Raw genomic sequence first — 71,467 nt, forward strand, 5'->3', positions numbered from 1 at the left:
TCTGGCAGGTAAATATTTCATCCTACAAAGTCTACATCAAACGGTTGTACGTCATAGAGGTATCCCCTCGTAGTGCAAGGACATATGAAGGCTACCATGTGCCAATCACAATGACATCAATGGAGGCGATCAGAGAAGATGCCTATCAGAAGCCGCTGGGGGGGGGTGCCAGACGAGCATCAAGATGCTACTACTCTATATGGGGTGCATGCAGAGGAGCTACAAAATGAAACAGAGGAGAATGTGTTTAAACGGAGAGCTCTATATAGATATGGGAAGTTATGCTGAGTTATGCGAGGATGAGAGAGAGATCTCTTAAAGCCACAAATATTGTATTTGAACAATTTTGCTCCGTGTTGTAAAAGCTCTGGCTCTCTAAGTACCTTCCATGTGTATAAAACGCTCTTCTACTCGCGCTCACATCTTTTGATTGAAAATTTTGAGTTTTCCGACTTGCCTCTTCTATCACTCAATTCATTGCGTCATTGTATTTATATGCGTCATTACGTCATTGTATATAATGGTCTTTGCATCATTGTCTACTCTATTCATTCAATATTAAGTTTAAATATTCGTGTGTTTAATGCAGGTATGGATGATGAGGAGTTTCTCTTCTTTCTTTGTCACCGCAGCAGAGACAGTGGTACGTGGAGCGCCATCGCTCTGGCGCATCACGCCGATCCTCTACATCCGCATCTCCCTCTCTTTCGGAGCATTCGCGCGCTTCCGAACTTCGGCGAGATGAGACGAGCTTCACACTCTCTAACACCAGGAGTTTCTTTCTTCTTTGTCACCGCAGCAGAGACAGTGGTACGTGGAGCGCCATCGCTCTGGCGCATCATCGCGCGTTCCTACTCCATCCGCATCTCCCTCTCTTTCGGAGCATTCGGCGCGCTCCGAAGCTTCGGCGTCGATGAGACGAGCTTCACACTCGTCTAGACACCGGCGCTCTAGTGGTGGCGGCGGCGGTTGTTGTGGGGATTCCGCCACCGATGCCTCCACACCGCCTCGTGTTCAACGAGGCTCCTTACCCTCCCCTTCTTTGCCCGCCCCCACACCAGCCACAGCATCGCCATCTACGCCAGGTTTTGCACGGCTGACTGTTCCTAGAAGCTACACACCTCTACCTACTCCGCCAGGAGCCACCCCACTCGACACTCCTCGCTTCGGGGCCCAGACGCCGGTGGAGACACCTGACGTCCGTACCCCCATCGACACGCCGCTAGAGACCCCTGCCGGGACACCCAGGTTCACGCGTCACGGCCAGAGGGCTTGTCTTACTCCATCGACTTCAGCGGCGGCATCATCATGGATGATGACGGCAAGAAGGTGATCTCGCGCATGCGTGGTCTTTGCTCTCAGCTGTTTAGACACTACATACTAAACAAATGGAGTGAAGTACCAAGTGATTTAAAAAACAGAGTCATCAACATACTTCATGATGAGTTTCCCGTTCCAACACGGGATCAACGCTTCAATGAAGACCTGATGAAGATTCGAATGCGCGAAAATTCTGCAAACACAAGCGTTCCGAAGTGCAAAAAGCAATCAAGAATGGGTGGAACAGGCCAGATTGGCTGGCCAAAGAAGAATGGAAGAATGCGAAGAAAGCAGCGCGCGAGAATCCCGACAAGTGGAAGCAACAAAAGGATGCAGCCAGAGCGCGAGTAGAGGCAGGGAGCTCGCACCACTTGGGGAGCGGTGGATGGGCATCATTTGAGGCCGATTTTGTAAGTGTTTTCACATTGCTCTTTATGTTCGATAGTTTAGTGTTTATGAGTTTTTTAATTCTAACATAATGAAATCTTTGTATGTTTTGATAGTGGTCGATGATAGGACGTGATCCCACACCGTACGAGCGCGAGTACGAGGCAGGAAGGGCTTAACGCCTGATGGACATTCTCAGTTCTCGCGGCGGCATGGTTAGTATTAGGGTTTACTCTTTTTTATTTTTTGTATTGTTTTATAAATGTCGTTATATGTTTATACTTACTGAAAGCTGTCTTATTGTCTTTTTTTGCAGAATCCGACAGATACGCCGCTTGGACGCGATGAGACGTCTGACTAGACAACGTCAGTTTAACCGTAGCTAGATAGCATTTGTTTAGGGGTTCTCATAGCTTATGTATCATGAGACGGATTTTATACGTCTTTTTGAACCATGTATATTATTATATTTGTCACCGCAGTTCCTTTTGCCAATCAATTCATTTTGCCTATGATGTGTACAATTGTCAATTTTGCAAACAATGCGTCTTGTGGGTGACTATTTTGGGTCTATTATCTACCCTTGCACTTTTTTTAAAAAGTGAATCAAGTACAATATGGTTGCTGGGTGGCAGGGCATTGAATGCCCTGCCACCAAAAAACAAATCTCTCGGGCGTCGCTATAACCGTCGCTATTTATGGCTCTGTAGCGTCGCTATGAGCGTCGCTATAGTCTGCAGTGTAAACGTCGCTATAAGCGTCGCTATGAGCGTCGCTATAAGCGTCGCTATATTACGAGGCTTATAGCGATGCTTATAGCGATTCTCATAGCGACGCTCTCGTAGCGACGGTTTTAGCGACGCCGGGGGTTATAAAAACCCAGTGTATTTCCGTCGCTAACAGCGTCACAAGAGCACACAACCTCTTGTAGTGAAGAGTTCCGAAGTGCAAAAAGCAATCAAGAATGGGTGGAACAGGCCAGATTGGCTGGCCAAAGAAGATTGGAAGAATGCGAAGAAAGCAGCGCGCGAGAATCTCGACAAGTGGAAGCAACAAAAGGATGCAACCAGAGCGCGAGTAGAGGCAGGGAGCTCGCACCACTTGGGGAGCGGTGGATGGGCATCATTTGAGGCCGATTTTGTAAGTGTTTTCACATTGCTCTTTATGTTCGATAGTTTAGGGTTTATGCGTTTTTTAATTCTAACATAATGAAATCTTTGTATGTTTTGATAGTGGTCGATGACAGGACGTGATCCCACACCGTACGAGCACGAGTACGCAGGCAAGAAGGGCTTAAACGCCCTGATGGACATTCTCAGTTCTCGCGGCGGCATGGTTAGTATTAGGGTTTACTCTTTTTTATTTTTTGTATTGTTTTATAAATGTCGTTATATGTTTATACTTACTGAAAGCTATCTTATTGTCTTTTTTTGCAGAATCCGACAGATACGCCGCTTGGATGCGATGCGACGTCTGACTAGACGACGTTAGTTTAATCGTAGCTAGATAGCATTAGTTTAGGGTTTCTCATAGCTTATGTATCATGAGACGGATTTTATACGTCTTTTTGAACCATGTATATTATTACATTTGTCACCGCAGTTCCTTTTGCCAATCAATTCTTTATGCCTATGATGTTGTACAATTGTCATTATTACATTTGCCAATCAATTCATTTTGCCTATGATGTGTACAATTGTCAATTTTGCAAACAATGCGTCTTGTGGGTGACTATTTTGGGTCTATTATCTACCCTTGCACTTTTTTAAAAAAGTGAATCAAGTACAATATGGTTGATGGGTGGCAGGGCATTCAATGCCCTGCCACCAAAAAAAAATTCTCTCGGGCGTCGCTATAACCGTCGCTATTTATGGCTCTGTAGCGTCGCTATGAGCATCGCTATAGTCTGCAGTGTAAACGTCGCTATAAGCGTCGCTATATTGCGACGCATATAGCGACGCTTATAGCGACTCTCATAGCGACGCTCTCGTAGCGACGGTTTTAGCGACGCCGGGGGTTATTATAAAAACCCAGTGTATTTCCGTCGCTAACAGCGTCACAAGAGCACACAACCTCTTGTAGTGTTGTCAAGTTCTCTAATTCTCCCTCTTTCAAAAGTATTGTTCATGCCAAGTTTATTAAGTAAAATGGTTATGTTGCTACTGCTAATTAAGTTCACCCTCTATGTTGTCAAAGTAGTCTCATAAAAATACTCACTATAGTTCTCTTAATTCTGCTAGTCTCAATGTTCATAGGTCTTTTCCATTACATCATGGTGCTATATAGCATACATAAGTTCTAACTCAGCTATGAAGCTCACACTTCTCTCATAGCACACAAACTTTAGCTATATATCACAAATTCTATTCATGGCACAAATGACCAATGCGTTATCTATATGGCACATGTAATCTCTTATAGCACCAAAATTAGTGCTATGTTTAGGAAATCAAATGTACTCTCACATGGCATATATAGTTGTGCTATATAGCAAGCTGCAGATACATATCATTAATGTTTTAAATGGCACACATTAGTTCATAGAACCTCGCCTTGAACCTAATGGCACACAACAAGCAAAGAAATTGATGCTATATAGTACATAAACTCTAAGTTCCCTTACTCTCTCTTCCATCTAAAAAAATCCTTTTGTATACGACTAGGCTTATTGCAATGATAACACTTTGTCACGATGAGAGCGAGTTTTTCTCCTTGATTTTTCACTTTCTACAGAGTTCTTTCTTGATTGCAATCTATCCCAAACATTAAGAGCAGTAGAACCATTCCCACTGTCTTTGTTCTTCATCTTGTTCATTTCTTCACTCAATAGAGGACTAGAAACCTTCTCTATGTTGAGTTCATTCACATAAAACTATTACTAATTGACGTATCATAAGTATCCCAACTTTTTGACAAAGTGATCAACATAAATATAGCTTTTACGCTATCATAAAGAGGAAACTTATTTGCAATAAATTGGCTAAAAATTTTATTAAACTCATTCAAGTGATCTAACACTGAACTCCCTTCTTTCATGGGACAATCAAAAAGCTTCTTTAGGCAATAGACTTGTGGTACAACACTAGTCTAACCATAAAGACTGCACAAATGTTACCATAATGCATAAGCACCTCCTTCAACATTAGAAAGAGGATGGGGTCTAGGAGGGCCTCTTTATTTGTCATGAGATTATGGAGGTGATTGACATTTTGATGAATAGGTGTACGCCATGTATGCAAGAATGGTGGGTGTGTAAGAGATAAGAGTGGTCAACGATGCACTTTTCCCCCCGAAAAGGAGGACGTAGGTAATTTTATGATTTTTGGCTTTCCATAACTCACACATATGATCTCCGATTTCACGAAGATCATAGATCTACAATCTACACATTGAGGTCATTCCATACTTATGCTAGATGATATGGTTTTACCCATTAGATTTTAGATTCCATTTTAGGGAAAAATTGAAGTCAAATAAACTAGCCATTTTGACTATTTGAATTCAAAAGCTTTCCTTTGATTACGTTCTTAATACTAAAGGTTTGACTTCCTTAAACTGCCAAATAAAGAGGCCCTCCTACAACCTGTTCTTTTCCTAATGAAATATTACACATTGTAGTACATGGCCTTAGACAATGATAACTAAATGGTAGACTTAGCCAGCTCATCTAGCTCTTCCCATTCTTCCGCATCCATGTTCTAGGGTTTGACATCTTAATGAAACTTTATGGGCTTAACGTGCTTCTTTTGAACGAAGACATTCATGATTTGCTTCTTCCAATAAAAAAAGTTGTTTCCATCAAACTTTTAGTGTTAAGAAAAGCACTATATGAAGAAGAAGAATCCATAATGCCACTAAACGGTGATAATGTTTTTGACAAATGTTTCCTAGAGTTTCAGCCATAGATTGAGTAAAATCTCAATCAACAAACCCAAAATAAGCCAAGATAAAGAGGTGTTCAAGAAATCACTTCCATGAAGTTCATGGAAAAATTTTGGCAAACTTTCCCTTGTTCAAGGATTAGAATCTCAAATCCCAAATTTTGTAAATCACCATTTTCTAGTACTCATATTGGGAAAATTTTGGTAGAATTTCCCTTGTATCAGGAACACAATCTCATATCCCAAATGTCATAAATCATCAGAATAAGTAGTATATGGTAGTATCTTAGCAAGAAGAGTCAAAAATCACCACATCTCTTAATGCATATAGATCATGAACACATATGTCAAGTACCTATGCACATCCTATAACAAGGCTACAATAAAGGGGAGTCCATCAACCTAACCCACCTTGCATGACCCTCACAAAAGGCTAAGCAATGACACAACTATAGTCAAGTCTAAGAAACAACTATCTTTGAAACCAAGTCTCAAAAAAGATCGGGACTACGATACTACCCAAAATAGCTCCGCAAATGTGTACATAAATAGTATCATAAGACCTTGTCTCAAAGTTATCGAAAATGTGTATAAGCAAGCACAAAACTTCAAGATGTAGTATCAACCATAAATCTGCTCAATAAACATAATCCAAGGGGATTTTTTTTCCTCACAAGCCATGCATAAATTTATCTTATGTATGCTCAAAGTCCTCAAGAAAATCAGCCGTGCATTGAATAAATGAAGTATGCAATAAGCATTCCACTTCCAATAACTCTTTGCAAAAGCATCTGTAATTTTTAGAACACCCTCCAGCCGATCAATTGATATCTCTCAAACCAAAGAGAATTTATAAAAGTTTCTTTTTGAAAATTTGTAGATTGCAAAAAATTGGTCATGAATTGTAGGAAAAAACACGAAATAAGCTATTTTTACAGGACTAAACAGATTTGTAAATGTCTACCCTCGATCTGCAAGTAGTCTACCAAATGTACAACAAAATCAGTGCGAAATTTGGAAAAACTTTCAACTGAAAAGTTATAGACCATAAAGTTTTTGATAATTTCGTGGAAAACCAAGCTAAAAAATGCTAGTCAAATTTGTGCTGCAAAACAGTGTTACAAAATTTGTAGCTTCATCGCATTCTTCGCCATGACAATGCACTGATTCAAGGCCGTCTCTTTGGCTCTGATACGAGTTGTTGATGAGTTCTCGATGTGGAAGGGATGCAAGGTCTAAGAAATTAGGGTTCTAGAGAGAGAGAGAGAGAGAGAGAGAGAGAGAGAGAGAGAGAGAGAGAGAGAGAGAGAGAGAGAGAGAGAGAGAGAGAGAGAGAGATGTTTTGATGGAGCTTCTTCTCACACTATGTGTGAGCTCCTTATTTTTTGTTATTATCAGTAAGAAAATTTGAGATTAGGGTTAGTACGCTCTTAGTTTGTGATGGTATTGGCCAACGATTTTTATCCCTAATAGGTCTGATGGAGGCCAAGCGAAGCAGCTCCCTTGTATCTCTCATTTATGTTGGTTAAAAGGAACCCCTCATTAATCAGGGTAGGTAGGAAAAACATGCTAAAAAACCAAGGCTTGTGGTTGGCATCCTGCAACAATCCTCAAGGAGCCTACCTAGAATGAATGGACCAATGTAGGTATCCATAGGCACGTCCCTAGGCTTGACCACTACTCACCAATGATATATTTCTTGATTCTCTGTAATTCTTCTACATCCAAGTCCTTGGGGACAAGGTAGCTATCACGGTTGGTGTTCATCATAGGGGATATTGGGATGCTCTTGGGAGGTACCTTATGGAATACTCTATTTGCGTTGGTGAATAAGGGGGTCAATTATGAGCTTTTTCCCATATAGATCCATGAACTTCCTCAGAATGGCTAGGGAGTGTTCGCTCCATTCTTTGTTCTCTTTTGCATCAGTCTCTATAATAATATAGAGATTGGCAAAGATGTGTAGGAGAGAAAGAAGTAGCAAGCTAAGCTTCTCTCCTACATCCAGTAAACACCAATCATGCATATGCTCTATAATAGTTACATGGAACATGGTGTTATTGATGCAGAGTAATAACCCTTAAATAAGGGGTGGGACGATAGGTAGATGTTCATCATATCCAACATGGACACGATCAACATGCCATGCAAGTGCTAATACTTACAGGAGGGTGAGAGTAGTTGCTTAGTTGCAATAATCAAGGTGTTTTAGGTGGGGAATCCACTAAAACCATTAGTGTGTGTAGGATGTAAATATCATCAAACTAAAATGGGCCATTACCTTGTGTGGATGTTTGTGAGCCTCCAAATGTACATACAAAGACATCCATGTAGAGTTTTGATCACTTGGTAGAGTGTGCTCGATGATTGGATGCGATAGCTAATGGAGAGGTAGAGAGATCATGTAGTGGGTCCAAATTACATGTAGAAGATTGTGGTATTGGCATCTCTGTACAAGCCACATTGGATGCAACAACGAATATAGGTAAAGGTTGATTGAGCGTGAGTTTCAGAGGCATTCACTCATTCACCATTCGATAGCCTATGCAACTGTGTTGGTTTTGGCATAGTTGCAAACCTTCGTGCATAGTTCTAATGCACCTCATACTTTTCCTTTCATGACCACAATGGAAGCATAGCTATGAAGAAGAAAGAGTAACCAATAACTAGGTCGTGTGACCATCCCCGAAGCATGATCTAGATTTTGCATATTTGTAAACTCGCCAAGAAGCTGAGCCTCAGGACTAGAGTGCACGGGGTATTGATGAACTTTGATGGTGGATTCTACGGCAACGAAGTAAGGGGCATGCACAAGTTTACTTTCAGTGTCTTAGTTTACTTCTGCCTGTAGAGATTTGCTTTATGAGTTTTTGTTTAGCCATCGAGAACACCAAAAGCCTAAAGGCACCCGGATAGGATATTGGGCTACCACAGCCCAAAAAGTAGCAATGGACTTTTTGCTTAACATTCGATTTCCTTGAGATTCACGCAATCAGTTCGATCCCATCTAGGATTAAGACCCCGTGGGACTTACTCTTGAAGGAAGCCGAGTAGCGACGAGTTTTTATTATACCCTGAGCTCCTACTTCGTCGATACGAGCTGTAGCGCAGCTGAGAGAGAGAGAGAGAGAGAGAGAGAGAGAGATCTCCCAATTTGCGCATCGATAAGCATGCAGCAATCAAGCAGCTGTGTCTCGGACATTTTCCTTTCTCATAGTGGCGCTCAGAAGGGCTTTGCCAAGGATCTGTATCGAATGCTCACCAGCCATGGCTTTTCCACCTTCTTTGATCAGAATCGGGATTGCTTACCCCTAGGTGAAGACTTCCCTCGTCACATCCTAACTGCAGCTTCCACTTGTAAGCTAGTATCTGTCTTCGAAATGGCCGATGATTGAGCTTTGTGCCTTTAAGCGTGCTACGTCGCCATCTGTCAAGATCTTGCCCCTCTTCTTTCGCCTCTCCCCTAAGGACCTCAAGGAGAAGGGCAACTTCGAGAAGTGGCACAGCAAATGGACAGCGTTTGCAGTGCAGGATAAACGGATCAGTGTGATGGAGTGGGAAAAGGCTGTCGAGTCGCTTAATGGGCTCGCTTACGATGCTACCGGCCCAGAGGGAGAGCTCACATACATAGAAAGGATTGTGAACGACATCCTCAGCTCCCCAGGGCTCGCCCCACGCAAATCGTTTGAGACTAGCTACGTGCAAGGCAAAGATCGCCTTTGTAAGGCAAGTACAGCTCTCTCACACCAAATCAGACTTAATTAAAATTCCTTCTCGGTGTCATTTCTCTCAATAATATAATTGTGTGTCTGCTGCCTGATGCACATATTATTTCGGGTCTCTTCGCCCGCCTTCACAATGGCTGGCCCTTCTATGCGGAGATCCCAACCACCAATCCTACCCCTTCAATGTTGGTTGACACGCTAAGCCGCGCTTTCAATCTGCCCATGCCAGTAACACACATTGATCCGGTGCACTGCAATTTCGAAGTGTTTTATTTAGAACAAGTGGCAAACTCATGGATTTGTTTGGTCCTTTTATACGAACCAATCAATTTTCTAGTTTGCATTGCTATAATTATCTCTCTCTTCCGGTAAAGAGAGTGCCATATAACGGTCCCTAAGGAGTATCTCATTAATGCTTATATACGTTCTTAAAACATGACCTCATTTTAAAATTTCCTTTCCCATAAATATATATATGCGTGTGCGTGGGGGCAGGGGAGGGAGAGAGAGAGAGAGAGAGAGAGAGAGAGAGAGTTCTTAGTATAGAGCCCTTGGATAGGTGCATAGATTTGGGCTCTATGTACAAATGCTTAGAATGCAAGGTTTCATCTAGTGTGTGTGTGTGGGTCTTGTAGCTACAATAAGATAAGGTAGGTTACCTAGTCTCCTACCTAGAATTTTACCGTTTCTTTTAAGAGGAGTCTTTATATGCTTTTAGGTGACGAAAAGGTGCCCTTTGTTGGAGTCTAAGACCCACACTATAGTGTGGACTATCCTTTTGGGGGGAGGGGAGGCTACCTGTCAGAGGGTGTTCTTTATTGGACTTTTTGCACATGGCTTTGCTTGGGAGACCATGTCATATGACATCTGCATGCACTCATAGGGTAATGCATGAGTAGAGATAGGAGGTAAAGAAGCGAGAGAGCCAAGAGAAGACACAAAGTTTTCGATTTTCCAAGTAACTCAGGAAGAACTAGAAATCAAAAGGGCACCATGTGTTGATGAGCTGAACTAACAATTGCAGTAGACTTTATACAATTAGAAAAAATATGCCACACTTTAAGCACTTAAACTCAGCGGTCAACTCACACTTGAGATGAGACATCTGAGATGCAATGGCCCCTAACTAGGTGTCCCCTGTTTTCTTTTTCTGTATTGTCCTTAATAGATACATATGTGAGAAGGAGCACTTTTCTTATTCAAAATTGATATTCAGGCTCCCACAAGGCTCTTATTTAATTTTTACGGAGGTTATTGTAGATAGAACTCCTATATAGGTGTGTGTTCATGACCTTTTATAAAATCCCTTATCAATGATTTATTTTTGGGATTTTGAATGCACCCTTTTCTTTCAAAGTTTGTAAATTTTTAGACATTAATTTGAAAATATTATTATTTCATTAATTTATTTATGTAAGTTTTAGGACGTTTTAATACCCTTTTCTTGACTCATGTGATATGCACCATTTTTGTGAGAGTCGACTCCTCAACATTTAAAGGCCCTTGGCCATTGCTTGTACAAGAGCTAAAAGCTGATCCAAAATCATTTTTTACAGATGGTACTCCCAAAAGTCAACTATTTTAAAATTGGGCCCTAAAAGCTTCAACTCTATGGTACCACATTATCGCCTATTGATGTGCCGTGGCATGCATGTTTGTGATGTGTTTTTATGAAACGGCATTGGCCAACCCAAAGATTTTGTGAGATATTCTTTTCTGGTTTTGGACCTTATGGATCTAAATAAAGCATTCTTGCACAAAGGGGCAAGCAAGAAAAAACAACAACAAACCCACATCCAAACAAGTGAAGGGGCACCACTTAGTTATGAGATGCGAACTAGGACAACTAAGAAGAAATGCAACAAAACACAGACAAGCAATCTGACACCAAGGCACACACCAAATGGAGCAGAGAGAGCTAGAGCAAAGGGAAGAGAGAGAGGAATAAAATTGTGTAATACCTTGTTTGTGACTTACAAATGGAGATGTTTCATTATGACACTATCGTAGAGCTTGTACAAAACTAACCCATCGGTTAGTGAATCCTAAACATTTTTAATACACACATTGTCTTATGGTATGGGAGGCCTCTCACCACAATACCCTCTTCCAACGGACACAAAATTGACAATGAAAACACACTAAAATAATTTCTCAACTAAGCTCAAATGATAGAAACTTAAAAGACACAAGTCACTTTGAATTCACCAAACCGTATTTCACAAGTGGAAGGACGAAGATTTGAACGCCAAATCATGCCTCTGGAGCACCAAAATAGCTTGAAAGCTTCTCTTACACCAAGTGTAAAACTCACGAAGTGGTTATTATGCCTAAGTCTCTCCTCATATATAGAGCATTGTGATGCTATGTGAGATGCTAAAGATGATTTATAAGAAGGAAAGGGACCTATTTATAGGTTGGAGACCCTTTATTAAGGTTATTGATAACCTTATTTACAAGCTAATCAAATCAAGATTATGAATAGTTTTTTTGAATATCAAAACATTGCTGGCCTTCTTTGTTTGCTTGAGTCATGGATGTGGGCTCAAAAAAGAGAGCATTATTGATGGCAGGTAAGGTTAAAGTAGAGTTTTAAGGGGGGGAGAGAGAGAGAGAGAGAGAGAGTTTAAACCATGTACATGCCTTGCGGTGAGATACCTTTTAAGGTTAGGTCAATGAATGTTAGTGTTAGTAATCGCTAAATATTGAAGGATACATATACAATAGATAGAATGAAATAAAGGTTGAAGAAAGATGGGTGAATGAAGTGAGGGAATCCTTTTTATGGTGAATCTTTGAAGAGATTGGACTCACACTTGTGTAGATCCTCAAAAATGATTGTCGTCCTCTTCTTCTTCTTCTTTGCTTTATGTCACCGCCACCAAGGTTGATTATCGCAATGAAAATGGAGATTTGGTTGCTAAGGTACCTCAATTTGTAGAGGTTAAGTATGGTTTACATGCTAAATTTTATGTATATAGAAAAGAGGTTAGAAGGTACTGTAATTTAGAGGTGATAGAGATAGGCATGGAGAGGTTGTATAGTTCATATGAGAGCTATGGAGGTGAGAGAAAAGGGTAACGGTGAAGAGGGTGAGAGAAACCATAGAAGGTGTAGATTTGAATGAGGGATGGAGAGGAATGAGTATATGTGTGTATGGAAGTGAGAAAAGAGGTGAAAAAAGATTAGGAGTGACTTGTGAGAAAAGTGGGCAGAATGGGGTTCACCAAAAAATCCATATCTCACTGGTGGTTGATCCAAAAATTGTGAAACAATGTGGAGAGATTATTCATCTTGTGGGATACATTTTGTCTTTTGATCATTCCTTAAAATTAGGATTGGAGGTGGATGTCAAAAATTCTACCAAAATACCTGTTTGTTCTCACTGCAAAAGTATTTAGTGGTCCCCCTTTATGTTGAATTTTCATAAGGCTCCAAGAGTGAGCCCATCCTTGCATAAAAGCATGACCTAATATATTCTTGAGGGTCACCTATATATAAATCTTTAAAAAAAATAAAAATATAGCAAATCAATAAGGGGGCCCTCATTTGTTTTTATTGATGTAGGTCTATTACGAGAAGTAGGAAAAAATACATATAGAACATAGTAATTTTAATATAAGAGAATGAGTGGGTCAAAGCTATTTTTGTGAGTTTTTCTTAGAGTGGATTCACCCAAAATTCAGAGAGGCTTAGATAAAAAGATTTATAAATAGAATAAAGAGTATGCATAATGATAAGAAAAATTGTGGTAAGGGTGAGTCAATGTAGATAGCATACTTGGAAAAATCATGTGCATCTAGGTAAAAATATTTGAATAAATATCAAAATAATTAAAATAAAAAACTCCTATATTTAGGCTTTATATACAATAAAATGTATACATACAAATAGGTCATAATATATTTTTATTTATTTTTTGGGCTCAACCAGCCCAGTGACTAGCTATTTGAGGGTGTCTAAAGAGATATGGGGAAAGTCCCCTAACTTATACATACCTATGTAGAATAAAAAGGTGAGGACAGACACAATGTTTGGGTGATTCTATTAGGGTAAGGTAGCTCAACGATGGCATGATTATGAATAGCCAAAAGACAGCTATCAATAGCTAAGTACATGAGAATTGAATGTAAACTGAGTAAGATTTTAGTGCATGTTGTAGACAAAAACTTAGTAGAGGCTCAAAACAAGAGAAATGAGTGCAAATAGAGATATATCTAGGGTCAATAATAGTTAAAAGTAAAGATTAGAGAAAATTTATGAGAAATAACTAAGGTTTAGAGCACTATCATTTGCTACAAACAATGAAAAATATAATTGACACACAAATGACACCGCTAATCAATAGATGCTTCCAGACTTTGAGTTTTGATATCCCTATTACAAGTCATTTGTATACGCCTACGTTCATATACCTTTTGATCTGCAACCCTCTCATAAACAATTCCCACATTGAAGCAAACTATAACTAACAAAAACAAATCACTCACTGATTCCTTTCTTGAGAGGGAGTCAGCTAGATATAGAGCTTACCTGATCACAAGATAGTAATTAATCAGATAGGAAGCTTGATAAACAAGAAATAAAGAGCTTCATTGAGAGAAAGAGTAGCTCAATTGGTGACATATAAGGCTAAATGAACATGAGAATAGTTTAATTAAGCGTGAGAGAGAGAGAGATAAACAAGTTTTGGTGCTTAATTGATAGAGTTAACTGGGCTTATTCGAGGATGATAGGGTGAAAGCATGTTAACCTGTCATGCTTTTACATGTCCCGGACAATGCTAACTACCACAATTTTGACATATGCTAACTAGTACAATAACTTGAGCTACATCTCCAAGATCTATGACATATGATATATCAATAGAAAGCACTTGAAACAAGGAATCCAAATGTACAACCTCCGACAAATTTTGATATTATTTGTAAAAAATTTACCGGACGCCCAACTTTTCGAAGATGTGCTAACTTGAAACTGCTAACTAGCACAAAAAGCGCGACAGGTTAACATGCTTTCACCCGATAGTCAACTGTGGTGGCTTAATTGCAAAAGTTAATTAATCTTTGGTGTGTAAGAGAGAGATAAGTGAGTATGGTGTCTTAATTGAGAGTAAGAATCAGATTATAGTGCTTGATTAAGAGTGATAATTAGGTTATGGTAGCTTGATAGAGATAAGACTTACGTATTAGGGATAGAAAGAGTAGTTAGACACGGCGCCTTAATGCATGATGATCAAGCTCCGAAGCTTGGGCTTGAGACCCTATGAGAATCTATATTAGAATTCCCCAAGAATGAGAGTGAGCCTGCCTCATATCCTTGAGAGGGAGATCTTTTCAGCTCTAGTTTTTTGCAACTCGTTTGAAGACTCCCCCTTTTTTAGGCATTCTATTGTTGTTTTTTTACATGGGAGCCACTTCTTGATGGTGTGGTAGACCAAACTTGGACCTACACTGTTCTAGTGCCAACGGGCGAAACGGGGGTGTTGTGGTCTACTCGTTCTTTTTTGTTTCTTGCGTGACATTGTCATCCAAGCATTGGAGCATTCATTGCAATCTCCTTTTCTTCCCCCCGCGTCCTTGCTTCACCACCAATGCCATTCTTTGGCCTTTTAATTTGCATTGACCCCTTTAAGATCTCCATGGGCTTCCACTTCATTTGGGGTGGCCATTGCTTTGGCCTTTGGACGCCCTCAAAGTACACCACAATTGGCTTACATATCTACCAAATAATTTCTTAGCTCAACAAGTTTCTCCAATAAGCCCTTTCTCTCAACCAACAAAGAATTTCTAGGCACAATATATTTCTCATGGCATATATATTCGATCAAAGCATTACTTAGCATCATTTTCTCCTCTGGCCACCTTTTGAAGTGCATCTCATTCGGTATACATACTCTAAAGAATGTTGCATTTGACTAAATACTGACCATCACAATGCCATGCATAATTTCATCCTAAACAAAACATTGTAAAACACAGTCTTCTAGCATATCCCATTATCAAAGCATTCCAAGTGATGGAATTCTAGGTTGGAAGCCCTTCAAGAACTTGTTCATGCTTTTGTAAGAGCATCATATTTAGCATAACATTCAACTTTCATATCAAGCAACAGACTGCTAAGCACCCTAGTTTGGCCCAAATATCAATGAAGGTGGTGTTGAGCACAATGTTAATCACATCCAAATCAATTTTCCTTGCTCACAGATGTCTAAACTGTAGAGGAAATTGAATCGGCCAAAAGTTGAGTATTTAATGTCCGATTTGAGTACTATAAACCACCTATTGTAGCACGTTTTAAGCACTAGCAACTGAAATTCAATTATATTTGACTCAATCTCTTGGCACACATGATGAGTGCTTCCAAGAACAATAATATTGGTCCTCTAAAAGTCCTATATTGTCCATATCCTCCTGGTCTGGACTCCGATTGACAAACCATAAAGACTGGCATAGAGATCATGTCAAGCACTACACTTTTCTCCTAAACTTGCATTTTGACAGCATCTTTGCATCCTATCCTATAGGCATCAAACCTCGTTTGATGGTCCTAAAACCCACAATTAGCATAGACTTCAATCAACTTGTTGTCATAAGACGTTCTTGCATAACTCATAAGATTGGAAAAAGCTCCAAAATTCATACATATTTCTATAGATTTCATCCTATGCCCACAAAGTGGGATGAAAACGGAATGAGACAGCTAGATTGAACGATTGAAACACGATGTTCAGTGTGAACTAAGTGTGTGATTTTGTGAACTATATGCTAGGTGGATGTACTCTCTAGTGGGAATGGACATGGACATGGTTCATGCATGGTTTGTGTGATTGAAATGTGAAAATAATTACATGAATCTAATAGTAAGAAGATTAACTCGATCAAGACATCCTTGAAAAGACCATCACGGTTTGGTTGTGACTGCTACATAGGTTACAATGATCATGATTTGTATCTCCAGACCCTTGATAGGAATGTGACTGATCAACAACTAATGTCTTTGTAGAAGTGCTTTATTGGTGGATTTTGGTGGATGGGTTTATATCCTTTGGCTATTTTTGCAAGCATAATTGAGGGAAATTAAAATTCTTTCAAGAGGGGGGAATGTCACAGAGTGATGACATAGTGTACCTAGCTAGAAGAGGAATGGCCGAGTAGCTAGAAGAGGAATGGCCGAGTAGACAAGAGAAACTCAAACCCCGAAGAACTGAACCCAAGATGTGTGGCCGATAGGTCTAAAATAGAGGGGGGCAGAGAGTATTTTTATCATAACCTTTATCAACTTATGGACCACCACTTGAGGAGCCTAAAACCCTAAATATCAAAAGCTTGATATTTGCCTGCGGTTTTGTAAATTTTGTTGACATGTTGATATGGTAAGCTATACAAAACTCCACGTTTTTCATAGTTGATGATGATTTGGTAGTATTGATTTTTTTGTTTTACATTGTTGATATTTTTGGACAGCTTTACATGAGCTTTTGACAGTAGATGCTTTTGGGGGTTAGTTCTTTTGATAAAGTACTTTTGAGGCTTTGCTTTTGTGCATCCCTTTTACTATTTATAAGTGTCCTTGGGATCATGTCCTCATAGAGCCTCTGGACATAGAGTCTCAGAGAGAGTTGGACCCTTGGGAGTTGTACTTTGAGAGCATAATAATAAAGAAATACCATAAGTGTTGGGAGAAGATCCAAGAGAATGAATACTTCAACAATTTCAATTTTCTTACACACATAGAAATACCATAAGTGTTGGGAGAAGATCCAAGAGAATGAATACTTCAACAATTTCAATTTTCTTACACACATACCTATTGACCTCTCACTATGTCTCCGGAGATCCAAGTACATACATATAGACTAGGACCATACACACACACACACACATACACACATAGTGTACACTTGATAGTGAACTTAGATTGTAAGGGAAGAAGATGTAAACAAGATTAGAGATCAGCACACATCATAACATAAGAGAGGAGAGAGAGGAATCTTTTAAATCAATGGCATAAAATGACCCCTCTTGTGGAGTTTGGTATTTAATATTTTCTATTACTTATTGGAGCCAAAATTTGGAGGCTCTTTTTTACACTTAGTTCCACTTTAGTCGTTGTGTGGTGGCTACCACTTATTGCATGACCCTCTATAGGGTGATTTCTCACTAATGGATTACAACCAAGCCATAGTGGCTTATTGGCAAAATAAACTATAACAACTCTGCAAATGAAAATGGCCGATAATAATTTATAGTGATGCCTTCTCTTTAACTCCTAAATTTATAATCTACACAACATCAACTCACTATTCGTAAAAATAAAAAGACAGCACAATAATTAGCCACTACATGCAAGCTATCCCAGTTGTAGTTAACCACATATAATAGGAGGGTGCCTAATCTTGTAACATCTCTCCCACCAAGGGTTCTATTCTCAGTTGTTCAAAAGAGAATCAACTAGACCATGAGTGATGGAAAGTGTGGAGAAGATTTGAGAAGTGTTGGAAAACATTTCCAGGCATCCACTTAGCATCTTCTCTAGGGTGCCCTTCAAAATTCAAACTATAACAATAATAAACCATGCCAATGCTTGTAGTGGTAGTATCATGGTCAACTATTTTGTCAAAAATGAGTTACTCTTCTTGATCTACTTGTGTAGGTGGATCCTTATATATATGATGTGTAGGCAAGGGTCCTTGAAAGGGTCGTAATAAAAAAATGTGAAATGCATTGTGGATGTGTCAGTAGTGTGAAGGTAATTCAAAAGAAAATGAAACATCAGTTATCACATCAAAATTTTTGAATGGACCATAAAAACAAGGAGCAAGCTTAACAAATAAATTTGTATCAACACTTTTCATTTTTATCTTATCAATTTGAAGCATAACATAATCTTCGTCCTTGATTCATGTGCTTTGTGGTGCTTATTATCATGCTTAGTGTAAAGCTCTTGTGAATTATTAATATCAGAATAAACACTTTCATAAATATCATAAAAATTTGCTATGAAAGTGTTAGCAATATGCACAATGTTAGAAAGACGTGAAGCAGGAGTAGGAAGAGTGACCGTATACAATATCAAATGGAGACTTACCTGTAGCAAAGTGAGTCACATTGTTATAGAAAAACTATAAAATATGTAGGTAATCATCCCATTTCTTGGATTGAGAAGACACATAAGCTTTCAATAAATCAATAATAGTAAGACTAGTGGCTTTTGTTTGACCATTCGACTCTAGATAGAATGGAGAAGTGAAATCAAGTGTAGTACCAAAGATTTTCAAAAATTATAGTAAAAACAGCACTACAAATTTGAAATCTCTATCAAATATGATTACATTTGGCAAGCCATGATGAGAAAAGATAGCACGTGATGCATTAATTAGGTGGCCATGGTGAGGTGTGGCACTTTTTGGCGTATGCTAAATTGAAGATTATAGTAAGGTAGAAGGTGAAGGGGCACAAAACCCATATGGAATGTAGTAGTGTATTTCTTGCTATAAAAGAGACCCATTTCTCAATGAAAGTTTATCCCAGTTTGTGTACATGAGGTGTAGTGCTTCTTGTGAGCTTGTGATCACTAGCACTTAATTCAAGATTGTGTTTATGAGTCCAACCTAATCCATCTTGAAACCTAATTTTCTTGAGTCACATATTTTGTTCACATTCCTCGCTCACTTATGGAGTATGGTTAGGCATCCTCCACCCTACTTCACTTGAAGCTGTAGTATTTAACATGATATCAGAGCATAGATTGAGCACTAGGGTTGGGGTAGCACCTTTATAAGAATAGTTGCTTAGTGGAAGGAGACCTTGAGTCGATCAAGAGAGTCTCCATTCAATATGTAGTAAAACTCATATCTTCACTCTATTTACATTTTGTTAGCTGGTCATCGCAATCGAACATCTACAACATAGCTGTCTAGCATTAGTTGTTGCATCAATTCAGGGGTTTTGTGGCAAGCTTCAATAGGTCATTTCATCTTGTGGTCGCTTCTCAAACCAATTCTTGCACCATAGAGGTTGATCTTCCAAGATGGCAAGAACTTGGTCTGCCGAGACTGACACATCTTTGCAATCCTCTTTTTGATCGGGCTCTAGGGTTGGTAGGAGCTTGCTTTTCCACAAAAAATCTTCTTGTTTCATAAGTGGCAATGAAATCATGTTGTGGCCAAAGCTCTTGACCACCTCATCAGGCTTTATCATGAGCAGGAATGGTAGGTTCCAAGACCTTAAGTTTGTATAACATAAAATCCTTGTATGAAGGGTTTGGAATTTTTGCTATCCATTTCCTCATCTCTTCTTTGGCATCTATTAATTATTCAATTTCTTCAAAATCATGTAGCCTGCCTTAGTGGACATACTTGGTAGATCCACTGGGAAAGGTCTACCCTTGCTATTTCCGCCACTGGTGCTGATTCCTATTAAACCGGTACTATTGTTTTTTCTTTCAAGGAATTGAATGCTAGATATTTCCTTGAAGTTCGTGTGTATGCCATTTAGCTTGGACCGCTAGATCTGCTTGTGCCTTAGCCAATTGTTCTATTAATGCCTTGATCCCTTGGGATTTCTGAGCATGTATGGCCATATGGACTAGTATATGATTTGATCATCATATTTTTCTTGAGCCTTCTTTGCCTTAACTGCTTTAAGCTCCTATACTACTGTGGTTGGTGCTTGTGAAGTGATAGCTAGAGCAGGTGTGCCTTGCATTGCAAAAAGCTGAGATAGTGTGAGCTTGACTACACTATATAATTCTCCTAGCTTTGTATTCTTCTGGTACTCTTTTTTCCCTGATTGATCCTACTCTTGATCTTCAACTTTCTTTTTAGAATCTTTTTTCTCTATGTCCGTAGGAGGTGGTGTTGTTAGCTTTAGTGAAAACCATTGCTCAATCTCAATTTGAGCATCTTGTGTGTCAGTAGTCGTCTCCTCCTATGGCGGTTCTTCATGTGTTGTGTCTTGGCCTTTGTGAGACTCTATCCAAGACTCTAAATCATGCAGCCTTTGTTTCTTGGACTCCTCCTCTACTCACTACTTGGCCTTTTTTTTAAAGTACTTTATGAATGTGTTGATGAAAAATGCCGGCGAGCTCTACCTCCTTGATTGCTTTCCTCCCTCTATAATGTCTAATTTTGTCTATCTACTCAGATTTTCTCTTCTCTAGTTTCTTGTTGAGCTTTAAATTGTCTTTTTCATCGGCATCTGATCTTGTCTCGTCAACCTTATTTTTCTCGTCTACTATTTTCTTTAATCTTTCCTCTCTTAACCTATGAGTTTCTTCCATGGATCTTTGTGCATGTGTCTTGGGTATCTACTCAGTTCCCTTGCTTTTATTTTTTACCAGAGGAATGGTGATGTCATCCTCCTCTTTGTCTTCAACTGTCGACTAGAATTTAGATGGGGTGTCTCTTTTTCTATGCTTTATCTAGCCGTTGAATTCCACATCTGATTTTCTTTCTTCACTATCTATAACCTTAGCTTTTAGGCTTTGTCCTCATGTTCTTCTTTTTGTTGGTATTGAAAAAGAGCCTCCCACTACTCTGATGGAGTGCTTGGCCTTGTGTAATAGATCAACAAGCTATGACTCTGCAGGTGGTAGTTGATCTATCCATTAGGAAGAGAATGGGGTCTAGGAGGGCCTCTTTATTTGGCAATTTAAGGAAGTCAAACCTTTAGTATTAAGAAAGTAATCAAAGGACAACTTTTGAATTCAAACAGTCAAAACGGTTAGTTTATTTGAATTCAAAGTTTCCCCCCAAAATGGAATTTAAAATCTAGTGGGTAAAACCATATCATGTAGCATATCTATTGAAAGAGCTCGACACGTAGATTACAGATCTATGATCTGCGGTCAAATCACAGATCATATGTGGGAGTTATAAAAGGCCAAAAATCATAAAATTTTCCACCTCCTTTTTGGGGGAATATGTGAATCCTTTGACCACTCTTACACATTTCTTACACACCCACCATTCTTGCACACATGGCATACACCTATTAGTCAAAATCTTAATCACCTTCATAAGCTCATGGAAAATAAAAAGGCCCTCCTACACCCCATCCTCTTCCTAATGCATGCATAGTGCTTGATAAGAAATCCTTGTCAGCACTTGCCCCGCGTTCATATAGGTCTTGTTGCAGTCATTGCCCTATAAATTTGCTTCCCTAAGTTCTCTAGGATGTAATTTTCAAGATACACCTGATCACTCTTTGCTCTACCAACCCCATAGCCATTACCACTACAATGTGAAAGTTTGGCTCTATGTATGGGAGTGGTTTTTGAACCTTCATGTGTTGAGAGATGAGTCTCAAGGGCAGCTTTGTCTTTGTGTAGATTAGGTCCTTGTACATGAACTTGTGCCCTTGTTGCTTTATGAAGGCCTTCTCAGTGTCTATGGCCTTGGTATTGTGAAGTAGGTTATGTTTTCCTGTTGGTATGTGTAGACCTTGATTGATGAGGTCGTTTGTAATTTTGACCTTGACCATTTTCCATCTTTGTGTGCCAAGGTTGCTTCCCCATTGTATTGAATTGAGCTCATCAACACATGTGCTATCTTGAAGTCTATTCCCCATGGTGGAAATCAAAAGAATATATCTAGTTGAAAACATCTGGACACTTCAATCACTTCCGTCTACTAGTGCAATGCCACCAAATCTCAAGGGAATATGGTTGTCTTCAACTTGGACCATTAATTGATTGGATCTTGTTAGCGGTGAACACATTGGTTGGAATGTTTGCTACTTATTCCTTTGATATATGTGCCTTTTCATGTGACGACATGTCAATGACCTTGTATGGTGCTACCTCCCACTCCTTCTGGGTTCTTCTACAAGGCATTCTGGTAGTCAGAAATTCAACTAGTTAGCTGCTTGAAACTACTAGTTAGCCGCTTGAAATTTGTCGAAAGGTCGTTGAGATAGTCAAAAAATTCAGACTTGACCTATATTGATCAAAACAAGTCCAAATTTGACCAAACTTCACCCGTGCATCTAGAAAAACTTTATGCATTAGGCCATGTGGTCATAGGTCAAATTTAAGTATAAGGTACATGGATCATTATCCATGTTGGAACACATTTTGAACTTCTGATGACACCATCTAATTAAGCATGACATTGGGATGCTATGGTTCAGAACTTTTTGAATTTGGATCATTGGTTGGAGATTTATGCCACTTCTTGGAAATTTTTTGGAGACTTAAAGAACAGGAGGCACTTTGGCCAAGGTTTTGAAATCCAAATGGCTTAATACTTCAGGGTTAGTCTTTTCTTAATAAGTAGGACCTATTCGTAAGTCTCTGGCTTGCAAAACTAAAAAAAGTACATGGATCAGGATCCATGTTTGGCAACCTTTTGAGGTGAAACTCGGTGCACATGTCCCTATAGCCTATCCTAATACATTGGTGAAATCTTTCCAAATTTGGACAAGATTTTCCCAAGCTTATCCAATTTTCAAGTTTATGGCCCAATTTGATCTGACTTTCCCATATTTTGTTTTTGATCCCATCTTTAATCTCTCCTTGTGATTGTTCTATTTTAGATTTTTCCAATGTGATGATTGAAAGTTGAAGAGTAGTTCCAATCCTAGGTGTTTGTCCATTTTCACCAACTATTGGGATGTGTTTGGACCTCCCAAGCCTATTGGGATGTTGGGATGATTTTGCAAGCATGTTTTGCATTATCTTTGATCCAATGAGGTCAACATCTCTTTCAATACCAAAACTTTGTCCAAAATCACAAAATCTATCACTTGCACTCTGAAACTGCTAGACTTTGACATATGACCCACTTTATGCAACCAAACACTAAAATTTTGACATATATTCCCACAATTGACCTAGACCATCGACTTCCACTCAAACTTTGGCAGATTTTGTATTAGGGTACATGGATTGTGATGTTTAGTGACCATTTTTTACTAAACTTGAGGGGATGGCTTCAAGCATCTTAGTCCACTTATTTTTTAATTTAGATCATTTTTCCTTATCATGGATCAAAATGACCAGTTGGAGACTAACTTTTGATTTCCTTTGGATTTTGGTTGACCAATGGTCTATTTTACTAAAATTTGCATGACATATTTCGCAAGGCTAGGTCAAATTGTTTGCACACTTTTTTCCTTGTTTTGGCACATTGGGGCCATGGATTGTGATTCGTGTTCCACGACATTTTGCAATAGTGATTGCAGCAGTGGATAGGCGCTTTTATGAGTAGCATTTTACACTACAAGTTTTTGATTTTGGAGGTGGGGATATATGGATCACGATCCATGTTCCACCACCTCTAGAAACTATGATTGCATGCCCCGATTCTGCTCATTGAAGGATACTTTTGGTAGAAAAAATAAGAGAAATGGGACTTCAGTTGCTATCACAAATTACCTCTGATAGTTGTAGATTTCTTGGATTTGATTTGATTGATACAGTTATTTGTGAATTTTTTTTGTTGTATTTAACATTCATAACTATTCTTGCACTGATGAGGAATATACCTCTGAAATCTAGTGTGGTGTATGGGTATTTGTTGTGGTTGTAGTAGACAAAAAATTGGTAAAATTCTCTAGGTCAACAAAAGTTGTGTGTGTGTGTGTGTGTGTGTGTGTGTGATTATGACTGACTATAGTGGCCTAATTTTCCCATTTTTGCCTATATGTGTCCAAATTACCCCAAGTTCTAAGTTTATACTTACATTATTTGCTTATATTTGTCAAGGTATACCACTTGTGGCTCAGATAGATCATCATTTGTAGCCAAAATTTTCCTTACACTCATATGTATATATGCTCACTCTAAGCATCTTGTCCATCAAAATTTGTAAATATGATGCCTTATAACTGTCAAATCCTACCAAAATGCAATAAAAAAGCAAAAAGGTAGAGTTTGATTAAATTTTTATAGCTCGTTTTTCTCGTTATTTTGCATACTAATCTATTTTTGCCTCTCTATTCATATGCAAGGCCTCAAGACCAACAATCCAATATTGTGGCATTTCATGTTGGATGGCATTGATGTGCCACATACCCTTCAAAGTATCTGGTGGCACCTGTACTGGCAGCACTGCCTCCTTCCTATAAACCAACTCGAATGAAGTAAAGTTGGTCGCCACTTTGTAGGACATCCTTTATGCCCCCAAGAACTTCTCCAAATTTATCTCCCACATTGATTTCTATTTTTAAACGTACTTCGTCAACATCTTTATGATATGCCTATTAGCACTCTCTACCAAACCATTGCCTTGGGGATGAAAGGGTGAAGGAAACCGATGTTGGCTATCGAGCTTTCCTACTAATACACACACTAGTTTTCTTTTGAACCCCTAGTATCTATAAAAAACAAGCACCCATGGTACCCCTAAACGACAACAAAAATAATAAAAAACATACTAAGCCACGACCTGTGCATTTACCTTCTTCACCACTTTGGCTTCAACCCACCGGGTTAGGTAGTGGATGGCTACCACAATATACTTCCTTTTCCTGGTCAACTTAGGGAGGAGACCAATGGCATCTAATCCCAAATTTTCAAAAGTAGTCTCTCGGCTATAATAGCTCCCTGTGATTGTGGTATCAGTCTTTTCTCTACGGTTTAACAATCATGAAAGGTTTTGCACCAATAGTGTACATCACATACTATTGAAGGCCACCAGTACCCTTCTCTTAACACTCAAAATATCACCTTGTCCTTGCCTTGGTGTCCACTCTCTTCATGGCATTGCTCTAGCACCATGCCTATCTCTTCTTTATAATGTATCCTTCTTAAAACTCCATCTCTTCCATGGGTCATCAAGTCTTCACCCACTAAAGTAAACCTACCAGCCTTTTGCACGACCCTTCTCTTCTGTAGACTAGAAAGGCATTCCAAATAATGCCTTGTATCAGAAAATCATCCACCTCTTTTAAATTTTCTCTCCCGTATAGGCAACATGGGTCACAAACAAACCTACAGCATGTGTCTGCACCTTGCCACTAGCCAACTGCTTTACTTCCTAATTTTGTTCTCTCTTGACGTATTTAAATTGGATATCTTCAAATAATCACAACATCTTTTTAATGGCAAAAAAACAATGATTCAAAGAATATCACTCTAGCTACCATTGGCCCAAAAGTTGTTTGACAACCAGCAATGCATCACCTTTTACTATCAGCCCACATATACCAAACTCCATGCACTGCTTTAGACCCAAATAAAGATTAAGGTACATAGCTAAAATGTCCCTTCTTTCAATGTCATGTTGTTGCTGCATAAACATTGCAAATGCTTGAAACATTTGCATTTTTGTTGGGTCAAAATGCATACCATGTTGCTCCACATGATCACCCATGGTTATCCACAAACTCACACCCTCGCAGATTCGCATCGGGTTCACCAAAATTATGTCGAGAAGTTTGCGGTCCTACCAAGAAATCACGGGGCTTTTGGCTATGAGAGTTTGTGAGAGAACTCCAAAAAAAACTTTATGAAGGAGTTATACCATAGATGCCATGAAGTCTAGGGTTTAGAAGGAAGTGCAATCAAAGAAGCCCCACTCTTTCTCTCTTGCACTCACACACACAAAGAAAGAATACAAAAGAGAATATCAAAACAACACAAATATGAAAACATCAATGCTATGGTCATATCATATCATGGGTAATACTAACATTAGACGAAATTTGGACTCACAAAGGGGCCTTATAAGGAGTTTGACTTCCTCTCTCATGTCTAAAACGGGCGTGCGGTAAAATTTTTGAAAATCAACTCTAAACTTGGCAGAGATTTGACAGTTAGAATCTACTCTTCAAGCTCTTTCTATTGATATATAGCATGCCACGAGATTCCTCATATTTCGAAAGATTCCATTTTTGATTCTCTAGATTCTACATGGAGTTGTCACATCACAAGAGAATAAAAAATAGAATCTTTCAAAATATGAGAAATCTCATGGTGTGCTATATATCAATAGAAAGAGCTTGAAGAGTAGATTCTAACTGTCAAATCTCCGCCAAGTTTAGAGTTGATTTGCAAACATTTTACCGCACGTCCATTTTGGACATGAGAGAGGAAGTCAAACTCCTTACAAGGCCCTTTTGTGAGTCCAAATTTTTCCTAATGAGGGTTAATAGATGAGTTAATGGCGTTCAATATTTGCCAACCAAACAGGCTATGAATTGTTCTTTGGAATTGTAATTTTGTGCTTACCATAATATATATGTTTTGCCTAGTGATTGGGATTAATTGTGTGTACAAATTCTCTTGGTTCATAGCAAGATAACTACACTTACGTCAAAAGAAAAGTTATAGTCTATAAGGGCTAGTATGATGGGATCCGATGAAAGAAGTATTGCATTGAGCCTTTCGGGGCTAAAGAGAAACACTATACATTGTTGAAAGTGTATTTTACGGCTAATCCATACGTTAATTGTAATAGATCGCACAGAGTGGAAGCGATAGAAATTCACATCATGTGGATTATTCATCTAGATTTCCCTCCCAAGCCCTATTCTCGCCCGTAGGTAATAAGGATACTACGGGGAGAGATATACCTGTAGCAAAGAGAATCTAGAATTTATAGAGAAAATGACTTTCTAAGAGAGAGAAATAGATATGGTTAGGGAGATGGAAAAAAAAAATATATATATAGATATACACACACACACACACACACAAAACAAGAAACCAACAAAATATCAAAGTAAAACACATCTTACTTGACAAACTCTTCGGGAGTTATTCACCATTTTGATGCAGAGAGAAGAAGAGGGAAGACTTCAACCCTTGATTGATGCACTAAGTTCAAGACCTTCTTTGATTATAGTTGACCTTTCAAGGATGGCTTACAAGATTGGCTAGCCTTCCTCTAGGAGCAAGTGTAGGCTTAGACTTAGTTTTAGTCTTATGTTTATGGCTAAGTACAATTAGGCATTACTACTCTCACTCACTCATGAATGGTTTTCAAGGAAGAAGAGGTCCCGTTTTATAGGTGAAATGAATCCTCAAGGGTTACACAAGAAAGAGAAGAGCCAATGTAAACAAAAACTGGGAAAGTTTGAAATGAGCTCTTCCTGCATGATGTGGACAGACTAGGGTCCACCATTTTAATCATATCTCCTCAACCATGGCTCCAAATAAAGATATAAGAATAGGAGCAAAAAATTCAGCTCATAAGCTACGATTCCCATATTATATACTTTTTCCAAGTCGGATTGGAACCTTGATCAAAATAGGGTACAATTTTGGCAGCAAAAGTCTTCTTGTGGTCCCCTCAGCCTAGACTTTCATTTGATTCCAATGGACACCTCATGCAATATGAAAGCATGACATTCCTCCTTGACAAAGTTTTGTAATCATGCTTGCAATAATGCATTAAAATAGGTGTATCTTTGAGAATCATGCAAGCTAATGTCCCACTAGGATTTCATTCCTTCCTAGTAGCTATTAAAAAGAAATATAAGAAAAACATCAAAAATACACAAAATAAATATATATTGAAAGTTACCCTAGACATAGGATCTAGGTAGGGTGTGAGATAATAATGAGATAGTAGAAACAAAGAACTAATGTTTTTTGCCCCAAGTTAAAGAGGTGGAGCTATTGACGCTTTTTCTATAGTACTTTTTGATGGTAAAGTAAAAATATGTTACCTGTGAGATAAATAATAGGATGAGATAGAAAGGTTATTGTTATGCTTAAATATGCATATGTACATTATAGAAAATGTACTTATGTATCTAAAAAGTTGCAAGATAGATCTTGTAGCATTCGTTCCTACTATGTACGTGTCACAGCACGACATCCACCCCCTCTAAACCTGCACATCCTCTGGTATGTGCCCCATTTGATCTTTGCAAGAAGATGAGTCCTCTTGTAGGTCTTCCATGATTTCATCTTCATTGATAGCTTCCAACACTTCATCTTCACTTTGATCTTCACCTCTGTTTTGCTCTTCCTCCTCCTCAATATCTTTTGGATCATTGTCTTCTCTTCTCTTAAACACTTTGATCCTTTTTCTTGCAATGGGAATCTTTACTTCTATACCATCTAGTTTAGGCAAGCTGTAAGTAGCATTTTCATGCACATGCTTTACAACATACGGTCCAAACCATCTTTTTGAGAAAGTACACATGACTGTGTGCTGGTTATCAAGGCTACTATCATACACTAAAACCCAATCACCTTTGTCAATTTCTTTGCTCCTAAGCTAGTGTCGCTTATTAAAGTAGTCCTTGTTTTTCAAACTTACATTTTTGAGTCATTCTTTTGCGGCCTCAATGTCTCCAGGTCTTCTCTCTAGTTGCCTTATGCGCAATGCAAGGAGACCTTCCCTGCTAAGCCCCTCTTACCAAGGTAGTACATTCCATGTGGGAATTGTATCTTCAATCAGCATCATTGGATTTTGACAATACATCAGCTCCGTAGGCATATAGCCACTTACTCAGCTATGTGTTGTAAAATCAACCCATAAAGCATATGGCAATATTTTTGGCCACTCACCAACTTTTCCATCGCAAGCCTTGGCCAAAGCTTTGATGATAGGAGGATGCCCTCTTTTACTCTTTCCATTACCTTCAAGTTTGTAAGCTGTAGTAAGAGAAATCTTGATTCCTAATCTGGAAAAGAGCTCCCTTGTTTCCTCCGCATCCAGTTCACCTCTGTCTGCAGTGATCTTTCCCACACAACCATAACGGAAAATCACCTCATCAAAAAGGAATTTGCATATAGATTTTGTGGTTTTAGCTTGTAGTGCTTGCCCTTCAACATGGTTAGTTAGGTCCTCTCGTGCAAGAACTAAGTATCTCATCTGCCAGAGTCCTAAAGGCATTGTGACTAGATGATCCACAATCCACTTATAGTGCATGGCTAGTGGATATGTAGGGTCCAATCCATAACTATGTCGGACATTTGAATACATTTGACAAGCTACACATGACTCTACAAATTGAGATACATCTTTATACATAGCCTTCCACCAGTATTTTTCTTTTTAACTCGGAGAAGGTTTCCCACACACCCTTGCGTTCAGTCCATAGACTCTCATGAAAGTCTTGCATGAGCTTTACTTGAGTCTCTTTTTTACATATAACCCTTTGTGGTGTAGTTCCCTTTTGTTTAGGATGCTACCACAAGTAACCATCCCTCAAAAAGTACCCATATGCTTTCCTGTGTATCCTCTTGAATTCTTGTTCAGACCAATCATCCTGTTTTGCTAGAGTACTCAAGTAGCTTCCAATAAGAATCCAATCACCTTCATAAAGCTCTTTCAAGAACAATTAAGTGGATTTGTCATGCAAACATTGTTACCTTTGACGTGAGAGATAGAATAGAACTTTGTGCCTACATCATCTCCCTCATCAACCATCTATGACTCATCTTTATATCTTGCCCTTGATAGCATATCTGCTAATGTATTGTCTTTACTTGCAATGTGCTTAAACTTGGGATTTAAGGACTTAATATAGGCAATCCATCGCAACATAGCAATGTATGGCATTCGGCAACTTGTAATCATCCCAAGAAGTGGTAGAAAATCTATTTCTACAACCACACATGCACCGTTAAGTACTCCTTCCCATTTTTCAAGGCTATAACCCTACTCCATAACTCTCTCTTTGTCTGTGGATAGTTTTTGTGGCGAGCACTTAGTACCTTTGCTCCAAATCTCACCACATACCTGTGTACTTCTTCGACATCTTGCCCTATTGCCCATCCAATCCCTGTAGGACTGATGTCTATTGTCATAATTACTGGCCTTTGACACTCATAGTCTACCTTTCTCAAAGTTGGTGGAGCAACTCCTTTAGCTTTCTCATGGCTTTAACATGTGCTTCTGTCCACTTAAACTTTTGATTCTTTCTAAGCAATTGATAAAGAGGATCAGCTACATGTGCATAATGTGTAATCCAAATAACATAAAAGACACATGCTCCCAGAAACCTTCTAGCCTCAATGATGCTAGTGCATGTTTCTTTCATTCTTTGGATGGTATCGGTTTACTACCATATGGCCCGCACATGTACCCCACAATGAGCACTTCATTGACAACAAACATAGACTTTTTCCCCGACAAAGTAAGATTCACTTCTTCCAACCTATACAAAATTTTATCACAATCATTTGTGTGATTGACCACAAACCTGCAACATCCTCTGAGATCCAAATCTTTATCTTTCTCACTTTATTCACATCCTTTGTTAGGCAAATCATCAATGAAAGGCAATGTGATTTGAGGAAGAAATTCACGTAAGCCCTTATTCATTCCATTCATCATATGTGCAACCGAGTTGGTTGCTCCCTGTGGCAAGGTACACATCCTTACCAAACCTAAAGGTGTCATCATGGTTGTCAAGTCTCTGTATTCAATTGAAAGCTAAAATTGATCATACCCTGAGTAGAGATCCCCCATCAAGTAGATTGCCCTCCCTGCAAACACCTCTGCAAACTCATCCACAATTGGACATGTTCCTACATTCCTAAATATTGGATGAAGCGTATAGCACCATTCCTTTTTGGAACTGTGAACCACCTGTTTGAGTATGGAGCACAAGAAGGCTCCAAAATCCCCAATTTGATCTTTTCATTCAATAGCTCTACTAACTTGGGCAAATGAGCCTTTGGAACATGAATAGGCCGCAGATTCCAAGGCACATGAGGTATTATCATAAGAGCTACAATAGAAGGATCATCAAATTCTATCTCATGTGGCTCAAATGCAAAAGCCTCAGCATGCTTTGAAAGCATTTCTTTGAAGCAGTTTGTCTCCTTTTGTGTGAGAAACTCCTCGCAACCAATTTGCAACTCTTGAAAAGATTCCTTTATGAAGGTATTCCCAATCTTTTTAGGATTCCTCAAACTTGGTTACAAAGAAACCTGCTCAATCTTTTTCCTGTTGTTGGGTGGTAAGGGTGAAGCTATTGGTTTCACCTTCTTTGCGACACTCTTTGATTTAGTTTCCACATGGACTTATGGGCCAACTGTTTGGTTTACTTTAAAGGATTTTATGATTTGATACATTTCCATAGAGCATACTTCCACAACTATTTTCGAGATGCAAACTAAACTCCATTATAGCATCAATCTCACCCATAGTATCTACAAAAGAAACTTGTTCACACAAACCCAAAACATTTTCAGTAGGCTCTAGCAACCCACTCTCTTTCGTGCCCATTTGTATATTATATACATATTGCCTCTCACATCTCTTCAAATCTTCAAGTTTTGTAAAACATACTAATCCACTCCTTGTTACCAAGGAGCCCATTTAGAGAGTTTCACCTCTTTTTGGATCAAACAAGACCCTTTTTCTTTCTGTACCACTACAATCCCGCTTTACAATGGTACTTGGCCAAAACCCATCATTTTCCTATGATCATGAAACTCTTTTCTCACCTTTGGTAGAGGATGACCTCTGAGGTTGTCATGATTTCTTTCATGGTTTACACAAACTGTGAGAAATTGAATAGCATGTTTACCATCTTTGCTTCGTATCCTGGCATAAGCTGAACCATCATCCATTACCTTTGTTTCCATTGAAACTGCCACAATGTAGGGCTGCCCAAGGATAAGATGATATGAAGATGTGTCCTGTATACTCAGGGGGTTCACTATGTGTAAAACTACCATATCACGTGGGTTCAAGACATGTTTGTAAAACTCCTTATCTATGAATTTTTTAAAGAATATAATGTACCCTTTTCTTTTAAAATCTGAACTTTTTTTCAAATATGAAAAAATAATGCCCTTCTGTATATATATTTTGTAAGTTTCAAGAACTTTAAATACCCTTCTGTTGAACTCACGTGATAGGTTACATTTTTATTAGGTGACCTCCTCGGGCCTGTATAAAGAAGTTTTGTTCGACCTTTACATCACCTATTGTCACCTTTACACTTGGACATGCTGCATACAATTCACATGATATATTGTTTGCCACTCTGACCATCCAACAATATTCTGTGTCCATTGGCCATATACATTTGTTGTAAAGACTTTTTGACATTATATTTATTTCAAAACCATGGTCAATTAAGACAACAAATTGTTCTTCAAGATCACCTACCTTGATCAATGCCTCTGTAGTAGCCCGTGTCCAATGGCTTCTAGAATAGTGGCTCTTAGGAATACTTTGAGATTATTCCCCATCATCAACAAATTTCACTTGCCTTATATTCCAAGAAGACTGGTAGCATCCCACCATAGCTTCATCACCTTCTTTCTCATGCACCTATACTCCTTGCGTCTTCACAATATCGCCCTCAGCTTGTGGGCAAATAGACTCTCCAAGTGTTTTCTTCTTTCCTTGATGATGTCGATAATTCTTCATGGAATTCACGGTTGGCTATGCCAAGCACCTCAACCAAAGTAGACTCCTATTCAAAATCCTCTCCTGTAGAACTTTCTTCAAGTCTGTAGCAAGCTCAATGTCACATTGTAGTTTGTAAGTTGGTCCTTTTGGCTTATCTTTTGTTGGCTCATTTTTCTTTTCTGTTGTAGATTCCTCCATGGTCACTTTTGGTGAAGGTGCCTCCTGTGTTGGTGGTGCTTGCAAAGGTGCTGCATCATTCCTTCCTCCACTTCTTATAGCTCTTTTTGAAGGCCCTTCATCACCATTTTCACACCTACACTTGTCTTCTATAATGGCTTCATGGCCTTGGCAGTTCGTAATGTAGGCTTGGACAGACATTGAATCCACTAGATCACTCCACCCTGTTTCTAGTCGTATGCAATCACCTGCTTCATGTAGAATCTCTTATAGAAGCTTTCCCTTTTTAGCTAATTTCATAACATTTGGCCAAAGTCGCGACCATAATGATCACTCACCTCTTCATCACTAAGATGCTCAATTTTTACTTCATACATTAGGAGATTTCGGAGGTCATTTGGAGGGCCTTCTAAGAAATTCTATTTCTCTCTCTAGAAAATGTTCTTAAAATATACTTTTGCACTTGTTGCGTACGTCCAAAAGGACAACTGGACACTCTCAAAAGTGAACCTAACTTTTTAAAAATCCTTGAAAATGTTCACTTTTTCATTCAATGCGTGTGTCGTTTTCATGAAGTACACGACACTCATTCAATATAGCTTTGGTCATCATTGAAATTAAAAAAATCACAAAATTATCATTTGGTGTTAGACTTTAAAGTTTTTGACACCGTCAATGCTGTGAGGTCCCCACCCCGTCATCTCAAACAACGGTTTTGATGGTAAACCTGGTGGCCACTAGATCTATAGCGGAAGCAAACAAAGTGGTTTAAGGGGATCAACTAGCGGACGAGCTCTCATCACCAAGTGAATTGAGTCGAGCCTACTAGGAATGAGATCTAGTTCCACCCCGTAGGGGAAAGCGTGTCTAACCAATTATCGGTCCTAAGACTCACCTTCCAGAAGGAGAGAAGCCTCGAGTGCCTTTTTCCCCATTTCTTTCAGAGGTGCGTACACTTGGGACTTCACTGCTTCTGGTGTAATGAGCAATTCTAACGTCATTTACCGTAATATGGGGACAGAGAGTTCCCGACCAATCAGGACCACCCTTCTCATAGGCATTGGCAACCCGAACCAAGCCCCCACTTTCCACCCCCATAGTCACACTTTGTCTTGTGTGTCCTAATTGCTAACACATTTGTTGTTCATCATATATATTCATTGATTAATTCCAATTCACAGGTTGTGTTAAGACAGCCCTTCAAACAATTTTTCAAAGCAACACCAAAACAATCTTTCTAGTAAAAATTCACTCAATAGCTCATTTCATTTAAACTTCCAATGTCCTAGAGGCACGAAATCCCCCAGCAAGTGTTAACTCCACCCGTTGTCACCTAGTTGCCCATACAACGAGATTTGTCCACCACATAAAAAGCACGACATGGACATCCCAACGCAAAGAACACAAATCGTGGGTATCCATCGCAAAGAACGCAAGATGTGGATCAAAGCCCTAAGCTAGGTAATCGTAGCTATTGCAAGAACCTCGCGAGCTGCCTCCTGTGATCAAGAGCGGGATCAGGACTAAATCAACATTGGAATTAAAAATGAACTGGGCGAGTAAATTTTCCCTAGCAAACAGTCTTTCCTACACGAGACAGTATATCCCGAAAACATTCTTCCTTACTTGAATTTAAATGCATCAATTAAAATGCCGTGGTCTCCGTTGGATCTTCCAACATGTTTTGGGTTAATGTTACTTTCCTACCTTACCGAATGCAATGTTATTGAACTGTACTTGAATTAAAATTAGACCTACCTCAATAATCTCCTCTTGATTACTTCGTGAGATGGCCGGTGCTTGCTCGACGATAGGAGCCTTTCTCTTTCCGTTGGTGTTGCTTGTTCCGGCCTCATGGTTGTGAGATCCACCAAAACGGGTCCTCTTTGGGGCCATTATACTCACTACTAGAGATGATGAATTTGGGAAAAGAACTAGTATCCAATATTACCATAACAACCACAAATGGTCCTGATGCAACATGGTTAGCCTTATCAATCAATTACTCTTATACGGAAGGAGTAGATTAACTTCAAGTACGGTTATTACTCATCTATCTATTTTTGGGTAAATTTGGAGTAATATTAGGTGATCCAAGTCATAATTACATCAATTTAGGATAGTGTCTTCTCCTGAACTTATGCAAATTGACTCTGAATTAAGGTTCTTAGCTTAGGCAATTGGAGAATTCAGTTCTTGTAGTTACTTGCTTAATTAGAGTGGTTGAATGATGATTTTAGTGTACTAATTCCTTCTCGAAATGAACGGAAAGATGCAGTTATGTCTTATGCATATGCGGAAGAAATTTCGTTCTCTAGTGACAATTAATTTTGAGAGGGGGGATTAACTCTTCTAATTACACATTAATCTCTTGCAAAATGACTTTAATCCTTTAATTAAACTCTTTCCTAATGAAATGACAGATTGGGGTTGTTTAATTAGTTACATTGCTAGAATTTGGGTTAATCTCCACCTCTCAATCATTGAATTGATTAACTGGTAATTCCTTCTTACTAACCATGGATTAATTTGTGATTAGGAGGTTGACTTGATGCATAATTATCTAATGGGATTAAGAAAGTGAAATAGACTAATCACATAGGTGATTTAGAGAGTTGCTACTAGGTAGAGTAGATAGATTATGCATAGTATTAGCGGAAAATAAGGGATTCATAGAGAGATTAAGATGTAAGCATGAATTTAACTTGAGATAACCATAATTTGAGTCGATTAAGACCTTAATTGCTAACTCAGTTAATTGCTTTAACTGAGTCTCATACTCTCTCTCTCTTGCTTGGAAACTCTCCTACAAGCTCCTAGATGAGTGGGGGCGCCCTCTAACTGCTAAAACAAGCTCCCAGTGGCCTAGAGCCTGTGCACACACCAATCCCCGAGTGCCGGTGCCCCAGCTAGCCTTAGAAAATTTTTTATTTTTATCCTTAGACGGTCGTAAAGCTTGGATTTTCATTCTGAAACTTGATGTGCTAAGACGGAGCTAAGGTGCATCATCCCGAGTACCTGCCATATTTTGTAGCTCCCGGTGTCCGGAATTGCCTTTTTAAATTCTGGATACGGGTGCAGTTTGACGAGCCGGTCAAAACTAGATGGGTCGGGTGACCAAAAACTTACTATTTTAGGAAAATTTTCACAAAAACTATTTTTATTCATTTTTGAAAGCTCTATAACATTCTAAACATCTTGGCACCGACAGATTTAGAAAAACTACCAAAAATAGTAACTTTTTGCAGTCTGAAAACTGGGTTCAATTATTTACATGTGGGATTGGTTTTGGAGAAAGGTGGAGACCTTACATTCTACCCAACTTAAAAGAATTGAGATGTCCACATCTCAAAGGTAAGTCAGGATAGTTCTTCTGAAGAGTCATGATCTTCCCATGTAGCATCTTCTTTGGGATAATTTTTTTCCATTTGTCCAAATGTTCGATGATAGTCTTTCTCTTAGCTTGATCAAGGTTATGAACATAATACATCTTGAATTTTGAGAATGGTAGGTACTTTTAAATAGCTAAAACTTGATCACTTACTTCCTTGATAACTCCATCGGTCCACAATATCTTGGGCTTAGCTTCTTGTACTTTCTCAAGGATACATTTCTTTTCTTGGGTCTTTCTTGAAGAAATATCTTGACTTTGAATTTGAATTGTCTGGCATATCTTTTCTTGTTGATGTAAAGTTTTTGCCTATCTTGGGCAATTTGAGTATATTTCCTTACAGTCTTAGTTTGTTGTGTCATATCTTTTAATAACTTGATTGACTTTCTTTGTTTGTCTTTTGGCTTGAGGATAATAAGCCGTACCAAATCTTAATTGTGTCCCAACATCTTGGAACAATGAAGCCCAAAACTTAGATGTAATCTTAGCATCCCTATCACTTATTATTCTCTTTGGCAATCCATGAAACTTGAGTACTTTCTTAATAAACAGTCGAGCTATCTTGGGGGTTGTATAATTGAATTGTACTGGGATAATATATGCCACTTTAGTGAGTATACCAACTACAACCATGATTGAATCATGTTCTCCTTTAGTAGAGATAATCTTGCAACAAAATCCATACTTACATACTCTCACTTCATTTGAGGAATGTCTAATGATTGTATTTCTCATTATGTCATCTTAATCCTCTTGAATTTGATGTGCTATCTTGAAAGATATTGGTGCATGTGTTGCAGCACATCACTCTTAAGTTTGTTTAGTGATAGCTCTTCCTTATAGCATTGAGGTCCTTTACGTACCTTGGATGTCTTGCAATTGAACTATCATGAGCTTCTGTTTGGATGCTCTTCTTGAGTGAAAGATCTTTTGGAATTCTTAGGCTCCTTCTGTGGTAAGTCATACTTGGAACCGTTCCTTACGACTAATCTCACTTATTAAGAATTGGGCTGTCATCAATTGAAATAGCATTTAAGAATGCTTTTTGTCTCAGGGAATTATCTACTACATTATGCTTTGTTGGTCTAAGAAAATCTTAAAGATCAAATTCTTGTAAAATCTCAATCCATCTTCTCTGTCACATGCTGAGAGTAGGTTGGTTGAATATTCACTTAAGACTCTTGTGATCCGTTATCAATGAAATCATTTGCCCAAGCAGATAATGTTCCCATAGCTTAAGGGAATGAATAGCTGCTACAAGTTCTAAATCATGAGTTGATTAATTCTTTTCATGATCTCTCAGCTTCCATGTAGTACAAATTGCAGGTCTTTACTTCTTGTGTAAGAACTCCTCCTAAGGCAATTTATTGGCATCAGTACTACTTTGAATCCTTTAGCAACATTCAAAAACTTGGAGTAGGTGCAAAACTAGGAATCCTTTTAGCTTGGAAAAACTAGAATCATGCTTAGTCCTCCACTCAATCCTTATTTCCTTGTTTAGTAATTCTGTTATAGGAGCTACGATAAGAGAATAATCTATGACAAATCATACACCAACCCGTAATCTCAAGAATTCTCACACTTTACTGATGGTAGAGGGTTGAGGCCGTTCTAGGATAACAACTGAAAACTTTAATAGCACAAGACAAAAGATTCAAGACAAAATTTCCTTATCCAAGTCAAGTTCCATAGTTTATTTATGCCAAGTATTTACAAATCTAGCTTGGTTCAACAGTTAAAGGATTCTAACTGCTGGTTGTTCAGGAGCACAATAGTACAAGAGATAAGTGTTTGAAGACAAATGCTTATAGTCTACTATCTCATCAGAGTAGTATTTGTTGTACACATTGCTAATAGGCTCAAATATTACAAGATTCTCGTTTGGAGGAAACACATCCAGAATGGCATTAGGCTTAATTCTATCACTAGGGATCACATTCTTTGCTTGATCGAAGACCCAGCGGTTCAAGGTTGTCTTGAGACCATCTACAGTGATCTTAACTTCTCCAAAAGTTCCAAGGAAGTAGAAAAATTGGATAACCCGCAATTCATGCGCCCAACAAAGCTTCTTCAAGTCATTGGACAAATACTCAAATTTTGTAGCATTGATGTAGAAGATACCACCCTTACTATTCCATGTAATCTCCCAACCTTGATAGATTCCTATTGATGGAAGAGCAAAGGCCTTCATCAAAATTTCCATCATGCTTCAACGGAAATTGTAATTTGGAGAACGACACGCCTCCATATACATTATCTCAAATGTTCTAAACTTGCAGTAAGCAATCTTGGCATCTTCCTGAAACATCAATGCTCAGTCCTTGAGTACGTCTACCCTGCTAACCTTTATTATTTTAAAAGTTTCAAACAACATTATTTTCCAGTTCGTAAACCTAGGCTCTGATACTAGGTGTGAGGTCCCCACCCCGTCATCTCAAACGACGGTTCTAATGGTAAACCTAGTGGCCACTAGATCTATAGCGGAAGCAAACAAAGTGGTTTAAGGGGATCAACTAGCGGACAAGCTTTCATCACCAAGTGAATTGAGTCGAGCCTACTAGCAACCAGATCTAGTTCCACCCCACAGGGGAAGTCGTGTCTAACCAATTATCGGTCCTAAGACTCAGCTTCCAGAAGGAGAGAAGTCTCGAGTGCCTTTTTCCCCATCGCTTTTAGAGGCACATACACTTGGGACTTCACTGCTTTTGGTGTAATGAGCAATTCTAACGTCATTTACTGTACTATGGGGACAGAGAGTTCCTGACCAATCGAGACCACCCTTCTCATAGGCATTGGCAACCCAAGCCAAGCCCCCACTTTCCACCCCCATACTCAGACTTTGTCTTGTGTGTCCTAATTACTAACACATTTTTTGTTCAGCATATATATTCATTGGTTAGTTCCGATTCACAGGTTGTGTTAAGACAACCCTTCAAACAGTTTTTCAAAGCGGCACCAAAATAATCTTTCTAGTAAAAATTCACTCAATAGCTCATTTCATTTAAACTTTCAATGTCCTAGAGGCACGAAATCCCCTAGCGAGTGTTAACTCCACCCGTTGTCACCTAGTTGCCCATACAACTAGATTTGTCCACCGCATAAAAAGCACGACATGGACATCCAACCGCAAAGAACGCAAGTCGTGGGTATCCACCACAAAGAACGCAAGACGTGGATCAAAGCCCTAAGCTAGGTAATCCTAGCTATTGCGAGAACCTCGCGAGCTGCCCCCTGTGATTAAGAGGGGGATCAGAACTAAATCAACATTGGAATAAAAATTGAACTTGCCGAGTAAATTTTCCCTAGCAAACAGTCTTTCCTACACGAGACAGTATATCCCGAAAACATTCTTTCTTACTTGAATTTAAATGCATAAATTAAAATGACGTGGTTTCCGTTGGATCTTCCAACATGTTTTGGGTTAATGTTACTTTCCTACCTTACCGAATGCAATGTTATTGACTTGTACTTGAATTAAAATCAGACCTACCTCAATAATCTCCTCTTGATTACTTCGTGAGATGGCCGGTGCTTGCTCGACGATAGGAGCCTTTCCCTTTCCGTTCGTGTTTCTTGTTCCAGTCTCATGGTCGTGAGATCCACCAAAACGGGTCCTCTTTGGGGCCATTATACTCACTACTAAAGATGATGAATTTGGAAAAATAACTAGTATCCAATATTACCATAACAGCCACAAACGGTTTGGATGCAACATGGTTAGCCTTTTCAAGCAATTACTCTTATACAAAAGGAGTAGATTAACTTCAAGTATGGTTATTACTCATCTATCTATTTTTGGATAAATTTGGAGTAATATTAGGTGATCCAAGTCAAAATTAGATCAATTTAGGATAGCGTTGGAGAGGGGGAACACGCCCAGCACAGAAAAAAGGGCCTCTCTATAGCTCAGGGTATTCACAGCACCCCTATCCTCTCAGAAAACACCTTCAAAGAAACACTCTTCCCTAGCAGACCACCGCCTGCTCAATTGTCACTGCTCACACACTCCACCCTTACACATGCACACAACCACTCAATCTCACTCTCTCACACAATACACGGTCGGTCCGGGGGGGCAAACACTTCCACACAGCCGGCACCAAGGAGGGACATGAGAGGAGGAGAAAGAGAAGGGGGGAAGGGGAAACAACGACATGGGAGGCAACTGTGGCTTGATTGCACTTCAGAAAACACATACACTGGCTTGCAATGCCATCACCATGGCCATTTTCAAGCAAAAGTTACAAAGGGGCTAGCTTGCTAGAGAACTCCACTTTGCAGGCTTCAAACGGCACCTCAAAAGGCCAAGAAAAAGGCCCCAAATTTGATCCATTTTTTACTTTTATAGGGAGGAACTTTAATTTGGGAATTTACAATTCAATAGGTCCACCTGGCATCTTGAATTGGTACCTTTTGAGAAAGAGGGCACCGCTTTGCTCTATCTCTCTATTCTTCACTCTTTGCACTTGGGAGGGGGGCATTAGCGACGTCGCTATTGTCCCCTAGGCTCTTCATTTTTTATTTTTTATTTTTCACATTTTACTCTCTTTTGGTTTAGCCTTATACTGCTCAATTTTTGACTTTGACCTTCACTTCTTATCCGGCTCCTCTTTGTCCTCTTTTGGCCTTGCACTTGGCTTGGCTTTGCACCCTTTGATTTGCCCGTCTTCTTTGGTTTTCCCCTTTGCCCGGCCATTTGGCCTTGCCCGCTTTGGAGACCTCCGAGTTTCTCGCCCTCCCTCTCTGCTGCGGGACTCATCTCTTACCTTAGGGGGGGAGGCAATAGCGATGTCGCTATTGCCCTCCCTCTCTACTTCAAAATATTGGGGGCCCAGTGGCCGCGGGAACTGCCCCTGCCACGTCATATGCCGACACCACACCCACGCGAGCGGGCCGCTCCCCGCACTGCCTCACCGGTCAAAACCGCCGCGGGTATGCCCTGCAGTGCCGCCGCGTGCCACCTGCTCCACGCGTCGCCTCACGGGTCAAAACCACCGCGGGTACGCCTTGCAACGCCGCCGCGTGCCACCTGCCGCCTGCGCAGCGTGTGACCGGCGCTTTCCGCCATACCCCACGAGCTCCAAGAGCTCTCCACCTTGTGATACCCTTAAGAGCTACTCGACCTAGCCCATATAGGGCGTGATATTCCGGCTTTTTTTTGCATGTGGGTCCAGTCATCGGCCACGTGGCAGCCCCTGGCTCATGGCCTCAAGACCCTTGGAAAATTGAAAAAACCCCCATAACCTTTTTTATTAAAAAAAAGCCCTTTTTGGCTTTGCCTTTACCCGGTCCCCGTATCTTGCCCGTGGGCCGGAACTTCGTGCCGTTGAGCTGGGTCGATTCTCTACCGTACCAGTTTCGACCCATGAAACCCTCGCCACCTATGGATCCTTTCGTGTGTGCTATTTGAGGCCGCAAAAATGATGAAAAACATCTGCCATTTCTTCTCTCGGCATCACCTCCCGATTCCGGCCTGCCGCATCTAGCTGACCGAGTGTCCGTTCGACGAACCGTTAATTTGTGCTATCTTCACATAGTGCATACTATTGCCGAGAACCTTGGCGAGGCTTAAAAGACGCCAGATGGCACATTTCCCAGTGCGGTCAAATGAGCTCAGACCCGGCCCCCGGAAAATCTTCAACTGACCATATCTTGCTATTCAAAGATCCAATTCGCAATCCAAGAAGACAGGCATGCTCCACAACTCAATCACTACACACATATACATTGACATCAGCCCGGGCCACTTGTCCCCAGTTGCCCTATCCGTCGGGAATCTGCAACACACTCTTTCTTTAAACTGCAATATCTTGAGCACCAGGGCTCCATTTGACGAGCCATCTCGACCGGCATCTAGAGCACACTGAACTCTACATTCTAGAGCTTTGACTTGGCATTTCGGACATCTTCATCTTTCATCCCATCTGGACCATTCCATAGCACTTTTGGCCTAAAAAACCGCTTCAAGCTTGCATTCCCACTACCCTTTGGCTGCCAAGGGCCTTGGCACCTGCCCTAGCCTTCTGCACTGCACTCGACTGCACCCTTTGCCTGGCATAGACCACTTGCTAGCTTTGACCAACTTTAGCTGCACCAGCGTCTTTTCCTGAACTTATGGAAATTGACTTTGAATTAAGGTTCTTAGCTTAGGCAATTGGAGAATTCAGTTCTTGTAGTTACTTGCTTAATTAGAGTGGTTGAATGATGATTTTAGTGTACTAATTCCTTCTCAAAAATGAACGGAAAGGTGTAGTTATGTCTTATGCATATGCGGAAGAAATTTTGTTCTCTAGTGACAATTAATTTTGAGAGGGGGATTAACTCTTCTAACTACACATTAATCTCTTGCAAAATGAGTTTAATCCTTTAATTAATATCTTTCTTAATGAAATGACGGATTGGGGTTGTTTAATTAGTTACATTGCTAGAATTTGGGTCAATCTCCACCACTCAATCATTGAATTGATTAATTGGTAATTCCTTCTTACTAACCATGGATTAATTTGTACTGATTAGGAGGTTGACTTGATGCATAATTAACTAATGGGATTAAGAAGTGAAATAGACTAATCACATAGGTGATTTAGAGAGTTGCTACTAGGTAGAGTAGATAGATTATGGATAGTATTAGTGGAAAATAAGGGATTCATAGAGAGATTAAGATGTAAGCATGAATTTAACTTGAGATTACCATAATTCAAGTTGATTAAGACCTTAATTGTTGATCCAAGAAGCCTAATCCGACAAGAAATTGACAGCACCTCCTTCCCTTAATCTTCTCCTAGAGATTGTGTTTGCCGGCAGTACCTCGCTCAAGGTATGTGTGTGAGGGAGTGTGTGTGTGTGTACTGAGTATCTCTGTCTGTGTGTGTGTGGGAAAATGTCCTTAAATAGGCTACCAACCTCAAGAGGTCGAATTATGCTACTAATTGCATCTGGATGAGTACTTTGGTCATGCATGGCAGCTTGAGTGCATAGCTTGCAAGTGTCCAATTTGCTTGCTTTAACTGAGTCTCACACTCTCTCTCTTGCTTGGAAACTCTCCCACAAGCTCCTAGATGAGTGGGGGCACCCTCTAACTGCTAAAGCAAGCTCCCAGTGGCCTAGAGCCTGTGCACACACCAATCCCCGAGTGCCGGTGCCCCTGCTAGTCTTAGAAAAAAAATTATTTTTATCCTTAGACGGTCGTTACAGCTTGGATTTTAATTTCGAAACTTGTTGTGCTAAGACAGAGCTAAGGTGCATCATCCCAAGGACCTGCCATATTTAGCAGCTCCTCGTGTCCGAAATTGCATTTTTTCAAATTCTGGATACGGGTGCAATTTGACGAGCCGGTCAAAACTAGACGGGTCAGGTGACCAAAAACTTACTATTTTAGGAAAAATTTCACAAGAATTGTTTTGATTCATTTTGGAAATCTCTATAACATTCTATACATCTTGGCACCGACAGATTTAGAAAAATTACCAAAAATAGTAACTTTTTGCAGTATGAAAACTGGGTTCAATTATTTACATGTGGGATTGGTTTTGGAGAAAGGTGGAGACCTTACTAATGCGTCCAAAATTATCAAAAACTTAAAAACCCCCCAAAAAACCCCTTAAAAAGGGGATTTTGGATCATGGCGCACGAGGGACAATCTGAAAAATTCCAAATGTCCCTCCATGCACTATGAAGCAAAAAACAAAAAAGTTGTATCACGGTGCACAGAGGGTTATCTAGAATTCTCCAGAAGGTCCCTCGCACGCCATGATCCAAAATCCCCTTTTTAGCGGTTTTTTGGTGATTTCTCCCTCTCCGGGTGTCAGATTGAGGCAAGTAGATAGGTTTTTGGACGTTCCGAACGCATTGGTGGTGTCAAAAGCTTCAAATTCCAACACCAATTATTGACAGTTTTGTGATTTTTTAAAATTTCAATGATGACGAAAGCCATATTAAATGAGAGTTGTCTACCTCATGAAAAAGGCATTCGGATTGAATGAAAAGACGACCGTTTTCAAGGACCACTGACATCTTTTTTACATTTTTCTTAATATCAATCTATTTTTCTACGTAACATAGGCTCTTCTTTCATTGGAGGAGTGCTTTTTCCTCTCTCTTCTAAAAGGCCCTCCAAAATACCTCCGAAATCTCCTAATGGGTAGCTACCTCAATTGAAGAGGTGGCATGATTAGTTTCCATATCTTCAACTAAGTTTTGCATTCCCCCCTTTCCAAAATTAGTTCTCAAGGGTAGACCAGTCTCTCTTAAGTGGATTTTACCATCCTTAAAAAAGACAAAATCTTTTGTCAAAGCATTACTAAAACTATCACAATCCCTTCTTACATGGTCTGTACTATCACACCAAATACATCAATTAACAAACCCTTCTTTGGGCTCTTGTCTTTGCCTAGGAAGTTGCCCTGATGGTTGGCCTTTTTCTTCAAGCTTTGCAAGCTTCACCTTCAAGTCATGCATTTCCTTCACAAGCTCATCTAGAATAGACTCATCAAACTTAGGAGATATAATTAGGCTTTACCATTTTGTTAGAAGTTGACGTGGAAGGACTTGTGGTGTTTAGTTGGTCTACAACTTTGCAGAAGGAAGTTTCTGCAAATTTTGAACGGGTTGGGAGATATGAGCTGACCGGCTGCAGGGTGTTCGAAAAGTTGAGGATACAATGTATGCCTGATGTGGTTTGAGGCTCAGGGAGACTCATGTGATTACAGTTTGAGCTTGGCAATGTATGCCTCGAGCATGTTTTTCGGTAGTCACAGGCAGAGCAGGTATTTGCACTAGATTTATAGATGTTTGCAATGATATGCAAAATGTGGAGATGGGTGTATGCATTTGGAGTGCGGTTTGATGCGCTTTGATTACTCATGTTTTGAGCGTGCAGTCACTTTGGTTACTGGTTTTGTAGCCATTTTGGTGAAAAAACTCTGGCGACATTCTCCCAACAGTTTTATGCGCATCGTTGGTGCGATCAAGCTTGCAATTGCTCGTAGCACTCAGGATTTGCATGCATTGTTTTTCCTTTTTGGGTAGTGCATCGCGAGTGTGTTTCGCTCTGCATTTTTGGTCTTGAGATGTGAGTGCTCCGCCATTTGGAGCTTCGAGTTTTGACTCCCACCTAGATGTTGAGTCTAGTACTCCCATAGGTGTTGCCGTTTGCAGTTGAGGACATCTTTTGCAGTGTTTTGGCTTGCATACCGGTTTTGACACAGCATGTGTCTTGAGCTTTTGCTTCGTATATGCTTCTGCGGGATAGTGGCTGGAGTTTACTCGCCATAGTTTATGATCGATCTTAGCTCTCACATTGAGAGGTTTATAGGCAGGTTTGAGGGTCATTTGTAAGCTGAAATTTTCAGCCATCGTTCCCTCTTTGTAGGTGCCTATGTATGGCTCAATTGCAAGCTAATTTGTGGCACCATTATGACGTGTATCTTTAGCTATTCGAGAGCTGAATTTGGGTTTGTTTTGGAGTTGACTTGCAGTCATATTTTTCAACCATACAAGAACTTGTTTTCCTCTACAAATACAATTCTTGTTACTCTTGATAGTGGATGACTTTTGACTCTCACTTTTATACAGGTTTTGTATCCTACGGTTTTCTGGCACATTGTTGATTCATTGACACATTTTGGAAGCAGTTTTTCACTCACATATGTATGTCATTTGTGGCACCATTGAGTGATACTCCAGCTACAGCAGTTTGGCTATGTAGATGACTTTGTGAGGTGATGCTGGACGAGTACATTCCCAGATTGACCATTTGGGCATTTGTTGTTGTCTCCATTGCAATTTATTGTTGAGTTTTTTGCTCCAGTTATATAGGGGAGACTCTACCGAAATCTTGCCAAATATGTATGTCTATTGCAGAGGTTAGTGAACTTGATCGTTCGCTCACCTTCTTTGCTTGAGAGAGTGGTTTTCTCTTGGGTGGGAGAGTCTTGTGATCTCGAGAATTGTTTGCCATAATTTCTACATGGATATAAAGACCTTTACGTTAGAGGCGGTTCTCGTTCACAATCGCAATTGACATGTTGACACTGCGGCCACGTGGGCATATTAGCCGCGTTGCTTCAAGCGTATGAGGCAGCAGGGTGCTACTATGAGGACAGATACTAGAGAGTATGCATGTGACGGGCATGTCACTTTTGAGTCTATCTTGCCTTTAGACTACTTTGTGTCTTGGGATAGCACATTGTCTACGCGTTTTCAACTAGACGAGCATGTGGTTTTTCACGTGACGCCGCGTTGTGATTTGTTTTGCTCTTTCTCTAGTGGGAAACTTGGTTGGGTGTAGTTTGCTGATGGTTTATCATATGACATAGAGGGTGCTAGAGATGTATCCATGTCTTTACCTAGCGGTGCATTGCTTACGCTACAAGATGTACGTTATGTACCAGAACTCAGCCAGAGTCTCATTTCACTGCATCAATTGCAGAGTAGTGGACATTGTGTATTTCTTGGAGAGCGGTGTCATGCAGTGGCACGTTCATAATGTGAAATTAAAATATCTACCTCACTCTCAATGCTTTGTTATGTGGGACCAAATGCTATGATGTACATAGTGTGATATATGCAAAAATAGATGCCACGTTGCAGTCGTGTACATACCTTATGGGGTGGGCAAGGTCCTAGACGTGGCACTATGGCATTCTTTTTCACATAAATATAGCTTGATTCTTCTATGAATCCTCACAGCCAGAGGCTCGACGCTTTCCTATTCAGTGGTGATAGCCAGAGGTGCTAGGAGTGGTCTGGTATACCCTTTTCATATTTCTAACACACGAGGCGGTGTAGTCTCTGTGTATTTGCAGCCATGTTTGGAGCGAGAGATGTGCTACATGGAGACAAAGTTGTGCATTTGTCTTATGGTGATGTTCACGTAGACAATGGTATCTCTAGGGATGCACATCTTTGTCAGTTAGACGACATCAGTTGAGCCAGAGACCGATGCCTTGCTCTATGATGTGTCTGATGCGTTTGAGGGCGACAGTGTCCTTCAGACAGCTGTGTGTGATTATAGTGGTGCTGATTTTTTGGTTTTGTAGTCATTCTCTGCAAATATGCCTTTGCCAGACAATGCTAACATGGTGATGCATAGCCCATGTCCGTCGACTAGTGTCTGGCCGTCCACATCTATCTCGTTATTCTTTATACATACAAATAATAAGGAGCTCTCACTCATTCTCACAGTGTGCTCATAAAGTGAGATTTGGGAGCTCCACCCCACATCACTATGTCGTGCTCTCTCTCTCCGCTTCTCACTCCGCACACACACTCCATTCATGCACTCACACACACATGCCCGACATTGCAAATACACACACAAGAGCAGTAGAACAACGGGGGGAGGGGGGAATGACACCAGAATGCTGTCAATTCTTGTTTTTCTTTACTCAAGACAGCCAATTACAACTGGCTTCATCGGCACAACCTTGACAAGCATGAAAATGCAGAGCTCGAGAGCCCTCGTTGATGTTGTCACTATGGTGGAGCCTCTCTCCTCCTACTTTGTAATAGAAGCACACACTCAAACACTCTCCTCGCTTAAGCTCCCGTCAGCCAAAAGAAGGAACCCCTTCTTGGGTTCGCTTCACCCTCAATAGAGCAAAATAAGAATATCAAGAAGCTTTTTTTGGTCGTCCCCAAGAAATGCCTCCACCTTTTTTCCTTTAACACACATCCCCCTTTTCTTACTCCCAATTAGGGGCAACGAAGGCACCATCTTTGCTCCCTTTCTTCTTGTCTTTTCCCCTTTTCTAAAAAATTGGGCTTTTCCCCCCTTGAAAAGGACCTTTTACATTTTGTTTCTTAAAAAAAAACTTCCTGACCAGGTGCTACTTGCTCCCTTTAGTACCTTCTCCCATTTCTTTTTTTCCCCTTTCCCCCTTAAGTTAACTTTGGACTCCCCTTGGCTTATTCAAAACCTCTAGCCACCATTTCCTTTATGAATTCATAAGCAAAATAGTTTTTTGTGTTCCTTTTCCATGCAGTCGATGCTTTCACCTACCCGGACTCACAAAAACTTTCCATGCCATTCCACATTGGAATTTTACCTTGTTAGCTCAAACTCCCAAGAACTCCACTGTATTGTGATCTTCCCATGGCTTCGAACAACGGGTCGTAAAAAAACTCGATTCGTCTTCTTTGTGGTTGTATGCCATCTTGAAGTGGGTGTATCTCAGTGCCCATAACCCCGATCGACGAGTTGTATATTTTTGCCAACACTCCACATAGCATGCAACCTTTAAGAACCTTAGCGAGCTCCAAAAAATCCATGTCGGCATGCCTATCACGCAGTCAAGTTGACACACACCCGATCCCCGACAAATCTTCCTCGGGCCATAACTTGCTCATTCGAGACCCGATTGACAATCCGAAAAGACCACCATGCTGCATAGCTTAAGAACTTCATTCCTACCCGCTGACCCCAGATCTCTCCATATGTCTCTATCTGCCCTATCCGTCGGGGATTTGAAAAACTTTTCACATTCAAGCTAGCATCTCTTTCACATTGTGGCTCTGCTTGAGGAGTTGTTTGGATGGTCTTCTAGAGCATCTCAAACACTACATTCTAGGGCACATTCCTAGTACTTTGGACACTTTGACCTTACATTCCAATTGGATCTCTCTAGAGACCCTTTGGCCTAAAATAGCGCACTAGGCCCACATTTTCTCCGTGACCTGCTTTCCTAGGGCCTTTATACCTGCTTTAGCCCTTCATCATGCACCTACCAATATCACAATGTTGCATTGCATACTTCCCAGCGCAGACCAACTTTGGATGCACCATCGACATTGACGTTTGAGTGGCAACTGGCATCCGTGGTTGGCGGTGCTAGCATGGTAGCTTATGCCGAGGGGGTTCTTATTGTGCCTATGGGCACCAATTTTTTTTATTGAGGAGCTAATAGCTTGAAAGGGTTGACACAGTGCCGTGACATCCCCTCCAAGCTCAACGAAAAGGCTCACACAGGTTCTATCATGCAAGTGAATCTTGGAATAGCGAAGGGTGCACACATGCCGATTTTCTAAAATAAGTGGATGAAATAGAAGTTCCAAAAAAAATCATGTAGGTCCATAAAGGGTCTTTTTTGGTGTCTTTTTTGGGGAGCTCTCTCTCAAGTGTGAGGAAGAAGAACAAGAGGAGAGATCTTTGTAGTACACAATAGAGGTTGTAAGTGGTTTTGTGAAAAGATAAGCTCACCATTGCCCCATTTTATGTAGATTCCCCACCCCTCTTTCTTTTTTTCTCCTATTTTTCTCAATGTTGCCAATGCTGGCATTGGTGTGTGTGACCCCGAGGGGTGTATTGTGCAAAGAGAGAGAGAGAGAGAGAGAGAGAGAGAGAGAGAGAGAGAGAGGTTTTAATGTGTGTGGTTGCAGTGTATAATCCGCATTTGTGAGAGTGTGGTGTGCTTCCAACCTTTCCAAGGTGTGTAGGTGTGTGTTGTCGTACTGTGGCAGACATTTGCGGCTAAAATGGTGTTGCTTTGAAAGATAATCTCACTGGATAGGGGTGTTTTGTATATCCTGGGCTACAGAGAGACATTTGTTTTGTGTTTTGGGTGTGTATCCCGTTCCTCCTTTCCATCTTCTGGTGTTACGGCATGTTAAAGTTGGAATGCATATGCCCGATGAGCGACGACAAGTGTTTTTTTCCAATTTTGGCGGCTTGGGTTTGAGGCCTTGGAGAAGCTAGAATGTGGTAAACTCTGTACAAATTGATGTAAGTGCACATACACATAGTACATGTGCTTACATGCTAAAAAGGCTTCATGTGTGTATTCTCTCTTCTGAAAATCGGGGCAGGTGCACCTAAGTTCGGCCCTTATGTGGACATCATAACAACTCTCTGTCAAGACACAAAAAACTATGTGTTGTTCACTTTCCAGCTTCTATTCCAAGAATGTTGTAACCATGTCTCCACTTGTGCTTCCTGCTACTAGATCCCCCCTCTGTAAGACTAAGAAATATATTGTTGATGTTTTGTAGTATTGTTGCAAAATCTGCAATTTGAAAACCACTTTGCACTAGGCTATCACTCTCTTCCTTTGACAGTTTAGTTCTAATATTCACTTGCCAAAATGTTGGAACGAAAAGTGATAATTTGACTTGTCTCCATACTCTTCGTGTGTGGCTCATGTCATGATTGCAGAACCATATCCATTGTGCAATTGTCTTTTCTTTAAAAGTTTTCTCAGACCAAAAACATGGTGCAACCAATCCCACATGATGTCTCTGTAATTTGTTACCACAATTTTCCTCCCTTCCATACCAAAATATTTCCTCACGCAATTGGTTGGCATCTTGCATATAGCCCACTCTTTGCATGCAGCTTTGACCTCTTCAATACACCTTTCTAAATCCTCTCCTTGTTTCATTCGAATGCTCTCTTCTCCTCCATTTTATACATCCTGTATTGTCAGCCAATTAGCTCCAGCTTTGTCAGACATGAATCCAACAAACTCTGGTGGGTCATGACCGCATCTCTCCATCAGTGAGTTCAAATTTCTTTAAAACAAGGGTTGTGGCTCCTTGTCTTAGTCTTTACATTCACATATTTCATTTCTCAAATCTCTTGTCCCTCCTTGCCTCATTCGATTGACAAGTTCAACTCCTGAAGGAGGTCCTTTCATAGACATTTTGAACACGTAATGTTTATTGTTGGGCCCACATTGACCAGGGAAACAAATTCCATGAAAGAAAGAAAAAACACACCATTTTTGTAGCAGTAGTGTATTGGCATATCCATCACCCACGACCTGACCCTATTTTGATTTCTCATTTAACACAATTCTATTGAATCCCATATTCTAAACAAGTGGCATCATTTACTCAAGGAAATGGTTAGGCTTGACATCAGTGGCTTCCAAATAATTTTCTTTCGCCAAAGATTGGAATAACATTAGCTAAGCAACTAACATTTGTACATTTCTAGGACTACCCTTTTCAATCTTTAGAACTGTACTAACAAGACCATGCACCTTTTCAAGGGCTGCCCTGCAAGTACATGGCTGACCTTATGGCCATGCACCCCAAGATGGATCAACAAACATGTTAGCTCAAATGCATTGTGTAGTCTATGGCCATGTTGGTCGATGTTCGTCGAGTCCAAAGGTGACCGTCGGACTTTTGGTCCATCTCAAGCATCTTTTTACTATCGTGTGCTGGAGGAAGCTCAAAACAAACATTGCCATTGTATATAGTTGGGAGCTCATCTACCATTTTGGGAGGTCCACAAACATCTATAGTTTGTACAACGTGCAGGATTTAGCTCTATCTTTCATCCATGCAGTGATGGATGTATCCTTTGAATACTCTTGCATGGTATGCTCAACTAAACCCTGTGTGTGTAAGAAGGCTATTGGTGCCTTGGTTGTTTGCACTATCTCCAAAACAACTGCATTTGCATCTTCATCAGTATCAACATTTAAATGTAATGGATCAAAAATTTTGATAAATTTTGTATTTCCATCATACTTATATTGATCCTCTCAAAGATCACATCGCCAACATATTTACCATCGTGATATCCATGCCATTATTGAGAGGCGTAGAATAGCTGCAACAAGATTATTTATAGAGCAAAAGATTGACACCATGATGCAGTGGCCCCATGAGAGAGTTCATGTGAGAGTACTTAAAAGGCCAGTCCTCTGAGGAGACCAGGCTTTTGCAGATAGATCACTGCATGGTCCGGTAGGCTAGCTGCGGCGGACCTGCGGTTCCCATTTCTGCATTTTTATCTTCATCTTTTGTACTTTATGTAGTGGACATTTGGATCGTATGATGATTATGATGTAACATTATGCTTTTTATAGACATAAATAAACATTGCGTTTCATCTCTCTCTCTCTCTCTCTCTCTCTCTCTCTCTCTCATTCACTCTCGGGGACATCAATGTTCGTAGCAGTGGACAACATCTCGCCCGAGTCATGGGAAGCATTGCAGAGAATCCTTCTCTTTGTCATTGGGCCAGGTAGCAAATTAGTGTTGCTTACAGCCCGTGCCCTTGACACTTTAGTGCCTGCACTAAAAAAAATGCAAAGTAATTGCGTATGTGATAGCATGCGCATGCCCAGTATAGACGAAGATGAAGCTACTAATCTCCTCTTGGAAACAATGAGCCTAGGAGGTGATGGCCTGGGGCAGAAGGAGGAACTAGTGGTGCGCAATATTCTGCGCATGTGTCGTTTTAAAAGAAGCGATTACTAGCCTTCAATTGTGAAGAGAATGGGTGTCATGCTGGATAGCAATGAGGGAGACGTAGATGGTTGGGCTAGAGACCAAATGAGGATCTGGAGCTCATTCAAGGACGAAGTAATTATGGAGGCATACATGGAGGCGGTTCAATGGCTCATTCTGAAGAGCTTCAAGGATTCATTGGATGAGGAGCTCCAACGTCTGCTGTTTCTGGATGTGGCTCTTTTTATTCAACCTTCTCATCTTCAAGACAGTTGGTCCATCCTAGGCTTCATGCACGGAAGAGATGAAGCAATTGTTCGGAAACTGGTAAATTGTAGCATTTCTTTAAACTTTTGTTTTGTTGAGCAAGGGAAATTACTCCAGGCCCGTATTCCTATAATTACTGTGGCATCCATGTAACAGGTACGGCGTCTTAAAAGGCTTTGCTTTATCGAGGCAATTGGTGAGACTGGTAGTATCCGTGTCCATGATATCTATGTGGACTTTGCCAAAAGTATCCAAGAGGAAGGGTTTGTATCTTGGTCTTATGTGATGATGCAATGTTACCGACTCCGATGCAGGCCGGGAAGTTGACCTGGAGCTCATGGAGAAAAGGGGTACAAAAAGACCAGTACGAGCCATGATCTTAGAAATCGAAGCAGCGCGTAAGACAATTTACCTGAGAAATTTCTCAAGCTTGAAAAGTGTCGTCATCAAAAATTGCAGATCGTTGGTGAAAGTGAAAATTGCAGGGTTGACCTCTCTTCTGATTCTAGACATCATAGACTTTGACAGGACCCCGCTATTGGAGTCCAATGACCTTGATGGATATGCATCTGTGCAGAACATGAAGAGTCTGTATCTAATATCCTATGGTGATCGCCATGTAGGCTGTAATTTTAGTCCTGCTGTACCTGCATATACAGGCAGCTCCATAATCAATCACCTCCGCATGAAGCTGGATAAGTATGTCCCATCTTTTATGAAGCAGCCAGGTTATGATCTGGGAATTGCGAAGCACATGACAGGGTTGCAGGTACTTTGCTTGTGGAAAACTGGTATCAAGTGTGTTTGTGATATGAGTAGTTGCTGGCCGCTTTTGAGAAAACTTAATATAGAGGAGTATTGCCTGGAAGAATTCAGACTTGGTGCCCTCCCAGCTTTGGAATCATTTAGATTCTTTGATAATGAATGGCCTATACAGAGTATGGGAAGGAAGATAAGGTTGCAGGGCAAGGACTTACTCGACGGATGCCCAAACTTGCAGGAGCTAGAAATTTGGTCCACATCCTTTAATGAGTCTTTTCAACTCATGAAATCAACTTGGAGAGGCATGGGTACGTTAAAGCTGCTGCAGCTGGAAACTGGCGAGGAGGTTCCACTGCAATTTTCATCTGCAATGCAAACCCTCCAGGCTCTGTCTCTTATCCTTTGTAAGAATCTGGAGAGAGTGCATCTCTCTGCTGGCTTCTTGAGCCTCACACATCTCGAAATAAGTGCGTGTGAGAAGCTGGAGAGAGTGGATTTCGACTCTGCTGGACTCTCGAACCTCGCACATCTCGAAATAACTGAGTGTGAGAAGCTGTGGAGAGAGGATCTCTCTGCTGGCCTCTCGAGCCTCACACATCTCGAAATATATCGGTGTGAAAGCGTTGTGGAGGTCAAGCTTGGCTTGCAGGCTGTGCCCAACCTGCGCTAATTGAAGAGCCATATGCTTTAAAAAAAAAATAAAATATAGCAAAACTCACAAGAAGAGGCACTTTTTAAGTAGCATAGGGGAACACCAATTTAATTGTTTTTTGTCAAGATGTAACTGCTATACTGACTTGGCACTGTGAGAAAGGAAATTGTGTTTGCATCTATTTTTGTGTCATACATGTGCGGAGAGAGAGAGAGAGAGAGAGAGAGAGAGAGAACTGCAGAAATTGCTTGCTCGACGCCGGCTGTGTTCGGGAAAAGTGTGCCTCAGCTTAGCCTTGAGCAAGAAGGAAAAAATTCCGCTTGAAATACATGAAAAATAGTGTAATTTTGTAAAAATACTGAATAATATTGTAAAATTTCCGGTTCAAATTTGTCTTGGAGGGAATTTTGTATGTGTGTGAAAATGAATTTTCCCAAACACCGAGTCGACGGTCATGCATCTTGCGCTCTCCTACATGGTTTGCCTCTCACAACACCTGAACTAGTGGTGGCAAGTGCCATGCAAACACACACATAGATCCAGTCCCTGGACTAGTTGTAGCATTAATCTATACTACAGATAAAAGGGCTAAGGATTTCGCCGCCCCCCCCCCCCCCCCCCCGCCCTTTGACATGTGGCGCCATTTGCTTGCTCTAGCCAGTGGCGACTGCAAACCTGGCAACACAGATACAGTCACTGTGTACACACACACACACACACACACACACACACAGAGAGAGAGAGAGAGAGAGAGAGAGAGAGAGAGAGTCATCAAATCTGCGTGCAACGTGCTCTGGACAGTGGACTCCTCACTACTCAGCTTGCACGGTTGACGGGGGCCTGCATGCACGTGCTGAGACTGCTGAGAGCACGCGAGTTGCGGCATAGGGTTGCAGGCGACTCTCTCTCTCTCTCTCTCTCTCTCTTCTAACTGCTGCAAGTTCCAGTGTTCGCGAAAAACAAACATAAGAAATTCCTTTTCTTGAATTTGCCAAAGGAAAATGCGCAGTACCAGCCGGACATGGTCTAACCTCTTTGCTCCGGCAGGTGTGGACTGCAGCTCGGCAATACAGGCGGCTAGAGCGCAGAGAGAGAGAGAGAGAGAGAGAGAGAGAGAGAGAGATTGATTTGCGGCCAGTGTTCGAGAAGAATCATGTTTCCAAACATACAAATCTTTTCCTTGCACTTGCCAAGAAGAAATTTTAGAAAATTAGCTTTATTTCTCAAGTTTTTATACTATTTTTCCTCTATTTTGGGGTGGAATTTCTCCTTTTTTACTTCTCCTCGACCGGCTTTTTTGAAATTGAAGATGGCACGATATTAAACTGAGACATATTTTTCCCAAACACTATTTGTGGCATTTGCCTGACTTTGTTTTCCTTGCGACTGTCCATTTTTTGTCTTCATCATTGGCGGTCGCAATTGCTAAGCAACACGGAGTGTATATCAAAGGTTGTCTCGGTAAAGAGGATCAATCGCATCCTTTAGAAATTGGACGCCTTCTTTATAACAGTGTTATACCATAAGAAATTGTGTGTGTGTGTGTGTGTGTATGAGAGAGAGAGAGAGAGAGAGAGAGAGAGAGATGAAGTGGTGGCTGGTGAAAACCAACTTATTATGAGGTTGAGGAATCGAGGATGACCAGTTGCATGAATAGCCTCTGATCTACAAAGCCAAGAAGCAGAGCCTAGGACTGAGAGGAGTTGTCTTGGTTGTAGCAAGTTGTAACTTGCTAAGTTGCTACGACTCACGAGTATGTCATGATGTTGCCCATCAATACCATGATGTAGAGCACGAGCAGTGCAACTAGCATGGTAAATGTCTATTGCAGCTCACGCATTTGGAAAGGTATATGTGCGTCAAAGAGATGAGATTCCATGAAGGGCTGTTGAAATAGGATCTACGGTGGCGGTGCATGGGTCCGATGTTCTTGGTCAAAATTTGAACCAGTAATTCCACTAATACTTGAGTAAATTTCCTAGTTTTCTTGAGAGCACTCTCAAAATACAACCGGGATTTTACATTTTCAGCCGGTCAAAAATACATTCATTTGGACCCCAAGCACAATTGTATAAGGGTATTGTTGAGTGGGTAGGGGTGGCACGCGGATCATAAGCGGACATCAGTGTTCCGAAAAAATCTTTTCTTGAATTTACCAAGAGGAAATTTTAGAAAATTAGGTTTATTTTTTTGGTTTTTAGACTTTCTCTTAATTTTGGGGTGGAATTTCTCCTTTTTCCCTTGCTCTCAACCGGCATTTTTGGGCATTGATGGTTTGATGAGCTCCATCAAAAGTGGACGTCGAGAGAAGACATAGAGATAATCACTTTAAGGAGCTTTTCTCACTTTAAAATTACATATCACATATGAGACTAAATTCACACCTATATTTAGGCTTTCCACATGGCAAAAGAAGACCCACTCCAAAGGACTTAGCCAGTAAATGAGCAAGAACAAGCATCACAGACATGGTGACTATTGAGAACACCTAGCAAAGGAACGAAAATGGGTCGTGTAGAGTAGCTGTGCTGTGCGGGGAGAGGGGGATGGAGAGATATGAGAAGCCAGCTACCTGCACAAGATGGCAGAGTCAACCCCAAGCAGACAGGATCCAAGTGCCAACTTCTTGCAAGCATTGAAGGAATGTTGAAATAAGTAAGAGAGAGAGAGAGAGAGAGAGAGAGAGAGAGAGAGAGAGAGAGAGAGCCTCATGCCTCGAGTTCAGGCAGAGCTTGGGACTCCTCATCAACGGCCAATTGATTATTTGGAGCCCTTCAAATACCCCCAAAAGACAATTTCTGCGTGGCCCTTCAAATTGTCAAAATGCCCTTCAATGTTGGAAAAAGTGTTTTTTAAATGGCATCCCGTTTAGATTCTCTCATTGCGCGTACGTTTTAGTGGGCACCTCCAAAGACAATTTCTGCGTGGCTGATTATCTATCAATACAAATGCTAAAGCTTGAATTTGGAGATGAATTGCTTCATTGGTTTTAGACATACTTGCCCTTTTTTGTGACCTAAGCACTAAAATAACCAATCTCACTTGCCCAGAAATAAGAATTAGAAAATCTTGAACAATCCAACCAAAATAGATACAAAGGTATTTTGGGAATTTTTTAAATTTGAGGGGTATTTTGGGGATTTCCACAAATTAGAGCGGATAGCTTGGCGTCTTGAGAGACTCGCCGTCAATAATAGGAAGCTACTCGCGCGCACAGCCACTTCGTCGCCATAGAGAGAGAGAGAGAGAGAGATCAGCTGCAGTGCTTATGTGTGTGTCGCCGTCGATAGAGCTCGACGTGTAGGCTTTGAGAGAGAGAGAGAGAGAGAGAGAGAGAGAGAGAGAGAGAGAGAGAGAGAGAGAGAGAGAGAGAGAGCACTCCGCAATACAGCTGGAAGCTTTGTGCGACGACCCTTGCCGAAGCATCAGCGCTTCGCATCGGGGGAGGGTTGCGAGACTCCACCTGGATTTCCTCGGACCTATCATGTAAAGAGACAAGCGATAGAGAGAGGGAGCCAAAATGCTGGCTATGACTGCTTGCAGAGGCCATGGCTGCCTGATTACATAGAACATGTAACATGGGGTTAAATATGGGGCACCTAAAATGAAAAAGTGGCTAGGTCCCTCAACAAATAGATTCAAATCCCCATAAACTAGATCAGAGCCCTATGTGAGTAGGGCTAAGCACTGCACAACAGGCGAAATAAATTAAAGTGTACCTCACTCGCAAATTGGAACAGCTACCACTAGACAGTAGGTGACACTCTTAGGACAATAGGTGACACTCTTAACAGTTGAGGGTTTGAGATATGGCAGTGGATATCACCCTGAAAGACCTCTTGGTGGTGTGAGCTACACTTTCTGAAATGCTAAAAGTTTAGGATGGAATCCCCTCCATTTGGTTCTTGGTTTTCCAAAGTCTACCAAGAGTTACAAAAAATTAGGTCTTCAAGGGCGAGGGATCCCCCCCCCCCCCCCCCCCCCCCCCCCCCCCCCCTTTTACACGTGGCGGGTTCTCTTTGATCCGGCCTGTGTACACTGCAGCTCCGGCTACACAGAGACACTCCGTCCGAAGTTCGAACTCTGAGAGAGAGAGAGAGAGAGACGTTGACTGTTCCAGGAGCGGGTGTCCGCGTATAGAGCAGGTACAATCGAGATCTCAGACCGAGCTGAGTTAGAGGGAGAAAGAGATGGAGCCCTTGATGACCTTAGCGTGACACGAAGGCAATGCCCGAGAGAGAGAAAGTGAGAGAGAGAGAGAGAGAGGGGAGGGAGCGAGACTCCTTTCTCTGCAGGCAGTGCCTACGAACGCTGTGTGTGTGAAGAGAGAGAGAGAGAGAGAGAGAGAGAGAGAGAGAGTCGGTGGCATCCTTGGCTTCAGCACGAGTGGGTCGAGGTCGATCCAATACTTTCCGGCATGCTTCTGGCCATGCACGTCACACCCAAAAAAGTCAGCCAAGGTAGTATAACCTTTACTACAATCACGCCGAAAGTGTGGCCGCCACAGAGATGAAGTGAGACAAGGAGCCTGTCAGACTTGGAGAAGACGAGCCATGTGCTTTGAGAGGTGTTGAGGAACTGAAGCTGCTAGAGGTTTTGAGAGTGAGTTGCTGTTCCATGGTGCAGCAGAGTGGGCCTAAATGGCTCATTGGTTTGACTCTCTTGAAATTGCTTGTCCTTAAGCAATATGCAACTACATGGAAGCAACAAAGAGCCTGGGATTACAAAAGTGAGGGATTAGAGGAACTAAGGTCTTTGGTGCATCTACAAATTTGGTCGGCTGGCAGAACTGCTCCTATCAACCTTGCAGACCTTACGAATCTGACGAACTTGACTATGCAGGGAATGGTGTCCTGGGAGGGCCTGGATAACTTGAAGAGATTGGAAAGGCTTCAGTTGCATTCTTCAGATGATATAATATTGGAGTGTGCATCCGATGAGGATGATGAGACAGTGCAGAATTATGACGGAAGTGGGTGCCCCCCCTGCAGATTAGCTGAGGCCCGTGTGTTGAGTATTTTTCCACAGAATCTCAGATCCCTGAATGTGTCCTGCCTTGAACACCTCAGACGCCTGGATGGCATTGACCGCCTTATCCATCTTGATGACCTTCGCTTGGATGCATGTCCCATGTTGGAAGAGCTACCTTCCTTGCATGCCCTGCAGGAAATGGAATGTCTCTGGATAAGAGAGTGTGTGAAGCTCAAAGGTGTGAGGGGCTGTGATGAAATGAGAAAGCTGGTGTGGGTGGAGTTCCAAGGATGTGAAAGCATGGAGGAGCTACCGTTAGTCAAGGACATCCATGCGCTCCCGTGCAGCCACCCGCTCTTGACAGAGCTTTCCTTCGAACGTTGCAGGTTCGCGAGGAATAGAGAGTTGATGCTGGAGTGGGCAGACGTGTGTCAGTTCCTATGGGAATACTATTCTCAAGAGGTAATTCACAAGAAGATTTAGAAATTTTCTCATGTAGGAAAACGGAGTCTTTTCCAGTGTTTTCACACAATGAATAACATCATGAGCTTCTGCTCGAGAGGCACCGCATACCTAGCTAGGTACGATTGGGGGCAGGGGACCCCCGGGCCCCCCCCACCGGGCCGGCGGTCCCCTGCCCCCAATCGGACCTAGCTAGGTATGCGGTGCCTCCCTCACAGAAGCTCATGATGTTGAGGTAAGTCACAATGTGGGAATTATTGTGAGAATTTGTCCAAAACTATAAGTGAAGTTGCGTCTGATAATTGTTTAAATGTGTGAATGATGGTTGGTTATGATGCAGTTGAGGGTGGAGGAAAAGGAGGAGGAGGGGCTGAAGGAGGCGATGCTGTCATGCTTGCTGAAGTCGCTCCCCGTCGATCAGCACGGTTGCGTTGATTTTGGGGATGAAGAGGGAAATACATACTTGCTCAATCCGAGTCAGAAGCTGAAGCATGCAGGGATTGACTGGCAGAAACTGCAAAGACGGCTGGAAGCGAAGCTGAGAGGCAAGGCGAAGAGGGAGATAATCCACCAGTTTCAGAGGCGCGACACATGGTTGCTTCGTTTTCTTGAAGACATTCTTCCATCTTCCCAGGCTCGCCACGTGGCATAGGAAGAGAACGGGTGATCCCGGAAAGTGGGCCTGATGAATGCCTGCGGAAGGTGAACAGGCAGGGCAAGTATCAGGTTCGCCACGGGAAGAGAGAGAGAGAGAGAGAGAGAGAGAGAGGAGTGGAAGCTGCCTTGGCCTCTGAGTCGGCCTCCCAGCTTATCAGCTCACAAGAAGATTTAGAAATTTTCTCATGTAGGAAAACGGAGTCTTTTTCAGTGTTTATGAGCTTCTGCTCTAGACGCACCGCATACATAGCGAGGTGCGATTGGGGGTAGGGGACCACCAGTCCCCCCACCGGGCCGGCAGTCTCCCCACCGGGCCGGCAGTCCCCCGCTCCCAATCGTACCTAGTTAGGTATGCCGTGTCTACCTCACAGAAGCTCTTGATATTGAGGTAAGTCACAATGTGGAAATTATTGTGTTGTCCAAAACTTCTTGTGCAGCCCTACCACCCCATCTCCTCTGCCTCTGTTTGATCTTTGATTAGCCGTCTCACTACAAGTTTTAGACTTTTTCTTAACCTGAGAAAAAAGGCACTTTGTTTACCCATTTTTCTATTGTCAACTAGATCAAAAAGTCAGATGAGTGTAGATTTTCTTTTTCTCTACCAAAAGTTATTTTCCTATGCATATTTTTATTACCATTAACTCAAACAATGGACTAAAGGTGAAATATTCGCACCTGAATCTATGTGAAAAGACATCTATATTGTTTGTACCTAAAAATATATCACCCAATGAGCATTAAAGTGCTTTATTTTTTTCATTTATTTTTTGTTCCATCTATTTATTTGAGTAGGAATATCTTTTTTATGGAAAAAAATTTCACTTTATTCTATAAACTGATTATTTTGACGATGACAATTTTCATACTTGAGAATATTTCATGATATAAATTGTCAATGCCCTACAATGTTTTACATGTGCATTTTTTATGCCATAAATTTTTTGCATACAATTTTTTTCCATGAGGATTATTTACCTTTTAGCTTAGAATTTCTATTAATTATGATATGAATTTTTCATATCTATCACTATTTTTACGCTTGCACTTATGACAAATTACTCATTTTTTATGGAAATGTTTTCTACCTAGCAATATTTCACAGTATAAATATTTATAATTGCTAATGTTTTACATGCATATTCTTTATGTCATAAATTTTTCATACCCAATATATCTTTTCCATGTGTATTATTCACTCTTTAGCATAACATTTCTCTAATTGTGATGTGAATTTTTTATACCTATACATTTTTTCACCATTTTTGCAACTGGTGTTTATAAAAAATTGACACGTCTAAACTATTCGCAACTCGAAAAAAGGCTGTATTGTGTTAAAACAAGTGTTAAAGCTCACTTTTCCATGAAAATATTGACTTTTCCATTGAGTATTGTGGCACTATGTCTATGAAAGGGTTGGTTTTTTTTTCATTTATATTTTTTATCACAGTGAAAAGAGAAATTTTTCTATGAAAACTATTTACTAGTAGATTCTTCCTACGAACAGATATGTTTCACGGTGGAAAAAGTCCATTAAATACATTCTATCTGTTTGTAGTAAAGAAAATATGTTGCTATGTACCTTGATATACTATATTGAATAGGATCCATTATTTGGATATCGTGATTGAAGTATGCATATGATCCGGATTGCTCAACTGATGAACCTCATATACACACTACTTAGACTTTTACATTGAGCAAAACAGAGGCTTTAATGATAAAGAGACAAATGGTAGTGAAGTTTGCTAGTGAAGTTTAATCTAGAGTAGTTCGACGTCATCTTGACCAATGTCTGCTCCTTTGTCCTTAGCCAGCTTCACTTTCTCGTTTTGAAATGCCCAATCCACCAAAACATCCAATGTCTCGAGTCCTTCATGCAATTTCTTGAAGTCAAATGATCCCTTTGGAGTGTTTTCGCTTGAATTTCTTTCAAAAAGTCATCAAGTCATTTGTACATCAGATCTACATTGTCCTCTCCCATAAGATTCAAAGCAATGGCTTCCTTTGTTGATTGCTTTATGTTTTCTGACCTATTAGAACCAACAAGCAACCACATATCAAATAAAGATTTACACCATTTGACATTAATAAAAGGCCTAAGATGGTATATGTTGATTTCTTAAAATTGTTGACCTAGTAGATATAGCAAGCAGTCACATATCAAGTAGAGCTTTAGCCAAAAAAAACCTAGAGTATACGTGATTTGAAATTAACAAAATGCCCATGGTATATGTGAATATGCATACACGTGTTAATGTTTTAATTCCTTGATGAGAAAGAGTCACGTTCATCTTTCGAGCAATTGGAATCTGCAAAATTAATAAGTCACATAACTCTAATGATGAGCTTAAGGAGATAAATATACACTAGCTAATAGTAATGTACTTGAGTCAAACAATTCTTTTTGTATCGTGCAGGGACCTTTCTCTCCCTCTTTGAAGGTCCATTTGTCTTTGGCGTAGTTGCACTACATCGTTGTTTACTAGAAACATCTTTAAGAACCTGTCAAAACATGTAAGATGCAAGCTTAATACATATATTTATTAGAGAGTAAGTGGTATAAACATACTTTCTTTTTTGAGGGAGCGTCCTTCTGTGCTTTGTTTTTTCCCTAGCAAAAAGACCAAAGGAAAAATATAAATAACCACCACACAATTATAGCATTCAAGTATTCATGTCAATTTTATTGGTGACACTCACCAATAAGTTACTCAAGCAAGCAACTTTTTTCTTCTTAGATTGTGAATTGTTGATGGGGTTATCATCATCCTAAAAGACATACTCAAGTTGAAACAGATATATGGCTATCTAAATACTTAAAAGGGTAATAAAAGTACCATTTCAAATGGCTCTATGTCACTCTCCTCATCATTTTCTAAGGGATGCTTTGTGACCTATACATAACCTTCCATTAAATAACTAGAACATTTCTAATCACCATAATCATCACAAAATGTATCAAAAGTATTCTCACAAAATCTTGTATGATAGATATAGAATGTTCTTAGAGGCCTTGGTCAAGTCAAACATTTTCCATGTACACTACAATAAAGAAGTAAACTTCCAAACCAAAATAAGCACATGCTTTTGATTGCTCATACAAGGTTTAAGAAGTTTTTGATTGCTCATAGAAGTTTTAAGAAGTTTTACACTTTTTTTTTGATCGGTGGTATTTTCCAAACTAGTACAAAACCCTGCACTCAAAGGTGAGCTACTTGCCACAACTTCTATCTGCTAAAATATACTTAATTTGTGTAAGTAATGTATATTATAAAGTCATGTGCAATTTAATTTCCAAGAACCTTAAAGTACCTCTCCCACTTTGTAAAGTCCTCGTCCTAAAAGATCGGGGCAACTTGGAAGATAGCCTTCTTTATCCTCTAAATCCGTTGATGACACCCTACTTCGATAATGGGGTGAAAGCATAGAATGGTGTCTAAATACTTGGTGTCCGTGGGCACCAAGTATGATGCTATGGATGGCACCATAGCTGGGCTTTTAAGTCAATAATTTTTAAAAGAATATAGGTAAGATAAATGACTTCACGACTCCACTACTCGGATTGAAAGACATGGAGCGGCTAGCATGCGTGGACCTCTCCCTCTCTCTCCCTCTCTCTCTCTCTCTCTCTCAGATGGCCTCCAATGCCCATCTCCATCTCTCTCTCTCTCTCTCTCCTACTCTCCTGTTCAGAATATGGATGATGGAGACTCCCTTCCTCTCGCTTTGGTTCCAGCTCATACCTCCTCACAAGCAGCAATGGAGCTTCTTGAACTCAACAATGCAGCACAAATGGATTTTAGTTCACTATTACAATCAGGAAGTTTTGTACGACTTCATTCATTTCAAACTACTGCAGACTGTTCCAGGATGGTGGACGACGGATTTTATGATGAGACACATGGAATAGATATAGTTCATACGCAGGTGCACTCCAACAGAAAGACTTGTCTAAATGAGGATGAAATTATTACAGTGAGGAAGTATGAAGCACAGGCTAAACGTGAGTACAGAAAGCGATGTCGTGCAAGAAAGCTAGTACAGCCAAGCGTCAACATTGGAGCAGAAGATTGTCATAGGGAGGACGTCGATGTACACACAAAGGAAGACAAGAAGCAACATACTATTCAGAATATTTTTCAACACATTGTGAGACAGTTGCATAGTTACGGGATAGAAGATAAGAATGCAATTCTTCAAGGCGTTTTCAATGATGATAGAATCTTGCCATTCTGTGACGATTTGTATCTTCACAAAAGATACAATCTTGCCATTCTGTGAAGATTTGTATCTTCCTGTAAATGGCCTTATTTCTGCACTCAAGGTCTCCTTACAGGAATTAAAGATTCCAAAATCAGTTGACGAGATGTTTTTAAAATGAAGCAAATTCAGCATGCTGGTGAATGGATTACTGCATGATAATGGGAGCCAAGGTAGAGGTGTTACTCTACATAAAGTGGCAAAGCTATTAAATGTTCATCCAAGGAATTTATATTCAGCTTTGGGTAGACTTGATAGCGATCCTATGTCAAGTACGCTAAGGTTCGACTTATGCAAAAGGAAGTCTGGAAATGATGGGTCCTTATCGGAGGAATTGAAGCAGATAATTATTACATTTTGGATAGAGCACAGTAGGGTGTCTCCAAATAAGAAAGATATTTGTCGGAAACGATTGGGCAGAAAACATTATCAAGAGCATCCCATACACTTACTTGATGAATCTCAGGTAAACATGTCTCATTCTTACAATGAATAACTCACAAGTGAAACATCTCACTCTTATGAATAGCTACCCATTGGGTGTTATGGAGTTGTGTACATCCTACTATATGTGATATGTAGCCAAGTAATGTGTCAAGATAGTCCATTGTCTCTACCTACGCTATTATGTGTGCTATATTGCACAAGTGTAGCCCAATGTCCTTGTTTATGCTATAAGTGTGCCATGTAAAAGGACTCTATTGTAGTAAGATAGAAACATGTGTGCTATACAGTAAAAGTGTGTGTAAGAATAGCACAATGTTCTTGTCTATGATATGATGTGTGGTATGTGAAAGAGCTATATTACATATTGAGAGCAGTATGTGTGCCATATAGCGCTAGTGTGTGTAATAAGAGACCAATGTCCCTATCTATGCTATTATGTCATAGTATTTCTTGCAGTATGAGTGCTATATAGCATAATTATGTGTAATAATAGCCTGATGGTCCTGTCTATGCTATTATGTGTGCCATGTAGCAGGACTCTATCAGAGTATGACAACATCATGTCTGCTATATAGCAGACATGTGTGTATAATAGCACAATATACCTATCTATGGTATTATATGTGCTATCAGATTATATAATATTATGAGAGCACTATGTGTGCTACATAGCAGATGTTAGTGTAATAGTAGCATGGTATCCATGTATATGCTATTATGTGTGCTATGCAGAGTGTGATATGTGTAATAATAGCACAATATCCCTGTCTATGCTCTTTTGTGTGTTATGTAGAAGAACTGTGTTATAATATGAGAGCACTATGTGTGCTATATAGCAGACGTGTGTGATGTGTGTGTAATAATAGCTAAAAATCCCTATCTATGCTATTATGTGTTATATAACAAAATTGAGCATGTAATGAAAGCTGAGTTATCTATCTATGCTATTATCTGTGCTACGTAGCATAGCTATATGTATTTATACCAATGCATCTGTAGCTATGCTATTATGTGTGATATATAGCAAAATGTAATTCTAATGCAAATTTTTTTCAAGCAGAAAGAGTATTTATTGAAGTTTAAAGATAGCCACCCACATGTGACAATTGGGCAAAGGTCCTTTGAGAAGCTGAAGCCTTGGTTCGTGCGAAAGTTGAAAGATCGAAATACTTGCTATTGCGTTTATCATATCAAACTGATGTATCTCAAAGATGCGTTTAATGTTATGCGCTCATCTGCTTTTTTTTTTCATGGGAGGTCATGTACATGTAAATGCAATGTTTGCAAATCAGATGGGGTGAATGCAGAATGTCTTGCTGTTGAGCACTCGTTTTCAAGGATCATGAAGTTGTGGGAATCATGCGTATGTACAAAGGCTGAGGGGGATATGTTCCATAAACACACCTGCTTGATGGGCCAATGCAAAAACTGTGGTGTGGAAAAGCTCAGCCTTTGTCCATGAGAACTTGTAGAGATGATAAAGAGAGTTCCACTGCAAGTCTTCGAGGACATTAAAGTTCAAACTAAGCATGGTCTAAGTAAGAGAAAGATGTTGTCACTCAAACAAGTGGCTTTAAGTGAGCTAACAGGGAGGATAAAAGACGACATCAGAATCTTCATCGAGCATAATTTCACTTACAGATGGCAGGCACATCAATACAGAGAATGTTTGAAGGTGTTTCCTTCAGATACCATTATATCTGTAGTAGACTTTGCTGAAAATTACTCGTTCAAAGAGAAAAATGAAGTAAAATCCATGCATTGTCATACAGATCAATGCACCATCCTTGTTCACATAACGTACATGCGTGACAACGAAGATGACAGTATTATCAAGCATATGCATTTCTACATCTTCGATGATAGGCAACATGATATGCTATTGGTACAGCATTGTTTTCTTCTTTGTGATCAGTGGCTTAATGACCAGGGGCTGAATTTCAAGAAGCATTGGGTGTGGTCAGATGGTGCAGCCTCGCAATTCAAGGCTGCATGGCCATTTTACTTTGTTGCTAGATATTACCAACTAATAGGTATAGAGATGACATGGATTTTTTTTGGCTCTGGCCATGGTAAGGGGGAGCATGATGGTGCTGGCGCCATTAGGAAATTTCGGAGGTCATTTGGAGGGCCTTCTAAGAAAATGTATTTTTTGCACTCTCTCTCTAGAAAAAATGGCAAATAAAAGAGCTGGGTCTTTCATAGTAAAACTTCAAAAAGTGTACTTTAAGTAGATTCCTTACTCTTCTGAACATTCGTTCGTAGTGATTGAGGGATAATCCTCTTTTCAGTTGCATTGAATGAACCTCGTCAATATGGAGGGAATGAGGCTAACATGGAGGGACGAATCCGCAGCCGCTATTCACTTTCCATTAAACCTGCACATTTGGCTAATGGCGCACTCCTCAAATGGCACAAATGTTACCCAAAAACGAGCCAAATATCACCTTCACATTGATTTGGACAATGAGTACCAACCATTGATTAAGCGCAGTAAAACAAACACACATATACCTCCCGCTTCCATAGACACGCTCAGAGCTCAAGGAGCTAAACACATAGATATCTGGACGAGAGGCTCTCTCTACCCTAAGAATCCAATAACTAATGCGTCTCCACCGTTTGTCAATCCTACAAGCGTATTGACCTTTGCTGGTGATGGAGAAAAGGGCCTTCTGGGTTATTGTAAATCACTTACAAGAGAAGCTGAAACTTACAAGAGCATTCTCCAAGCTCAACAATGTGAGATTGTTCGCCTTTCACATTTACATTCTACAGATCAGGTTACCATTTTGCAACATAAAACAGAGGTACAAGAACTGAAAGGAAAGGTGCGAAGTTGTCAAATGAAGGACACCATCTTGGGTGGTCGTATCCGAAAGAAGAAATTGCGCAATTTGAAACATTGCAGGTTGCATCAGGAGGTCTCAAGAAAAGAATCCGAGCATTAAGGTGATGCTTCTTGGTTGGCTACATTGTCTTAGTTAAGTAATCTTTTTGTTTTTTCTTGTTATGCATTGTTTTCATGTGCCTAAATAGTGTTAGTGAAGCAAATTTTCTGTTATTTACTTATGCATTGTCTTCATGTAGAGATTCAATCTATCCTGACAAGGAAAACATTGACCCCAAAGCCAATATAGGAAAGAGATTGAAGCCACTTATAAGTAGAAGCCTGGCAGCAAATATAGTACATGACAAGAAGTTTAAGGTCCTACAATGAAATGTAGTGGACCGCTTTATTTCAGAGAACTCAGTGCCTGCAAAAGAGATACAAGGCACACTTGATTCACTTGGTGTAAGCAAAAGAGGATATTCGGCTATCCAAAAGTCTGTCTCATCCATCTTTGTTAGGAAGGGTATAAAATCCAAACTTCTACCATCAGCCTCAAGTGTTTGGAAAGAGAGGCTTCAGCTTAACGAGGCACAGGGAGACTATCTTGGACAGCCCTTTCATATTAAAGCAACTTACAGTGGCCATGGAGCAAACATGGCATATGATGAGTTCAACAATATTTTTATGGACCTGCGGATATTACAGAAGAGAATGGTGGAGTTTTACAACATCACATTTGAAGAGTCGCGTGGGGTATTACATTTTGTGTTAAAACTGGATGAGTGTGAGCTTGTTAAAGAGAAAAATCTAGAGCGTGTTACTATTACTTTAATGAATAGAGCCCTCTCAAAGTGTCCCAGTGATGATCCTTTATATTTTAGTGTTCAATCAGAATCTAACATATGGTGGCTTGGTGCGTTTGAGGTAAGCGAGATTCTCAAGTAAGCTCAAATGTTCAGATCTACTTAAGTCTCATTTATTTTGTGTTGCAGGTAAAGAAAGAAGATCATGAGATTCTATATTGGGTGTTCCATCGAACTAATATTCCGGAGGTGATTGATCGACAGACTAACCAGGGAGAGGTACTACGTCTAGATGGAAGGGGAGACTTTCAAGTTCAGTGGCATCTTGCAGGTGACCTTAAAACATTAAAGTGCATGTATAATTGTGGAATGGGTGCAATGGCAAAGTCACCGTGTTTGTTCTGCATGGAGCCTGCAAAGGTCATGGACCCAAAGTGGTGGAGAAAAGCTCCAACACGTCACATTGAGGATCCTGCTTTTCGACCGGTTTTGAAAATACCACTTGTGAATGTCCACATTTGTACAATGCATGCCCTTTGTAGAATTGTGGAGAAATTGGTCTACTTATACATCGGGTTTGCTTGGAAGATTAAGAACTCCGCAGAACGACAAGTAGCCCTGCAGTGCTTAGAAATGGTACTGTCGGATATGGGGCTTCATGGTGGCAATGTGAGAATCCAGTGGGATGAAAAGAGATCAACTGTTGAGAAGGATGTCCCATGTAAACCATCCATCGGTGGGGTGAAGGCACGGAGGTTTTTATCTAAGCCCCAAGGTACAAGAGATCCAAAGCTAACAAAACATGGAAAAATATATAACACATCTTATGTTAGCAAGGTAGAGTATCAGAGCTGGAAAAAGCTACATATTGCAGTCAAAGACCACGAACCAACTACTCGTAACGCGAAGGCTGAGGTTTGGCGATCAATAGACATCCTATTTTTGATGTGCGACAAAGATGACTGGTCACAAGGTGATATGAACAAGTTCAAGGAAAATCTCAACCTTCTGAAAAAATCATTCAAGACAGCATGGACAGACACCCAGATTACTCACTACATGGTATTATCATGTATTTCTTTCTCTCTTATGTGCAAATATGTGACTGTAAAACATTCTAACTAATCTGTTTTCATATCCAGCACATCATCTTCAATCATTTGCCATATTTTATACAGAAGTATGGGAACCCGGCAATATGGAATACCCAAGGGATGGAAAAGTCTCATTACATGGCGAGAAATGCTTATTTCAGGCACACACGACATGGTGGCTCTCGAATCAAGGCTAACAGTTTGAGAGAACTATTTGAATGGTTCTATCGTAGAATCATTCATCGAATGCAGGCAAAAGAAGTCTTGGCAAATTCAGCAACAGCACAAGCCATCAGACATTTACAACAACAAAAAGTTAAAAGATCAATGGCATACAACAACTCCGGAGCTCGTGAAAGTCAACGAAGGTAGAGAGAGACAATGGTGTATGGGAATCACAAGTGGAGAAAGATACTCTGAGTGGATGACATTGTACAAAATTTATGTAATACATGATCTTATACAATTGCTACTTGAAGTGTATCAAGATTTTGCAGGTTCAATTTTGTTTTTTGGCACGTCACCCTTGTAACGAATCATGAGATGTTTGCCATACTCTAAAAGTTCATCTGGGTTTTGTCTACCAAGAGCTAGTGCCATTGCTGTGTAGGTGTAGTAATACGCTGCCCGACCACCTGTATAGCCTGGGCAGTAACCAAAACAATCTCTAGCAAACACTTTGTCCACAAGAATGACTTTATCTGCACTTTTGGGCAGCACCGGTCCACCCAAGAAGCGTGATAGTGTCTTGAATGTGTAAGTTGCTATTGAACCCTCTTGTGACATGGAATTGTGAAAAACTACTATCGGCGACTCGCAAAGCTTTGAAAGGTATTGTGCTAGGGCCGCATCCCTTCCTCAATACTCTCTTGTACGGCGCCGAAGGAAGTCATCCTTGTCAGCAATCCAAGACTGCACATACAATGTCAGAAGTGACACAAAGAGAGAGAGAGAGAGAGAGAGAGAGAGAGAGAGAGAGAGAGAGAGAGAGAGAGAGAGAGAGAGAGAGAGAGAGAGAGAGAGAGAGAGTTACCATGAAGCTCTCATCCTGCAGAAAGAGGTTTTCTTGCCACAGGTCTACAGATGTAGTTGAACCCTGACCTTAATGGTTAAACCAATCCTCCACTTCTTTGTTACTTTTCGATGGTCTTAGGCTTTGTCTTATTGCTTGGAAGGTGGCTTCATCAGGTAGTGTCTCCTTGTATTTTTCAGCTTTCTCAAAGCATCTTCGAAGGCATTCCATTGGATTGCTGGATGTTTCCATTGCCTCATCATCACTACTATCCTCTGAAACAAATCCACTCCTCTCCTCTTGGACTCTGGAAATAATAGCCAGGGAGAAATCCTCCCTTAAATAAAAGACACTTTGCACATCATGTAAGAAGATATAGGTCCTGTCTCCAATCCTGAAGTCAGGCACAGCAGGCAACATCATCTGAGCATGCTTCTCAGTGAAGTTACTGACATCCAATGGAAGTTTGATTCTGTGGTTTTCACAGAGAGCATCTTACTTCTTTGTACTTCAATTGCCTCAACCTCAAGGTCGACTGTGTCTTCAACCTCCTCGACTTCTTGCATATGAGTTGTCTCCTCGCATTCTTCATCTGGTGCTGCATCCTGCTCCTCTAACACCTCATCAGGATTCTGCATGAGGAATCCAAACAGGCTGTTCAGGTAAATCATAAAGCCAAACGCTTCCTGAATGAGTTTGCATTCTTTTTGATGCAAAGGGCAGGCTGAATGTCGGCAAGAAGGTGGTAATTCCCTATACTTCTTCAATCCCTGTCCCTTTCCACCACAGTCATTTAAATGCACAAGAGTCATAGTAGGCAGAACAACCCTTCCTACCTGCACCATCACTTCAAACTTATCTCTGTAGGACTGCAAGAACTTACTGTGCTGAGCTAACAGGTCTTCAATGTCA

At 40.5% G+C, this 71,467-nt stretch overlaps 2 protein-coding genes and 1 pseudogene across 2 annotated transcripts; 2 read left to right on the forward strand and 1 right to left on the reverse strand.

The window, feature by feature from the left end:
* Positions 1-52,022: 52,022 nt before the first annotated feature.
* Positions 52,023-54,111, forward strand: LOC147437311 (uncharacterized). Its single transcript, XM_086485919.1, has 3 exons — positions 52,023-52,662; positions 52,759-52,807; positions 52,917-54,111. The coding sequence occupies exons 1-3, from the start codon at positions 52,384-52,386 to the stop codon at positions 54,032-54,034; spliced, it is 1,446 nt and encodes a 481-aa protein (XP_086342045.1). The 5' UTR covers positions 52,023-52,383; the 3' UTR covers positions 54,035-54,111.
* Positions 54,112-58,397: 4,286 nt separating this feature from the next.
* LOC147437312 (uncharacterized) lies at positions 58,398-60,613 on the forward strand. Its single transcript, XM_086485920.1, has 2 exons — positions 58,398-59,449; positions 59,790-60,613. The coding sequence occupies exons 1-2, from the start codon at positions 58,634-58,636 to the stop codon at positions 60,099-60,101; spliced, it is 1,128 nt and encodes a 375-aa protein (XP_086342046.1). The 5' UTR covers positions 58,398-58,633; the 3' UTR covers positions 60,102-60,613.
* A 1,438-nt stretch (positions 60,614-62,051) lies between these two features.
* Positions 62,052-71,467, reverse strand: part of LOC147437313 (uncharacterized) — a 39,920-nt pseudogene continuing 30,504 nt past the window's right edge.

This window comes from Adiantum capillus-veneris, chromosome 17, assembly GCF_014529385.1.
Source record: "Adiantum capillus-veneris isolate H3 chromosome 17, ASM1452938v2, whole genome shotgun sequence".
NCBI classification, from domain to species: domain Eukaryota; kingdom Viridiplantae; phylum Streptophyta; class Polypodiopsida; order Polypodiales; family Pteridaceae; genus Adiantum; species Adiantum capillus-veneris.

Bases quoted from the DNA above. Each gene is read 5' to 3' on its own strand.
- LOC147437311 (XM_086485919.1), top strand. From the start codon at position 52,384: ATGGGTGTCATGCTGGATAGCAATGAGGGAGACGTAGATGGTTGGGCT. The intron at 52,663-52,758 runs GTAAATTGTAGC...TCCATGTAACAG, and splicing joins AAGCAATTGTTCGGAAACTG to GTACGGCGTCTTAAAAGGCT. The intron at 52,808-52,916 runs GTAGTATCCGTG...ACTCCGATGCAG, and splicing joins CGAGGCAATTGGTGAGACTG to GCCGGGAAGTTGACCTGGAG.
- LOC147437312 (XM_086485920.1), top strand. From the start codon at position 58,634: ATGGTGCAGCAGAGTGGGCCTAAATGGCTCATTGGTTTGACTCTCTTG. The intron at 59,450-59,789 runs GTAATTCACAAG...GTTATGATGCAG, and splicing joins GGGAATACTATTCTCAAGAG to TTGAGGGTGGAGGAAAAGGA.